Here is a 72,089-nt window from a genome sequence, read left to right as displayed (position 1 = left end):
GGGGAGCACTTCCCCACACCACCCCCTTCTTTCTCTTGGCCCTGCTGACAAGGGAGGAAGAAGGCCAGGTTTGGATAATAGCCCGCACCCCATAAGATCTGTCTCTGTCATTCTCTCCCAGTATTGCTGGTGGCAATAGCAAACATACCATGACAAGGGTGGAATTGTGTTGTCGCACAAAGGCAAGTACAGGGGTGCTTTGCTCTGCCCACTGTCACCGCTTTCATCCATCTTCTGTGACAGAGTGATAGGGAGCCACAGCAGAGGGGTGAAAGAGCTGCATGGGTCGCATTGTGACTTCATGTCATAATGGGCTTTAGGAGAAGGATGGGACTCTGCCTCCCCCATTGTGAAGCACATTAGTGAAAAAGTTCACTCAATCTATTCCAACTTTGCGATATCTTTTCCTTTTGCAAGAAGTTGGAATTGATTGAGTGAAATGGAATGAAAAAATGTGATTGGAACTGGGCTGGTGTGATGGCGTGCATGCCCACAGAGAATGGTCAGGTGCCATAGTTCACCATCACAGTCTGTGACCATGGTCTGTGATACCTATATGAAGGGCTATGGGAAATGGATGGACTAAACCTCACAAGAACTGGGAAGAATATATTCTGAAAATGACTGGCTCATATTATTAGAAGGGTTTTAAACTAAATTTGAAGGGGGATGGGGGCAATCTTCAAGACCTTTAGAAACTGATTCCAAGCTAAAACCACTAGATAACCAATTATATGAGGAGGTAGGGAAGGAAGGAAGGAAGGAAGGAAGGAAGGAAGGAAGGAAGGAAGGAAGGAAGGAAGGAAGGAAGGAAGGAAGGGGAAGGGGAAGGGGAAGGGGAAGGGGAAGAAGAAGAAGAAGAAGAAGAAGAAGAAGAAGAAGAAGAAGAAGAAGAAGAAGAAGAAGAAGAAGAAGAAGAAGAAGAAGAAGAAAAAGAAATACAGTGAAGTAGAGAGTGATGGAAAGAGTGGAAAAGCCACATACACGGTAGTAGATATAAGAAACATACCAAAGATCCATAAAGGACTCAAATGCCTATACACAAATGCTCAAAGATGAGGGAACAAACAGGGTGAACTTGAAATACTAGTACATGAAGGTAAATATGATATAGTTGCCATTATTGAAACATGGTGGAAGGAAACTCATGACTAGATTGTACTGATGAAAGGATACAAACTATTTAAAAGAAACAGACCTAACAAAAGAGGAGCTGGAGTAGGATTTTATATATAAAAGATCACTACATCTCTACAGATCACTACCTCTCCCAGTCTAGCACAATATCAGTGAAGAAGAAAAACAACAGCTCTCAAAAGAAACCAGCATGGCTGCATAAAGATCACCCTGATAAATTGAAAGACAAAAAGGACACGTATAAAAAGTGGAAAGAGAGGCACATAAGTAAGGCAGAATATCAGCAAATAGCCTGAACCTGCAAAGATGATGTTAGAAAGCCTCCTAGAATCCATATGGGTCAATATAAAAGATAAAAAAGAATTACATTGCTAAAGGGATACACTACAGACCACCCAACCAAGCAGAAGAAATAGATGAACTTTTTGCTAAATAATTAATAATTGTATGTAGGGAATATGCCACTGTAGTATTGGGAGACTTTAACTACCCCGATATCAACTGGGATACAAACTCTGCAGCAAATGGGACAAACTCAGAGCCTAAGAAACATTCCATGGATGAAAATCCTAATGGGGAAAAAAACTCAAGAAGTGTGAGAAACTCTTAAAAATATGATTATAAAAGCCCAGAACAGAACAATACCACTGAAAATGAAAACAAGAAATCCAAGAGGAAACCGGCATGGTTGTACAAACATATTTTTGATAAATTGAAAGACAAAAAGGACACGTATAAAAAGTGGAAAGAGAGGCACATAAGTAAGGCAGAATATCAGCAAATAGCCTGAACCTGCAAAGATGAAGTCCAGAAAGCTAAGGCTGAAAATGAACAAAGATTTGCAACAAAAATTAAAGATAATTTTTTTTAAAAGTTTCTTTCAACATCTAAATAACAAGAAAAAAGTCAAGGAAACAGTAGTTCCACTAAAGAGAGAAGATGGCAAGGACGTAACAGGGTCAATATAAAAGATAAAAAAGAATTACATTGCTAAAGGGATACACTACAGACCACCCAACCAAGCAGAAGAAATAGATGAACTTTTTGCTAAATAATTAATAATTGTATGTAGGGAATATGCCACTGTAGTATTGGGAGACTTTAACTACCCCGATATCAACTGGGATACAAACTCTGCAGCAAATGGGACAAACTCAGAGCCTAAGAAACATTCCATGGATGAAAATCCTAATGGGGAAAAAAACTCAAGAAGTGTGAGAAACTCTTAAAAATATGATCATAAAAGCCCAGAACAGAACAATACCACTGAAAATGAAAACAAGAAATCCAAGAGGAAACCGGCATGGTTGTACAAACATATTTTTGATAAACTGAAAGACAAAAAGGACAAGAACAAAAAAAATGGAAAGAGGGACACATAACTAAGGCAGAATACCAGCATATAGCTGGAATCTGCAAAGATGAAGTCCAGAAAGCTAAGGCTGAAAATGAACAAAGATTTGCAACAAAAATTAAAGATAATTTTTTAAAAAAGTTTCTTTCAACATCTAAATAACAAGAAAAAAGTCAAGGAAACAGTAGTTCCACTAAAGAGAGAAGATGGCAAGGACGTAACAGGCAGTAGAGAGAAAGCAGAGCTGCTTAACTCAGTATTTGCATCGGTCTTCACCCAAAAATAAACTATAGCTCAACCCACCAAAAAACTAACTGTAAAAGACAGACTAGAAATAAGAAGTAAAATAAGTAAGAAAATGGTTAGAGAACAACTATCTGTTCTTGACAAATATAAATGACTGGGACCTGATGGTTTATACCCAGAGTTCTGAAGGTGACTAGAATAGAATAGAATAGAATAGAATAGAATAGAATAGAATAGAATAGAATAGAATAGAATAGAATAGAATTTTTTATTGGCCAAGTGTGATTGGACACACAAGGAATTTGTCTTGGTGCATATGCTCTCAGTGTATATAAAAGAAAAGATACTTTCATCAAGTATTTACAACATTTACTAATACTTTACATAATACTTTCATCAAGTATTACAACATTTACAACACAAATGATGGTCAATATGTCAATATAAATCATAAGGAGCTGGCAGATGTTACCTCAGAACCATTGTACCGTATCTTTCAAAAATCCTGGAACACTAGGGAATTACTTTAGTATTGGGAAAGAGCTGATGTGGTTCCCATCTTCAAAAAAAAAAGTGGGGGGCAGACTCAGGAAACTACAGACCAATCAGCCTAACATCAATACCTGGGAAGATACTAAAAAAGATAATAGAAAAACAGATCTGGAAACATCTAGAAACAAATAAAGCCAGCATGGATTTGTTAAAAACAGATCATGCCAAACCAATCTTATTTCATTCTTTGACAAAGTGACTAAATTAGTAAACCGATGAAATGCTGTGGAGATAGTATAGTAGAGACTATAGTATATAAAGACTTCAGCATGGCATTCAACTGGTGTAGAGTTTCCTGCTTGAGCAAGGGGTTGGACTGGAAGACATTCAAGGTCACTTCCAGCTCTATTCTGAATCTAATATTTATTAAAATTCAGCCCCTTTTTATATTTATTATGTAATTCTCGATGAACGTATCTTTTCTTTTATGTACACTGAGAGCATATGCACCAAGACAAATTTCTTGTGTGTCCAATCACACTTGGCCAATAACAAATTCTATTCTATTCTATTCTATTCTATTCTATTCTGTTCTATTCTATTCTATTCTATTCTAATTGATACATTTAATATAATCCTTTGCTTACCTAATTGATCAGCTATCTTCCCTTCTGGACATAATTTGCAGTCATAACAGCAAGATAATTTTCCTTCCACTTTTATCTTGCTATGGCCAAGAGGACATTTCTCATTACAGATGGAAAGAGGTAATGTCTGTTCATAAATAAAGTGAGAATTCACACAAAGAATTTATTTTTGGCAGATTATTCTTTTCATCAATTAAACATATACAAACTCTTCATATTTAATCCAAACATTGGTGTTGCATTTTCTTCTTGGTGTAAACTCAGTATTGGATTGACTATCCCTTAAAAAATAACAAACATAACATTGATCTGTATAGAATTATAGATAAATGAATGTGTTACAAATATAGAAACAGATAGGAAATAATTTTTCCATCATATCCTTTCTTTCACTGATTAGTTTATATTTTATTTTTAGAAAAAAATGCATGCATACTCTTACCCTTTAATGAATTGTATAGGTAATGTGCAATCTTAGTGGTAATAGTGCTCCATTTTAACTAGACAGATGGATAGATGATAGATAGATAGATAGATAGATAGATAGATAGATAGATAGATAGATAGATAGATAGATGATAGATAGATAGATAGATAGATGAAAGATAGACAGATAGCAATTTTTAAAATCATATGTTAGAATACATTTTGATATAGATTCAATATTGCACATATTTATACATATATTTATGGTTTTAATTTAATGTTGCATGCCACCCAGAGTTGTATGGAGGCAAAATGTGTGGCAAACAAATTTAATAAACAAAATTAAATAAAAAAATTTAAAATTGAAATGTATTCCAAAAATAGAAATAATCTGCAGGTTATTTCAACGATCAAATGAAAGCAATTTAAATTCTGGATGGTATGCCAGGACATTACTCCACTTGGATTAGCAAAATAACTATGTACTGTAGCTAGATAGACAGTTAAAGTCTTCTGCAAAAAAATTCTATATTTATCTTCCTCTTCTTTTTTTGAAAATATTTTATAAAAAGTTTTAAATGGAATATAGAAACTAATTCAGAATAAAAAATATGACGAAAATCTGAAAGGAAGAAACAACAAAAGTTTTTTAAAAATGCTTTAAAAAGAGAAAAAAGTGGCTCCCAATTTATTCCTGAAGACCTCGTTCTGCCACCTGGCTTGGCACTTTAAGGTGGATGTATCATTCTGGTTAAAGGGTGGTTAAAACTAAGATCTTACCTCCTCCCTTCCTTCTCATCTTGTCAACTTTAAATTAGTTTTAATGTCAATATTTATTGTTTTAATGTTTTACAATTACAAGCACCTCTAGTTGAGATGGGCAGACTATAAATTTAATAAATAAATAATAATACATGTAAGTCGAGCCCAATTTGAGCCCAAAATTTCTTTTCCTAAATGAGACAGTTGTTAAGTGAGTTTTGCTCCGTTTTATGAACTTTCTCACCAATTGTTAAGTGAATCATTGCAGTTGTTAAGTTAGTAACACAGTAGCTAAGTGAATCTGACTTCCCCAGTGACTGGCAAAAGGTGATCACATGACTCTGTGACACTGTAACTGTCATAAATATGAGACAATTGCCACATGACCCTGAGGATGCTGCTATGGTTGTATGTGTGAAAAGTGGTCATACATATCTTTTTTCAGTGTCATTATAACTTCAATGAATAATATATGGACTGCTAAATGCTTGCTTACGCCAAATGATGCTGTGATTGTGATTGTTTAATCATTTACTCAATTTACGAACTACAAATTAAAGAACCTTTTTCCAACAGTGACCACTGCATGATTGATTTTCGTCTCAATATACGTCCATACTTAAATCGTCATAACAACAGTACTCCCAACTACAACTTCAAAAAAGCCAATTACGACCTTATAAACAACGATCTTTCATTTCTGGACTGGCAAAATCTGTTTGCAACCTGCATAACCGCTGAAGACCACTATAGAGTCTTCCTACTTGAAATCAATAGAGTCATCAAACTATATGTACCACAAATGACTATCATGATCAGGAAAAACAAACTACCCATATCAATAAAAAAGCTTCAATCAAAAAAAAATCCCTCTGGAAAAGAAACAAAAAAGGCTATGTTGCAAATTTCAAAAACCGCTACAGAAATATATGCAACCAAATAAAAACTGAATGCACAAATTACCACACCAAGCAAGAAGAGAACCTTCTGCGCACAAATTCCAATCGTGCCTTTTATAATTTTGTTAACAATAAACTTAAAGACTCAAGATCCATCCCTCCACTAAAAGATTCTAACAACAAAGAATGCAATTATGAAACAGTCAAAGCAAACCTCTTCAACATTTTCTTTGGCTCAGTTTTTGTTAACTCCGATAACACATATCCGACATTCCACAAATGTACCAGCAATGATTATGATGACCTAACTCATATAGATTTCACAGAAGATAACATTGGAAAAGCTCTTCATAACTTAAAACCATCGCTATCTATTGGACCCGATGGACTATGTGCATACTTCTTAAAAAAACTTTCCATTAATATAGCTGAACCCCTAAGTATTATCTTTGATAAAGCTTTCACTACCAGTTCCCTTCCCAAACTTTGGTCACTAGCCACAGTCATCCCTATCTTCAAAAAAGGAGACCCCAGCTTAGTCGAAAATTACAGACCGATCTCTCTTTGCTGCGTCATCTGCAAAGTCATGGAATCAATCATCAACCAATCCATTACCTCACACTTAGAAACTAACAACCTACTCTCTAATAAACAATTTGGTTTCAGAAAAAAATTATCATGCAACTTACAACTTCTCCACTGTAAAAACATATGGACTACAAATCTTGATCAAGGCAAATCAATAGATGCAATCTACATAGACTTCTACAAAGCTTTTGACTCAGTAGTACATGATAAACTTCTCCTAAAACTAACATCCTATGGCATCTCAGGACCCCTTCACAAATGGATATCCGCTTTTCTGTCTAACAGACAAAAAGTGGTCAAAATTGGCAATGCTTTATCAAATCCTGTTCCTGTCAAGAGTGGTTCTTCAAGGCAGCGTCCTTGGACCAACACTCTTTATACTATACATTAATGATCTTTGTGACCATATCTCAAGAAATTGTGTTCTCTTTGCTGACGATGTCAAACTATTTAATACCACAGACAATACTTCTATCATTCAAAACAACCTTGATCATCTAACTGCTTGGTCTAAAAATTGGCAGCTCCAAATTTCACCCAGCAAATGCTCAGTCTTACATATAGGAAAAAAGAACCCAAACACTAAGTACATACTAGACGGACATTACCTTACCGACGACCCCCATCCCGTTAAAGACCTTGGAGTTTTCATGTCAAATGATCTAAGTGCCAAAGCCCACTGCAACTACATAGCAAAAAAAGCTTTAAGAGTTGTAAACCTAATCTTGCATAGCTTCTTTTCCAAAAACACCACACTACTAACCAGAGCATATAAAACATTTGCTAGACCAATTCTAGAATACAGCTCACCTGTTTGGAACCCTCACCACATCTCTGACATCAATACAATTGAACGTGTCCAGAAATATTTTACAAGAAGAGTTCTCCATTCCTCTGAAAACAACAAAATACCTTATCCCACCAGACTTGAAATCCTAGGCTTAGAAAGCTTGGAACTCCGTCGCCTCCAACAAGACCTAAGTTTAACTCACAGAATCATCTATTGTAATGTCCTTCCTGTTAATGACTACTTCAGCTTTAATTGCAATAATACTAGAGCAACTAATAGATTTAAACTAAATGTCAACCGCTTTAATCTAGATTGCAGAAAATATGACTTCTCTAGCAGAATCATCAGTGCTTGGAATACTTTACTTGACTCTGTGGTCTCTTCTCATAATCCTAAAAGCTTTAACCAAAAACTTTCTACTATTGACCTCACCCCATTCCTAAGAGGACCATAAGGGGCGTGCATAAGCGCACAAACGTGCCTACCGTTCCTGTCCTATTGTTTTTCTTTTCTTCTTTCTATATATATATATATGCTTATACCTCCTAATATTTACTCATATATGTGTTTATATGCTATATAATCTTTTTGTATGATACCTATATATATTGTTGTGACAAAATAAATAAATAAATAAATAAATAAATAAATAAATAAATAAATAAATAAATAAATAAATAAATAAATTTATTCCACAGGTACCAAGCTTGCAGCATCCCGTTGCACCCATGTGATCTATTGTGACATTTTTCCCCTTTGTGGAGCTGAGGTGAGCGTGGCCTGCATTTGACACATCTGGCCTGTGGCCTGTCAGTTTGACACTCCGGATTTATTCCATCAATCCTTGGTTAATAATTTCAGGAAAAGGGAAAAATGAGACACACCTGGTTAAATATGAGAGGCCAAATGGCTTCCTTGTCAGAAAGGGTGAGGAGGTTGTCTGGGGGAGCTATGGGGTCGATCTTTCCAATTTGGATTTTCAGAAAGGACTTGTTTGGAAATGTGACCCAATTGAAAATATCAAGTCCAGTTTCTAATTCCCCATTGGGGCCAAAGGAAATCTTTTCTCCAGCACTGTTGTTAAAGGAGACTTGTTGCAAAAAACGGTGGAGCTAGAGGAAGATGACAAAAAAAAAAAGGGAAAAAACAGGAAAGTTATCAGGAATCTTTGAAGGGGATGGGAAAGTTTCAATTTGGCCTAGGCTTAAAGAAAAATAAACTATTCCATTTTGCCTCAGTCAAACTATTTCAAACTGGTAAAAAAATATAGTTTTATCAAATGCATTTTTAACTCTCAGCTGAAAAACTGTCAGATGAGAATTCCAACAGCAAATCAAGAAAGGGACAGAGCTGAGAAATCACTTTGCTTTGACTTAGATTTCAGAAATGGGGAATTCAGTGTTCTGTCATATACAGTAATAGGCAAGATAGTGACATGGTGACCTAGTGGTGAAGACCCTTGCATCCCATTTAGAAGGTTAAGAGTTCAATCCTAAGCAGTGAAAACTGTATTTCCATGAGGGCACTAAGAGAAAATATCTTCTGTGAACTCTGGGTGGTGTCAGGAAGGGCATCCAGCCAGTAAACACTCAGGTCCATTCAGTTGCCCCAACTCTACCCTGAATTAAGAGATTATAGGGTCATGAAAATAGACCTAGTGTAGGTAAGGTAGAATTCCCTGAGGCAGACAATTCTAGGACAAGATGGCTTTTACATCCATCTGAGAGTAATTTCAGGTGTTACTTTTGAAAAAAAATAAATAAACTTGAAATATTCTTCATGCAATTCATTGACAACTTTGTTATTCACTGGAAGTAAAATTAAGTATCGTTGCTTTTGAATCTTAGTAACTCAAAAATTAAGCTGGTGAGGAATAATAACGCAATTCAGCAGTAAAGCAGTTTTCATTTTCTACATATAAAATTGTCAAATATAATGAATTGAATAAGATCCAGTATATACCATTTTAGACATAAAATGAAGTTCTTATGTTACATATTTTTGTGTCTTTATCTAAGCCTTAGATTTATATTCCTGTTTTATTTTCTTTCATATGAAAATATCAACTACTTCTATGTAACTTTCTAACTGTTAAAACAGCACAGTAGTGGGATTCAAATAATTTAACAACTGGTTCTCTGCCCTAATGATTTCTTCCAACAAACAGTTCACCAAACTGCTCAGAAAGTTAACAACCGGTTCTCCCGAAGTGGTGCGAACTGGCTGAATCCCATCACTGAAACAACACAACAAAACAAAACACAAAAACAGTCTCCTGTTCTGGTACTTGATGATTTCCCCAAGTTTTGTATTAGCCAACATTACTTGCCAAGGTGATTGGAGGAAGAGCTTCCATTTCTTCTCATCCATTTTTTGTCCTACTTTGAATTTGGCAGAGCGCATGGCCTTCAGAGCATGTGCCACAGCATAGACTGCATTGTAGACACTGTAACTATGTCCATTTATGGTGGTGTCAAAGACAGAATTAGGAAGAGTCTCCAGCTTTTCTTCTCCACTGCAGATCCTTTCAGCATTCCCATCTGTAATATCACTGGAGAATGAGCATTCAAATGCATCTTTCCAGAAATCCCTAATAAACCCATCGTCTTTTTCTAAGTTTGGATTTCTCTTCTGCATAAATTGTTGGAATCCGGTCAGCTCCTTTGAGTGAATTGCAAAAGAAAGTGCACCATGGAGAAAATCAATGGGCAACGGTCTTTGCATTAGAATGGATGAGAATTCCATCTGGGCTGTCATGATCCAAACTTTGGACCTTCTCTCCTTTGGAATATTATCATAATTGAAAAAATAGACCATTAATCTCAAAGGTACCAAGCCTGTAATTTCAGCACTTAAGATAACTGCAATGACTGTACTTTCCATGATCACTTTGAATATTTTGCCTGCATTTTCTATCCACTCAGCAGCTGCGTCACCATATATCATCTGGGGAAGACATTCTATAAAGTCAAAGCAGATTCCTCTCTCTGAAAACATGGAAAGTCTATTTTGAATGAATCTGTCTCTTTCTTCCTCATACATAGAAACTAACCCAACCCAGGTCCATCCAAAATGCAACAATAAGTGCAGTATTGCTTTAAATTGATGGGTTTCCTCTGGGAACATCCATTTGACAAACATTGCTGTTTCAGTATTTACCAATGGAACTGATCCATATGAGATCTAAATGGAGAAAATCAGAAGAACATAGGAATAAAGAATCTCTTCCAAAATAAAAATAATAATAAAAACCAATGCTTGTGTGTTTATTTAATCCAATCTATAGGTTTGAGTGGGAAACAAAAATGGGGTGATGAAAAATTAGTTTTACATGATATCTACAATGTTGCTCATGAAGCAAAGAGGGACTGTTCTGTCAAGATATTCTTATTCACGGTTTTGCTCAAATTTTCATTTCAGGGAACCACCTTTTGAATAGAATAAATAGCTGGTGAACCTCTCATATTGATCCATTTTTTTGTCTCACCTGTGGAAATTTGTAGTTGTATATTGTGATTGCCATGCTGAGGCAGGTGTTAATCTGAGGTCCTCCAATGACAGCTACTGTGTTGGTCTGGTCATTGCATTTGTAGTTGGGTATAAATTTATCTTTTGTAGATAGAAATGCCATTGCTAAAAGGTAAGTTCTATATTCCTCTAGATACTTGGTAGCGATGTGGAAACCAAGGCTAACATTGGGTAAAATCCCAGAATGTTCATTGATCTCCTTTACAGCAAATGCCAGAGCCAAAGTGTGCTGGTAATTATGAGTAACAAACCTTCAGTGAGAGTTAAAACTGTCAATATGTTTTTGTTTCAGAATTGGACAGTTGTTTTAATATATACATATAAATTATACGTACAGAAAGATATAAATTAGTGCTTATTGTTTCTTCTAGACACCTCCAATTTGGACGCTAATAAATAGCCCTAGATTGTATCAACTAAGAAACTAGATTGTATCAACTAACCTAGTTGTGGCTACTTAACATTGAGCTAAGGTAGCATTTAGTCAGGCCATATTTGAAATACTGTGTTCAGTTCTGGAGACCTCTCTTTAAAAAAAATGTATCGATAAGATTCAGCGAGTCCAGAGATGGGGAACAAAAATGATGCAAGAGCAGAGAGAAAACATCAGGAAATATTAGATGAACTGAATATATTCAGCCTAGAGGGCAGAAGAATTGACTGAGGGAGTCCAGAGTCCAGAGATGGGCAAGAAAAATGGGGCAAGAGCTGAGAGACAAAACATATCAGGAAATATTCAGTCTAGGGGGCAGAAGGAGATGGGGTACATGACTGAAACCTTTAAATGAATTAAAGAGTGTGAATAAGGGTCTAGAAGACAGTATGCTCAATATTCTCAACCAGCAAATGCTCAGTCTTACATATTGGAAAAAAGAACCCAAACAACAAGTACAAGCTTGATGGACATTACCTTACTGACTACCCCCACCCTGTCAAAGACCTTGGAGTTTTCATATCAAATGACCTTAATGCCAAAGCCCACTGCAACTACATAGCAAGGCTCTAAGAGTTGTAAACCTAATCTTACGCAGCTTCTTTTCCAAAAACTCTACACTACTAACCAGAGCATACAAAACATTTGCCAGACCTATTCTTGAATACAGCTCATCCGTCTGGAACCCATACCACATCTCTGACATTAATACAATCGAACGCGTCCAGAAATATTTTATTAGGAGAGTTCTTCGCTCCTCCGAAAAGAACAAAATACCTTATGCCACCAGACTTGAAATCCTGGGATTAGAAAACTTAAAACTCCGCTGACTTCGACATGACCTGTGTTTAACACACAGAATCATCTTTTGCAATATCCTTCCTGTAAAAGACTACTTCAGCTTCAATCGCAATAATACAAGAGCAAACAATAGATTCAAACTTAATGTCAACCACTTCAAACTTGATTGCAGAAAATATGACTCTTGTAACAGAGTTGTAAATGCTTGGAATTCATTTCCAGACTCTATAGTCTCTATTCAAAATCCCAAAAACCTTCAACCAAAAACTGTCTACTATTGACCTCACCCCATTCCTAAGAGGACTATAAGGGGAGTGCATAAGAGCACAAATATGCCTACCGTTCCTGTCCTATTGTTCCCTTTCATTATAACAAATTAAAATAGTTGTTGCATACTTTTGCTTATATATATTTTTTTCTTTTTTAATGTGTTGGTTTTCTTATATCAATGTTTGTGTATACTGTTGTGACAAAATGAAATAAAAAAAACATAAGAACATGGGGACATAATCTCACAGTGACAAGAGGGAAGTTCAAAACTAATTTTATTACTTCACAGAAAGAGTAGTGGAGCCAACTTCCAGAGGATGTAGTGGATCAGTAACTGAGTTAAAACTCGGTGGGGATAAACATATGACGCCAGAAAAAAAATTCTATCCATCAATTTCCTATGTCACTATCTGATCTCAATATTATCTCTATCTTATCTTATTTTCTGAGAGAATTAATCCACTTCTCTTTTTACACCCTAATAGCCTAAAATATGCCCTAGAGGGTTTCTAACTTATCTCTGGATGAAATGAAAGGCAAAAAAGCTCAAGATTAACCAGAGAGCTTCTACAATATGTAGATTAGTCAAAGTTTTTACTTTCAACAAGGGACTTTGTTTAATGAAGGAAGTTTCCTGAAGAGAATGAAATTCATATACTTTATGATTAAAACTAATAATATTCATCTCAATTTCAACATTAGTATTAGGATAGGTCTAGAATTTTAAAAAGGACTAAATACAGTCACTGGAACAAATAATAACAACTGACTAGAAACCAAAATCTTTAAGCATAAAAGAAAGAAAATACAGCTTTTAGGTGGCAATGTGGGGGAAGAGGAGGTTGTGGTATGAGGAGGAGAAGTATTCGGATACTTACAAGTACTGATCAAGGACTTCGGAAGAAGGAAAGCTTTGAAAAGTGATCTCATTTTTAAGAAAGAAAACCTGAAAAATAATTGCAGCAATGATTAAATCTCCAGACTGATAATATTTATGAATAATTGGAAGAGGACTACTAAGTTTGCAAGTGGAGGGAGGAGAAATGCTCATCATAGTTGGGGGAAAAAGTAAAACTAATGTTCTGAATATAACCAATTCATTGTAATATGTAGTCATTGTAGACATCAAACAGTAACTCCTATGTTACCATTCAACTAACTCATTAACTGTATCTAAAGTTAAGATAATGAATTATATCTAAAGTGAACAGAATAAAATAACTGGAAGGGACTTTTGGAGATCTTCTCATGAAATATCACAGATGAAGCACCAATCCTTTTTCTCCCTACATTCATGTCTTTATTTCTAAGATATGAATAGAATGCAATGTCTTAATCTAAGGTCATCATTTTTACAGTGTTTGCTGGAATTCCCTTAAGATTTGGAGAAGAAGGGACAATAACTATCCTTAATCACTAATCAGTACCATTCTTTGTAATGGTGCTTTGAGAAATATTAGAAAGAAACATGTTTATCATATCTCAATAGAACCTGCTGCACTGCTGTGAACCTTTGAAGACATGAAATAAAAATGGGGGAAATGAGAGTTCATGTGCACAGAAGAAAACAAAACATCACTATAGAAAAGAAAGGAAAAAGTTCTGTTGAGGTCATTTTTCTCAATGGTTTTGTTTAATACTTAATAGTTTGCTGAATACAAGACTTCGGTTTTTAAAAAAACAATCTTAAATTGTTCCGGTTTTAAAGCTTCATTTCATTGATGAAATTGTAAAACATCCAGAAGTGCGTCTCTGAAGGAGAGGGGAAGTAAAAAAGTATTAAATAAATAAATAAATAAATAAATAAATAAATAAATAAATAAATAAATAAATAAATAAATAAATAAATAAATAAAATAATAAAGGATCTATCTTGATAAGGAGTACTATATCAATTATTAACACTCTAAAAGGACATCATTTTGGAATGCGGAAGGTGGAGTCCATCAGAAATGAGACAATTAGATTGGAATTGAGCCTTTCAGGTGGACGTATGGTTCCACAAAGAGCAGATGAGCATTTTCAGAGTGGTCCCTCTGCTCTTCTCAAGATCCAGGAGCAATCAGGAGAATGTTTGTGAACATCCAAATATCAAAATAACTTTTGGGAAATTTCCTTTCCTTTCCTTTCCTTTCCTTTCTCTCTCCCTCCTTTTTCTTTTCTTTTCTTTCTTACTTTCTCTCTCTCCCCCTTCCCTTCCCTTCCCTTGTCTTACCTTGCCTTGCCTTGCCTTGCCTTTACTCTTTCCATTCCTTTCTCCCTCCCTCCCTCCCTCCCTCCCTCCCTCCCTCCTTTTTTCTTTTCTTTTCTTTCTTACTTTCTCTCTCCCCATTTCCTTACCTTTCTTTTCTCTCTCCCTCCTTTTTCTTTTCTTTTCTTTCTTTCTCTCTCTCCCCTTCCTTCCCATCCCTTCCCTTCCCTTGTCTTGTCTTGCCTTGCCTTGCCTCTTTCCATTCCTTTCTCTCCCTCCCTCCCTCCTTTTTCTTTTCTTTTCTTTCTTACTTTCTCTCTCCCATTTCCTTTCCTTTCCTTTCTCCCTCCTCCCTCCCTCCCTCCCTCCCTCCCTCCTTTTTCTTTCTTTTCTTTCTTACTTTCTCTCTCCCCATTTCCTTACCTTTCTTTTCTCTCTCCCTCCTTTTTCTTTTCTTTTCTTTCTTACTTTCTCTCTCTCCCCCTTCCCTTCCCATCCCTTCCCTTCCCTTGTCTTGTCTTGCCTTGCCTTGCCTCTTTCCATTCCTTTCTCTCTCCCTCCCTCCCTCCCTCCCTCCTTTTTTCTTTTCTTTTCTTTCTTACTTTCTCTCTCTCCATTTCCTTTCCTTTCCTTTCTCCCTCCCTCTCTCTTTTTCTTTTCTTTTCTTTCTTACTTTCTATCTCCCTTCCTTTCCTTTCCTCTTTCCTTTTCTTTCTCTCTCCCTTCTTTTTCTTTTCTTTCTTACTTTCTCTTTCTCCCCCTTCCCTTGCCTTGCTTTGCCTTGCCTTGCCTTGCCTTTAATTTACTTGACTTGACTTGACTAGACTTGACTTGACTATTTCTTTCTTTTCTTTTCTTTTTTTCCTTTTCTTTCACTCTTATTGTTTGTTCAATTGTTCAGTATAGCGCCTGGGACTCACATCCTTGCAAGAGGAAAGGGATAACCACTTGTGAAAATATAGACATTGCATCACTCCAGTAAACAGCTGCCCCAAGAGCTTGAGAGAGGTAGTAAAACCTGAAATGATTATAGCAATGTCAGACACAACTTCACAACTAACAACAACAAAAGTTTTTCCAACAAGAGCAGGAATCTAATCTAGTCTAGTCTAGTCTAGTCTAGTCTAGTCTAGTCTAGTCTACTCTACTCTACTCTACTCTAATCTAATCTAATCTAATCTAATCTAATCTAATCTAATCTAATCTAAATCTTCTATCACCCTTTAGCTAACTCTTTTGATCTCAACTAGCTACATGGAGCATGGTATCTTCCATGGTTAGGGTGCTAGTTTGATGAACAGCAGGTTCACATTCAAATCAGGTTCCTGCCGCATGTTCACATGGGCTCTCATCACTTGCTCCCTCTCCTGTCAACACAAAATTTGAAAGCAGATGGCCATGAATAGATAGATGAGTACCATTTCAGTGGGAAACCTATTAAGGACTTGAAAGGGGCCCCCAACTGATTGTCCCCCAGACAATGGCGATATCACTGGCTGACCCTTTCAACATGGAAGCACTTCAGTGCTTCTGATATGGGGAAAAAAAACCTATCTACATGTTGTGATCATCAAGAAAGGAAAGTTTATGTAGAAGAAAATTTCATGGACACTGAAACCACCCTTCAGCCACAAGGGTTGTCTGTATATTTTTTTCTCAGTCCTGTTTAGCTTCCTGACTTGTCTGCTTTTCAAGGGAATCTTTGTGCAAAGCAAAAGAGATGCACCACATTGTCTGCCATGGTATCATAAAGCAAGAGTAAATTATGCACCAATATCCTTTCCCATCATGTCATAAATCAAAGTGATCAAAGTTTGCAGAATTTCCAGAATGATGTCATAACATACCCAATGGCCATATCATATCATAGGGATTGTCCCTTCCCTCCAAGTAACTATTTGTATAGGACTGAAGGATTTTTTTTTATTCAAAAAGTTTTACAGAAAATTTCCCCCCCTTTCCCCCCACCTCCCCTCCCCCCTCCCTTCACAACCCCCATCCCTCCCCCCGACTTCCCGGAACGAGCACAAGGTATAGTTAAAAATAAAACAAACATATGCTAAAAAAATTTCATCCCAACTTAATTATACCCCTACAATTCTCATCAATTCCTAACTTACCCCGAAAACAATCAAAAATAATACATCATAATCATTCAAAGGCAGTCTGATAAGTCTTAGTCTGATATCTACTTTGAATATAGTCAATCCATTTTTTCCATTCCTTTAAGTATCTTTCTTGCGTATTGTCTTTCAAAAAGGCTGATATTTTCGCCATCTCAGCCGAATTGGCAACTTTCAATATCCATTCTTCTATTGTAGGTACTTCTTTTTTCTTCCAATACTGTCCTATTAGTAATCTTGCTGCTGTTATTAGATTTAAAATCAATTTAGTCTCAGTTACTGTACAGTCCGTAATAATTCCCAACAGAAAAAATTGCGGCAGGAACTTTATCTTCTTTTTCAAAACATTTTGTAAAATCCATCAAATTTTTATCCAAAAAGCCTTAATATTTTTGCAAGTCCACCAAATATGAAAATATGTAGCGTCATCACAATTACGTCTCCAACATTTTGCTTGCATATCTGGATACATACACGATAATTTCTTAGGATCTAAATGCCATCTATAAAACATTTTATAAAATTTTTCCCTCAAATTCTGTGCCTGCGTGAATTTAACATTTCTAACCCAATTTTTTCCCAAGTTTCCAATAATATTGGCTCCTGAAAATTTTGTGCCCACTTTATCATACAGTCCTTTACCAAGTCCCTTTCAGAATCTGTTTCAAGTAACACATTATACAATCTCTTTATATGCTCCTGAGACTGATTTCTAATTTGCTTTACCAAATTTCCCTCATTCTGCTCTATACCAATTTTCTGATCTTCCTTCCATCTAGCATATAGTTGCTCATATTGAAACCAAGTATAATTTTTCCCTTTTTCTTTTAGTATGTGCAAAGATTTTAATTGCAAATTACCTCTTTCAGTATACAAAAGATCTTTATATGTAATCATTTCCTGATTCTGTTCTATATTTATATTATCTATTGTATGTCTAGGACTTGCCCACATAGGAACCTTATAATTTAGTTTATAAAAGTATTTTTTCCAAACATGCAGAAGAGCAGTTCTTAACACATGATTTTTAAAGGCCTTATCCACTTTTTTGTCATACATTAAATATGCATGCCATCCATATAGCAAGTCATAACCTTCTATATTCAAAATTCTTTCCTCCATTAAATTAAACCAATCACTTATTGCAGAGAGAGTAGCTGCTTCATAGTATAATTTAAAATTGGGCATTTTTAAACCTCCCCTTTCCCGAGAATCTTGAATTATTTTCATTTTAACCCTAGCTTTTTTACCTTCCCATATAAATTTGTTAATTTCCATCTGCCATTCCTGAAGATTCTTATCTTTCTTTATTATTGCTATCATCTGAAAGAGGAATAAAAATCTAGGTAAAAGATTCATTTTAATAGCAGCTATTCTCCCCAGCAAAGATAATTGCAATTTTTTCCAAACAATCAACTCCTTCTGAACTTTTTGCCATAAAACCTCATAGTTATTCTTATACAATTTCACATTTCATGATGTAATATAGACCCCTAAATATTTAACCTTCTTTACAATTTCAAATCCTGTTATTTCCTCTAGTTTTTCTTTTTGTTGTCTGGCCATATTTTTTATTATCACTTGTCTTTTTCTGATTTACCTTAAACCCTGAAACCTTCCCATATCGATCAATTATTTCCAACAAAGATTTACTAGAATTTATAGGGTTTGTTAAAGTAATCACCAGGTCATCTGCAAAAGCTCTCAGCTTATATTCATGTTGTCTAACTTTAATTCCTCTATCTCCTTTACTTCTCATATTTTATCCAATAATGGTTCTAGAGTTAAAATAAACAATAATGGTGATAAAGGACATCCCTGTCTTGTTCCTTTTGCAATCTTAAAAGGTTCTGTTAAGTTACCATTGATTATAATCTGTGCTGTTTGCTCTCCATAAATTGCCCTAATTATTCCTGTAAAACCATCTCCAAATTGCATCTTTTCTATTAATTTAAACAAAAAATCCCAATGCAATCGATCAAAAGCTTTCTCTGCATCGAGAAAATAAATGCTGCTGGAATAAAATTTTCTTTTCTAAATACTCCAGTAAATTAACAATCTGCCTAACATTATTCCTCATCTGTCTCCCTTTTATAAATCCAGATTGATCATTATGAATTCTTGCTGCAAAATCAACATTAATCTATTAGCTATTATTTTAACAAAATCTTATAATCATTATTTAAAAGTGAGATTGGCCTATAATTCCCAGGTTTAGAACAATCCTGTTCCTCTTTTGGTATCAATGAAATAAAAGAGGTTCTCCATGAGGGGAATTCTCCTAATTGTATCTGATTAAATAATTCCTTAAGTGGACCTAACATCTCATCCTGTAAATTCCTATAATAACTAACTGTAAGCCCATCCGTACCAGGAGTTTTCCCATTTTAATTGTTTAATTACCAAAATAATTTCTTCAGAGGTTATAGGCCATTCAGTTCATCCGTTTGTTCTAAAGTTAAATTTTTAACCTTATATTCCTTCAAATAATTATCAATATCCCTATTCAATATATTATCTTTAAGATATAAATTTGTATAATATTCTAAAAAGCTTTTTAATTTTATCCTGTTGATATCTCTCTTTACCTTTATATTCTATTTTTCTATAGTACGTTGTTTTGTTTTTCCTTAAAGTGTATGCTAACCACCTACCAGGTCTATTTGCATTACAAAAGTATTATGTTTGGCATATTGTATATTTGTTGCCACCTGATCAGCCATTATCATATTAAATTGATTCTGTAATAACTTTATTGCATCTTTAAGTTTTTGATCATGTGGTTATGTATTAATAATTGTTGTTTCATATAAATTTCCTCTTCTAGATACCTACGCTGTCTTTGTTGCTTATTTCTCTGTCTATTATTAATATATATTAATACACCTTTCATAAAAGCTTTACTGGCATCCCAAACCATTTTTTTTACATTTATATCCCGCCTTCTCCGAAGACTCAGGGCGGCTTATATTCTATCGATGTTTCCTTATTCAAATTATAATAAAAAAATTCTTTCATCTGCTTTTTACATTGATTTACATTATCCTGATATCTAAAGAAATTTTCATTTAATCTCCATGTTCTTCTACCTTCTTTTCCATATTGCAATTCCATCCAAACAGGACTATGATCAGACAAACATCTTGGAAATATCTTAGTTTTCTTCACCTTAGAAAGCAAATCATTAGAAATTAAAATAAAATCAATACGTGAGAAGGATTGATGCCTATCAGAGAAAAAGTATAGTCTCTTTCCTCCAAATTCCGCAATCTCCATACATCTCTCAACTCAAAATCTTCTATCATGTCAAAAAAGGATTTAGGCAGCTTTGCATGTGCAGGTATCTTCTTAGAAAAAATTCTCTTGTCCTTTCGTGTATCTATTACTCCATTCCAATCTCCCAATATAATACACGATTTATAATCCCATAGAATCAACTTATCATACAACATTCTATAAAATTTTTCTTGTTGCTGATTGGGTGCATATATACCAAACAAAAGGGTCTTTTTTGTGTCTATTGTAAGTTCAATAGCAATATATCTTCTGTGAATATCTGCATCTATTAACTTGGCTGGTATATCTTTTCTCAAATAAACCACTATGCCATGTTTTTTGTCCAAAGCTGAGGCAACAAAATGTTTACCTAACTTTGAGTTTATTAAGTACTTTTGATCTGATAGTTTAATATGCGTTTCTTGTAAGCAAATCACATCATTTCTAAATTGTTTCAAATAATGAAATATTTTTCTTCTCTTCTGAACTGAATTCAAACCATTGACATTCCAGGTCAAAATTTTATTTGCCATTACTGGCCTGCTGAAGCTTTTGAGCGATCAGCTGAAGATCGTCCTCCCGTATCTTCGGCCGTGCTCCTCCCACTGCTTCTGTAGCAGAATCCTGAACTTTACTTTGAATTTGTTGCTCCTTTTCTTTACGCTTAAGGGCTCCCCTCGTCAGTCTTTGTTCTTGTGGTTGCTCCTCAGATGGTAACATCACTGGGATCAACTCAGCTTCCACACCCATTTGAGTCTCTTGAATTCTTTTTTCTATTATTTCTATTTCAAGTTCAATAAGTTTCAAGTTCAATAAGTTCAGCCAGAGCTTCTGATAAATTTTGTTTTAGATCTTCCCCTTTCTCCTCATGCAAGCCCCTAATTCTCAGAGCTCCTTCCATCATTCTATACTGCATCACAACCACTTGATCTTCATTTTTGTCCAATTTGATTTGCATTCCCCCCATTCTATTTTCTATTTGCTGATTTGACTGAGCAATTTCTTGCACCTCCTCCTCCATCACCTCCAGTCTCTTTGCCAAACCTTGGAAAGCCATTAAAATATCTTCTCTTATTTTTTTATTATTCTCTTTTATTTCTTCTCTTATTTTCTCATTATTGTCCATCATCTCCTTAAACCTTTCTTCAAACACTTTCCCTTGCTCTTTAATCAAATCTTCCAAAGCTGGTTCAGAACCCCTTCTACCCCTAGTCTTAGGTGGTTTAGTAGCCATTTCAGTTTTTAAAATTCACAAAATTTAAGTCTAGAAACTTCTTTTTCCCCCTTTAAGTATAGGAAGAGCTCACTTCATTACAATCCACAAGTAACGTTTCTTAGCTTCTTAGTTACATAGCCTGTTTACAATTCCATTCTTCACTTTCACTTCCTTTCAGGCACCATCTTAAACAGTCAGTTAAAAAAAAAGAAAAAAAGTTTCTTTTTTTCATGTGAGGAAGAAGAATCTGTGGGGTTTTTTTAAATCGTTTTTTAAATAAGGGTTTTTTAAAGGGGGGGGAGGGATTCGACGGGTGGGGGTGAGAACCCGCCGGGGAGGGACCCAGCCCCTGTGCTAGTTCGCGACACTATTCCATCTTGTCTGAAGGCAGGGGGGGAGGACGTTCCAGGTTTAGAGGGATGTTCGATCTGTATGGTAAGTGGGAGAGGCAGATATGGCGGGGGAGGGGCCGTGCAGGTTGTGGGAGCACGCGTTCGATGTCTGAAAGCGATCGCGTGCTCGCCCCTCAGTCCCTACCTGCCTCGGGTGGCCATGATCTCAGAGCTTGGATCTTCGGCTGATGTTATGTAATGCCCGGTCCGTGGTTAATAAGGCTCCCTGATTTGCGACCTTATTCAGGGGAGTCCATGGACCTTATGGGCATTACGGAAATCTGGTTGGGCCCAGAGGGGGGGGTCCCCCTTGTTGAGATGTGCCCTCCAGGTTTCCGAGCATTTCATCAGCCGAGGGTCCAAGGCAGGGGTGGGGGGGTGGCGGTTGTTATCAAGGAGGATCTAGAGTCGAGGGAGACCACTATTCCTCAGATTGCCGGTTGTGAATCTCTCTATGTGCAGTGGGGCTATAGGAATCAGTTGGGCTTGGTGATCGCGTACCTGGCTCCTTGCTGCGTGACCCACAGCCCTGCCTGAGCTGTTGGAGGTACTTGCTGCTGTGGCGGTTCAGACCCCCAGACTTATAGTCATGGGGGATTTCAACCTGCCATCAGCTGGCTCGTCATCGACGGCAGCTCGGGAGTTCTTGGCTTCCATGACGGCCTTGGACCTGATTCGAGTAAATGATGGCCCTACGCACATGGGGGGAGGCACACTGGATCTGCTTTATATCTCTGGACAGTGGTTAAATGATCTGGTATTAGATGATTTAGTAACAGAACCAATGTCATGGTCGGATCATTTTCTCCTTCGCCTAGACTTCCGAACCGCCACTCACCACCGCAGGGAGACGGAACCTATACGGTGGTTCCATCCCAGGCGCCTGATGGACCCCGAGAGGTTCCTGACGGAGCTTGGGCCATTCCCTGAGGAACTGGCCCACGGCACGACTGAGGAACTGGTCGTGGCCTGGGAACAGGCCGCGGCCGGGGCCTTGGACCGTGTCGCGCCTTTGCGGCCTCTGACCCGGCGTAGATCTCGACCAGCCCCTTGGTTCTCCGAGGGGCTGAGGGAGATGAAACGCCGGAGAAGACGCCTGGAGAGTACCTGGAGGTCCAGTCGCTCCGAAACTGATCGGACACTAGTTAGGTCTTATTCTAGGACCTACCTAGTGGCAATGAGGGAAGCGAGGCGTTCCTACGCCTCCACCCTCATTGCGTCGGCAGATAACTGCCCGGCCGCCCTGTTTCGGGTCACCCGCTCTCTCCTACATCAGGAGGTGCGGGATGATCCTTTGCAGGGACGAGCCGAGGAGTTTAGCGGTTATCTATACGATAAAATCGCTCAGCTGAGGAACGGTCTGGATCGAATTTGGGATGATCCAAGCGAGGGAGAGGAGGCACGTCTTGTTGAGTCCATTTGGGATGAGTTTGACCCTGTGGCTCCCGAGGACGTGGACAGGTTGTTGGGGAGGCTTCATGGCACGACATGTTTACTGGACCCGTGCCCTTCCTGGCTGGTACTGGCCACTCAGGAGGTGACACGAGGCTGGCTCCAGAGGATTATCAACGCTTCTTTGTTGGAAGGGGTTTTCCCTGCCGCCTTGAAAGAGGCGGTGGTGAGACCCCTCCTTAAGAAGCCCTCCCTGGACCCAGCTATTTTGGGTAATTATCGTCCAGTCTCCAACCTTCGCTTTGTTGCGAAGGTTGTAGAGAGTGCCGTGGCGCGACAGCTACCCCAATACCTGGATGAAGACATCTATCTAGACCCGTTCCAGTCCGGCTTCTGACCCAGATACAGCACGGAGACAGCTTTGGTCGCATTGGTGAATGATCTCTGGAGGGCTCGGGACAGGGGTTATTCCTCTGCCCTGGTCCTATTAGACCTCTCAGCGGCGTTCGATACCATTGACCATGGTATCTTACTGCGCCGGTTGGGGGGATTGGGAGTGGGAGGCACCGTGTATCGGTGGTTCTCCTCCTATCTCTCCGACCGGTCGCAGATGGTGTTGACAGGGGGGCAGAGGTCGACCGCGAGGGGCCTCACTTGTGGGGTCCCTCAGGAGTCGATTCTCTCGCCCCTTCTGTTCAACATCTACATGAAGCCGTTGGGTGAGATCATCAGTGGTTTCGGGGTGAGATACCAGCAGTACGCTGATGACACCCAGCTGTACTTTTCCACCCCGGACCACCCCAATGAAGTTGTTGAAGTGCTGTTCCGGTGCTTGGAAGCCGGGTCTGGATGGGGAGAAACAGGCTCAAGCTTAATCCCTCCAAGACGGAGTGGCTGTGGATGCTGGCACCCCGATTCAGTCAGCTGCAGCCGCGGCTGGCTGTTGGAGGCCAGTTATTGGCCCCAAAGGATAGGGTGCGCAACTTAGGTGTCCTCCTGGACGATCGGCTGTCGTTTGAAGATCATTTGACGGACGTCTCCAGGGGGGCCTTCCACCAGGTCCGCCTGGTCCGGCAGTTGCGCCCCTTCCTTGATCGGGATGCCTTATGCACTGTCACTCATGCGCTCGTTACCTCTCGCTTGGATTACTGTAATGCTCTCTACATGGGGCTCCCCTTGAAGTGCGCTCGAGGCTTCAGTTAGTCCAGAATGCAGCTGCTGGGTTATAGAGGGAGCTACACGTAGCTCCCATGTAACACCGATCCTGCGCAGGCTGCACTGGCTGCCTGTGGCTTTCCGAGTGCACTTTAAGGTGTTGGTTATGACCTTTAAAGCGCTCCATGGCTTAGGACCTGGGTACTTATGGGACCGCCTGCTGCTATCACACGCCTCCCACCGACCCGTACGCTCCCATAGAGAGGGACTTCTCAGGTGCCGTCCGCCAAACAATGCCGGCTGGCGGCCCCAGGAAGGGCCTTCTCTGTGGGGCGCCACACTCTGGAATGAGCTTCCCCGGGTCTCGTCAAATACCTGACCTTCGGACATTTCGTCGCGAACTAAAAACACATCTCTTTATCCGCGCGGGGCTGGCTTAAATTAGTTTTAAGGGGAAATTTTATTAATTTTAAATGGGGTTTTTTAGTATGGAAATTTTTAATCTCAGGCTAATTTAAATAAGTTTTTTAAATGGTATTTTAATCTGTATATTGTATTGTTTTATTTTTGCCTGTACACCGCCCTGAGTCCTTCGGGAGAAGGGCGGTATAAAAATCAAATAAATAAATAAATAAATAAATAAATAAATAAATAAATAAATAAATAAATAAATAAATAAATAAAAGGGTAGAAGTCAGGAAATCAAAAATACTTGCAATCCAGTAGTTGTTCACTCGTGCTTATTCCGTCTGCTTATAGAAATCCACAAAGAAAAGACAATTAGCAGAGATGGACACTTTCTTCTTTTCCTGCTTTTGCAGGAGCGCACTGAAGATCGGAGCTTGGCAGGGTTATTTATGGGACTCGACCCTCAGGGCTCTGCTTAAAAAAAAAGAAAGCCCCTGGGGAGATCTACCACTCCCCCGCTGCTCTTATCTCTCCCTTTCATCCAGGGAGGGAAATTAAAGCTGGCTTTTTCCTGGCTTTTACGATGTTCAATACGGAGCGCCTTAATTAGGAGCGCCTTAATTAGGAAGAGGTGGCGCCAACGGAAGCCAGGACTGAAGGATTGATGTGTCTTCTTTCAAATAAATGTGTGTGTGTTTGTGAGAGAGAGAGAGAGAGAGTGAGAGAGAGACAGACAGACAGAGAGAGAGAGACAGAAACATACACACACAGAGATGTGGGGTAAGAATACAACTATTCAGTTAAAAATTACATGAACATCTGCATGTCCTTAATAAGGTATCATTGTCCATTTGGATTAGGGGTAAAAAGAGAAGAAATAAGGATACAGAAACACAGAATTTCCAAACAATCTCATGTTTTTAATTTATTAACAGAACTACTTGATATAAAAGATAAGAGCCGACGTGGCGGAGTGGTTAGAGTGCAGTATTGCAGGTTACTTCAGCTGATTGCTAGCTGCAGTTCAGCCTATTGAATCTCACCAGCTCAAGGTTAACACACAGCCTTCCATCTTCCTGAGGTGGGTAAAAATGAAGACCCAGGTTGTTGGGAGCAATATGCTAACTCTGTAAACTGCTAAGAGTGGGCTGTGAAGCAGTATGAAGAGGTATATAAGTCTAAGTGCTATGGCTATTGCTACTTCAAGAGCTACATGGATTATGTCTAATTACATTGGTTGCAATTCAAACTGGATGTCACCCTTCAAGTTAAGCAGGGCACAGAATGTGGTAACTATGGACCCCCTTTTGCTAATTATGTCTGCCTTGCCTAAGAGATCCAGAAGCTTCCTAACAAACAGGAAGCAGCAGGTGAAGCTAAGCAAATACCAGTACAATTAGCACAGGGGCCCCCCAAGACTGTGTGCTCTCCCCACTTCTCTTCTCTCTGTATATCAATGACTGCATCTCCAAAGATCCATCTGTTAAGCTACTGAAGTTCGCAGATGACACAACCGTGATCGGTCTCATTCGAGACAATGACGAATCCGCATATAGACGAGAGGTCGAACGACTAGCCTTGTGGTGCAACCAAAACAATCTGGAACTGAACACACTCAAAACCATAGAAATGGTGGTAGACTTTAAGAGAAACCCTTCCATACGTCCACCTCTCACAATACTAGACAGCACAGTATCAACAGTAGAAACCTTTAAATTTCTATGTTCTATCATATCGCAAGATCTAAAATGGACAGCTAACATCAAAAACATCATCAAAAAAGGACAACAAAGAATGTTCTTTCTGCGCCAACTCAGTAAGCTCAAACTGCCCAAGGAGCTGCTGATTCAGTTCTACAGAGGAATTATTGAGTCCTTCATCTGCACCTCTATAACTGTCTGGTTCGGTTCTGCAACCCAACAAGAAAGACACAGACTTCAGAAGATAACTAGAACTGCAGAAAAAATAATTGCTACCAATCTGCCTTCCACTGAGGACCTGTATACTGCAGGAATCAAGAAGAGGGCCGTGAAAATATTTACAGATCCCTCACATCCAGGACATAAACTGTTTCAACTCCTACCCTCAAAACGTCGCTATAGAGCACTGCACACCAGAACAACTAGACACAAGAACAGTTTTTTCCCGAAGGCCATCACTCTGCTAAACAAATAATTCCCTCAACACTGTCAAACTATTTACTAAATCTGCACTACTTTAATCTTCTCATAGTTCCCATCACCAATCTCTTTCCACTTATGACTGTATAACTGTAACTTTGTTGCTGGCAATCCTTATGATTTATATTGATATATTGACCATCAATTGTGTTGTAAATGTTATACCTTGATGAACGTATCTTTTCTTTTATGTACACTGAGAGCATATGCATCAAGACAAATTCCTTGTGTATCCAATCACACTTGGCTAATAAAAATTCTATTCTATTCTAAAAATAAATGTATATGCTTCTTGTGTGCCCCTTCTCTTAGGGAATGCCATGAGCCAGGATGCAAAGGAGAGGCCGTTCCAAATATTTTCTTCCATGTGTGGAACAACATCGCCTGAAGATTTTATAGCCCCAAATGATTTGGAATTCAGGAAAGCCATGAATTCTTGGCTGTTCCCATAGACCTTTGAGGTTGGGATGTTGATTCCTCTTGCAATACTGTCTGATTAATATAAGAAATGGTTCTTGGGATATATGTCAAAATCAAGAATTTGTTTATGTTTGTTGCCACAATTTAAAAGCACCCATAGTGATAAACGTTGTGTGTGGCTCATGGTGGGAGTAGATAAAGATTAGAACTCAATGAATAAATATAAAAAAGTGTCTTTTGAACTTTTAAAAGCAATGGCAGACAGAGACACAATGTACCCACACTCTGGTAGCAGTTATCAGAAAGAAAGATCTTCCCAGACAAAGATAAGTTGAAAACTGAGTTAGTGAACACTAGAATAAGCCAAAAATTGAGGTTAAAATGCTGAGGTTCCAGAAGCACCCATACTGGAGAATGAATCTCAGATTGGTGTAAATTTTCTGACAAGGTGAAGTTACTGGCAACAAGGAGGCAGAGCTCAAAGATGATGACCTCTTTCTTTTTCAGGAGAGAGTACCATGTGTCAGTTGGCTCTTCAAAGTTGACAAAATATCCTGAGGTTGGGGGCTGTATGTATTCAAGACGTTGATTGGCTGGTTTCTCTTGTACCTTGTCTGGCTGATAAGAGATGGATTCTGACGTTGTGTTGAGATAAGTTCTTCTGTTTCTCTAGAGAAGCAAAGGAGATGATGACGTATAAAGCAATACTATTGCATTCTGTCAAGCTTTCAAAGTTGGCAGGTTGAAAAATTGGAATCCCTTGGGTTTTTGGAATGACATTTATTTTTAGTGAAGTAAACGGGGACAAAACTTGAAAACCTGTCAAAGCTATTCTAAAGATCAACTTATTTCTAGCAAAATTGAGGGAAAGATATTCTGAATCTCTTTCTTATGTCCTGCCTTCCATTTCCTGAGGAATATCTTTTGTAAAAGTCTTTTTTCCTCTATTTACCTGCAGTTTGCTAAGATTCCTTTTTCACATACTGATTTTTAGTTATTTTTCTTTGGTATTTCCTTTAAATATGCAATTCTTGTAATTGTCTTCATAGGTTGTCTACACCATCCTGTCCCTGGAATCTCAATTACATCAGGGTTTTGCCTATTCACCAGAATAGAAAAGATACCAGAAGATGTAAAGTATTGAAAACTTTAATACAAACTTTTAAACATATTGTGTAAGATTACCCACAAAGTGCATTTTCTAGTTCCTAGAAGACCTGCACAAAGCAACACCAGAGTTGATTGCCTGGATAGCTGATTTGGACACCCAATTATGAAGCCACTGTGATACCCCATATATGTTTTGTATATAATTCCATGGCTTGACTGTATATGTTTACTGCTCTTATGCCACGTTCTCATCATAAAGTAAATAATAATCATCATAATGGTAGGATTCCATAGGAGCCTCCCTCCCCCTCTGACCCCAATATTGTGAACCCATCCAGGAACACACTTAACTAAGATGAATCTAATAGCTTCCAGGACAATATATCACTGCAAATCACACCAAATCTCAAATGCATTTTTAAAAACATGCACACAGACCAATGGAACAATGAGTTGGATGTCCACAATTACTGCCTTTAAGATCAAGCTTAACCCAAAATAATAGAATAGAATAGAATTTTTTATTGGCCAAGTGTGACTGGGCACACAAGGAATTTGTCTTTGGTGCATATGCTCTCAGTGTACATAAGGAGAATAAAATAGAATTCATCAAGAATAAAAAGATACAACACAGTGATAGTCAAGGTTACTAATAAGCTATCAAATTGTAATAGAAAACAAATAAAAACAATATAAATTGAAAGATACAAGCAACATGGTTATAGACATCAGTGGGAAGAGATAGATACTAGGAAGGAAGAGAAGAATAACTTATATCTTGAAAGCAACTACCATATTTTTTCGGAGAATAAGATGCTCTGGACTATAAAATGCACCTTCCTTTCTTGGGAGGAAAACAAGAAAAAATCTCCTCTGCCTCCCAGCAATTTGCCTCGTTGGAGCAAAAAGCAAACAGCCTGCTTCAGTTTCATTTTTGTTTTCAGCACAGCCTGATTAGCACAAAAAAAAAAAATCTGCCTCTGCCTACCACCAATTTACCTCCTTGCAGCAAACAGCAATAGGCAATCGCAATCCCTGCAGCCAGAAACAGCTGGCCTTGTGGTGCAACCAAAACAATCTGGAACTGAACACACACAAAACCGTAGAAATGGTGGTAGACTTTAGGAAAAACCCTTCCATACTTCCACCTCTCACAATACTTGACAACACAGTATCAACAGTAGAAACCTTCAAATTTCTGGGTTCTATCATATCGCATGATCTCAAATGGACAGCTAACATCAAAAACATCATTAAAAAAGGACAACAAAGAATGTTCTTTCTGCGCCAACTCAGTAAGCTCAAACTGCCCAAGGAGCTGCTGATCCAATTCTACAGAGGAATTATTGAGTCTGTCATTTGCACCTCTATAACTGTCTGGTTCGGTTCTGCAACCCAACAAGAAAAACACAGACTTCAGAGGATAATTAGAACTGCAGAAAAAATAATTGCTACCAACTTGCCTTCCATTGAGGACCTGTAAACTGCACGAATCAAGAAGAGGGCCGTGAAAATATTTGCAGATCCCTCGCATCCTGGACATAAACTGTTTCAACTCCTACCCTCAAAACAACGCTATAGAGCACTGCACACCAGAACAACTAGACACAAGAACAGTTTTTTCCCGAAGGCCATCACTCTGCTAAACAAATAATTCCCTCAACACTGTCAGACTATTTACTGAATCTGCACTACTATTAATCGTTTCATAGTTCCCATCACCAATCTCTTTCCACTTATGACTGTATGACTATAACTTGTTGCTGGCAATCCTTATGATTTATATTGATATATTGATCATCAATTGTGTTGTAAATGTTGTACCTTGATGAACGTATCTTTTCTTTTATGTACACTGAGAGCATATGCACCAAGACAAATTCCTTGTGTGTCCAATCACACTTGGCCAATAAAAATTCTATTCTATTCTATTCTATTCTGAGGGTCAGGAGGCTGATAAAACTGACAATCAACTGTTTGTGCTAATCAGTCTGTGCTGAAGCTGAAACGGGCTGTTTGCAGTTTGTTGCTTGCTGCAAGGTGATAAATTGCTGGGAGGCAGAGGCCAAATGTTGGGGTCAGTGGGTGGGTGGGGCAACATTTGGTGTATAAAACGCGCCCAAATTTTCACCCTCTTTTGGGGTGGAAGTGCATCTTATACTCCAAAAAATATGGTAATTAGATTTTTTTCAAAGGGTGTGGTGTTAAAATCAGTTTCATTTTTTCATTAGTTGCTGCTTCTTATTCAGATTAGGTCTCAGAACAATGATATAGCATTTGGGTGGAAATATGCAGAGCAGTAATCCAGCTGCTGAAGCCAAAATGGAGAAGATCTCCACAGCCACCATGTATTTTCCCTTGGTGCTCAAATAGGTGGGAACAAATGACACCCAGACACTGCAAAAGACCAACATGCTGAAGGTGATAAATTTGGCTTCATTAAAGGTGTCAGGCAAATTCCTAGCTAGGAAGGCCACAGTGAAACTGACAGCAGTCAAGAACCCCAAAAAGCCAAGGACAACATAAAACATTGTGGTGGAACCTTCATTACATTCCTGGATAATTTCTTCAGCCATGGAATGCATGTCAGAATCTGGGAAGGGGGGAGAAATTGTGAGCCACACCACACAAAAGCAGAATTGTGTCAAGGAGCAAGATAGGACAATAGAGATAGCCAGCCTTTCCCCCACCCATTTCCTCATTTTGGATCCGGGCTTGGTGGCCATGAAAGCAAGGACCACTATGATTGTTTTCCCTAGTATACATGAAAGAGCTACAGAGAAGAGGACACCAAAAGCAGTTTGTCGCAAGACACATTTCACTTGATTAGGTTGCCCAATGAAGAGTAAACTGCAAAGGAAAGAGAGCAGGAGAGCAGCAAGAAGGCTATAAGTGAGGTTCCTATTATTGGCTTTCACAATAGGTGTGTCCTGATGTTGAATGAATATCCCGAGCACCACAATTGAGATGACAGAAAAGGAGACTGCAATCACCGCCAATGAAATCCCCAAAGGTTCTTGATAAGTTAAATAAATTACACTTTTTGGGAGGCAACTATCTTTATCCTTGTTTGGATATTGATCCTCTGGACAAGGGAAACAGTCATCCAAGTCTGAAAAAGAAACCATTCATAGAAACATTATCTCATCATTTCATATTCAATATATTTCAATTTTATACAGAATTCTGTAGACTTAACGAGATTCCAATTTGATTACTGGAATGACCTTTATATGGTGCTGCCCTTAAAGACCATTTCAAAAGCAAAACTGGTTTGCATTGCAGTGGACATACACTTAACTCACCTAGTTCTATTACTCTGCATGAGCTTGATTGGCTCCTAGTTGCGTACTTTTATGCAATTCAATTTTCTGATTATCATCACCCTGGATGTCATTGGGCCAAATTATAGGTGAGACACCTTTCTTTAATGGTATCTGTCTTTCTCAAAAGTCTGACATGTAGGCATGTTCCAGATCTTTTGTGTTAACTGTTGCCATTGGGGAGTTCAGAGTTCTATCTGGTCTAGCCTTTTCCAATACTCTTCCATCTGAATTACTTGGGTTCCCTATCCTTTAACCTTGTTGTAGGATTGTGGTTCACATAAAGAATTAGGCTAGAATGGAGGTTGACTCAGGAACCTGATTTATCTGGGATGTGGTGGCAAGGGTGATTTGTGTTTCTAAAGATTTTGGTAAGCCACCATGGTTTATTATATGAGATAGGCACCCTTATACATTCCAGAATCAATCAATCAATCAATCAATTACTCATTTGGGTAAAATAGGAAGTAAAATCTTGTAAAAATTATGGAAACATTACCAAAGCAAAATTATCTTTATTTCCAAAAAGTAATGACAAAGGTTTCTGGAAAAAAACTGTTCATAATTTTTCAAGGAAACAGAAGAAGGAATAATTCAAATCTTCTTTTGCTCAAAGTTAGAATGAACTAATTGATTTTATCACCAAATAGCTTGCTGAAGTATGAAAAGAAATCAAATTTAAATATTTAAATTATAAAATTCAAGAATACGATGAAGAAATAATGGAATCACAAATAGAAGAAAAGGAGGTATTGAAGTTATTAATACTTTGGAATAGGGAAGGCACCAGGGTTAAATGGACTAAGCATAGAATATTATAAAAAATTTAAAGACTCATTGGTGCTGAAGAGGAAGAGAATGTTTAATAAAATAATGGAAGGGGAAAATATTCCAAGTTCCTGGAAGAAATCTTTGACAATACTGATAGCGAAACCAGATAAAGATCATACAACCCAGGATCATATAGAGCAATATCCCTTATTAATCAAGATACTAAGATTTTTACAGCAATATTGGCAGCTAGATTAGTGATGGCTAAATATTGGGGACAAAATTGGGATATTCAAAGAAATATCCCAATGAAATTTGGAGTATGGCAACAAATCATAAATTAACAACAGAAATTAAATTTATTAAACAATTATAATGAAATATGCGGGCGGGGATTTTATAAAAACAGTGTTGCTGGAGGGCAAAGGGAATAAACCTAGTCAAGAATATATGTTGTGTTGGAGGGGATAAGAGCACAATTGAAATATATTGTATATCTTTTAGTTGTTATAGAAGAAGAAATATATTTTAAAAAACGATCTTCATGTGTGTGTGTATATATACTGTAATATTTATAGAGATGTATAGATATTAATAGAGGTTAGGGATTGGGAAAAATTAGAAAAGTGATAAATCAACTTTATTCAGCGAATAATGCAAGAATAATTATAAATGATGGTGTTACAGAGCCAATAACTTTAAGCCAGGGAATGAGACAGGATTGCTCTTCATCCCCACTTTTATTTGCATTATTGATAGAGGTTTTGGCAAATGCAATTAGGGAACATTCATTGAAATAAATTGAAATAAAATAAATTTATTTGCAGATGATACATCATTAACATTTCAAAACAGGGGTGAAATGCTCCCGGTTTGGACTGGATCAGCCAATCCAGTAGCAATGGCGGCTGGTGGTTCAGAGAACCGGTAGTAAAAATCCCTGTCCCCTCACCCATGCCCACCCAATCACTCAGTCGCCCACTTGCCCACTTGCCGCTTCTTTTAAAAAATGCTTTTAAAAGGTAAAAAAAGAGGCTCTGATGATCATAGCTGAGCTTCCTGATTGTCAGAGCCTCTTTTTTGCTTTTAAAAGCATTTTTACAACCTAGTCACCTGAATAGGTTGTAAAAAATGTGTTTAAAAGGTAAAAAAAGAGGCTCTGAGGATCACAGCTGAGCTTCCTAATTGTCAGAGCCTCTTTTTTACTTTTAAAAGCAGTTTTACAACCAATTTTAACAATCTATTTGGTCGAATAGGTTGTAAAAAATGCTTTTAAAAGTAAAAAAAAGATTGCATGTGTTAGATTCGGGCAATAACGAGGCAGGAGACCAGATGAGTGACAACAACTCTTTAGTTTATAGTGAACCCAGCAGCGAACAACAGACAAACCCCTCTTTATATACAGTTCAGTCGGAGGCAACAACCAATCAGCAACATGCTATTTCCCGCTCTATTTTCCCTCCAAAAAACCCTTAAAGATACATTACACTCCTCCCCTCCCAGAAAACTTTTTACCCCTATTTACATAAAATGAATAATTATTTTTCTACGTAGTCACGTAAGTACGCAGGGCGTCTCCTAACTCTTTCGGACCTGCGCAGTTCATTATCTGGGAGTGAGTCGAGCTGGCCGGAGGGACTGTTCGTTCCTCTCAGCTCCTCCTCCAGGCCACCTGGCCTTAGATTACTTGCAGAGTCGTTCCTGCTTCCCTCCGGAGGGACCGGTTGGTGTCACTGGACCTCATCGAACTCAGATAAGTCCTGCGGTTTTCTCGGGTTTGAGTTAGCTGTGGATTCAATCGTTTGATAGTCAGGGCCTGTTTCGTCTGTTTCTAGACTTGTGGCTATTCTTTTTCTTAACTGGTCTATGTGGCGTTTCCAAACCCGGCCATCCTCTATCTCTACGAGATATGATTTGGGCCCAGTTGTTTCTAGTATTGTTCCCTTTTGCCAGTTTGGGCCTTCACCATAATTGTGTGCCCATACGGAACTGCCTACTGTCAATTCTCTTGTTTTGCCCGGTGTTGTTTTGTACCCGTCTGGTGTGTAGTTCGGGTTTAAACGGTCTAACAGGCATCTAAGCTTTCTCCCCATCAGTAGCTCTGCTGGGCTGCGGCCAGTCGCTACACAAGGGGTTCTGTGTTGTACCGCTAAGAAGGTGTCAATTTTTAATTGCCAATCCCCGGGTCTGAGTCTGGACAATGCTTCTTTCGCACTCCAGACGAAACGCTCTGCAAGGCCGTTCGTCGCAGGGTGGAAAGGCGCCGAGAGGACATGCCGGATGCCCTCTTCCGCCAAGTACCCCTCAAAAAGGGTCGCCGTGAACTGTGGCCCATTGTCTGAAACGAGTGTGTCTGGTAACCCGTGTGTTACAAAAAGGTGCCGCAGGACTGAAATTACAGCCTCTGCGGTCATGGATTTCATTAGAATGATTTCCAGCCATTTGGAAAATGCATCTACCACCACTAAGAATGTTTGGCCGTGGAAGGGGCCGGCAAAATCGATATGGATTCGGGACCATGGCCCCTGGGGTTTCTCCAACTCTCGGATTGGGGCCGTTGGTGGTAGTGATCTGGATTCCTGGCATGCTTGGCATTTCCCAACCCTATCGCTAATCTCCATGTCCATCAAGGGCCACCACACATAGCTCCTGGCTAAACCCTTCATTCTCACGATTCCAGGATGGCCTTCGTGCAGAAGTTCCAGAACTTTTTTCCGCAATTTCTCTGGGACCACCACTCTATCCCCCCAGAGCAAACACCCCCTTTGCACCGACAATTCCCCACGCTTTTTTACATATTCCCTAAAACGCTCGCCCGGCGCAGCGGGCCATCCTCTTTGCACCCAACCAATTACAGTCCTTAATGTAATGTCCTTGTAAGACGCCTGAGCCACCTCCTTGGAAGTGACTGGACCAGAGTCCAAAGAGTCAATTAACAAGACGGGTGTGCCCGGAGTGGGGTCTTCGATAGTCGCTGGTAAAGGGCATCTGCTCAAAGCGTCTGCATGCCCTAACTCCTTTCCTGGCCGATGTAGCAGTTTGTAAGAATATGCAGCCAGAAAGATAGTCCATCGGGTCAATCTGGGCGAAAGTGCCACGGGCGTTGGGCGGTCGCCAGCCAGCAACCCTAGTAAGGGTCTATGGTCTGTGACGATTTCGAAGTCGCGACCAAAAACATATTCATGGAACTTCTTTACCCCGGAGACTATGGCCAAGGCTTCCCTATCCAACTGACTATAGTTCCTTTCAGCCGAGGACATTGTTCGGGAGTAAAACGCTATAGGGGCTTCTGTGCCATTTGGTAGCCTGTGGCTGAGCACAGCCCCCACCCCGTAGGGGGATGCATCACAAACTAGCACCAATGGTAGTGTGCTATTGTATTGGATCAATAGGCTATCACTAGACAGGAGGTTTTTTATTGCTTCGAATGCTCTAGCTTCTGCCTTTCCCCAAGACCATGCAGCATTTTTCCCTAGTAATTTGTGTAGCGGCTCGGCTATAGTTGCCTTATTTTTTAAAAAGACCGCGTAAAAGTTTACCAGACCCAAAAACGCCTGCAACTCTGTTTTGTTTTGGGGTGCTGGGGCCTTTCTGATTGCCCTAACCTTGCTCTCAGTGGGGTGGATCCCCTCCCTGTCTATCCGATAGCCCAGGAATTCTACGGATCCTACCCCGATCTGGCATTTGTTTAATTTGACTTTTAGACCGGCGGACCGGAAAATACTTAAAACTTTTCTCAGTCGCACCCCAAGTTCTTCCATATTGTCGGCGGATACCAGTACGTCATCAAAGTACGGTACCACCCCGGGGAGCCCCTGCAGAAGCCGCTCCATTAAATTTTGAAATAACCCTGGTGCCACACTGACCCCAAATTGTAACCTGGTGCATTTGAAAGCACCCCTGTGCGTTACGATTGTTTGTGCTTCGGCCGTGCTGCTATCTACGGGTAACTGCTGATAGGCTTGGGCCAAATCTAGTTTGGCAAAAACCTGCCCCTGCCCTAACGAGTGTAGCAAGTGTTGCACCACTGGGACGGGGTAAGCGCTCTTTTGCAAAGCTTTGTTTAGCGTCGCCTTATAATCGGCGCAAATCCTGACCGACCCGTCTGGTTTCACTGGGGTGACTATCGGCGTCTCCCACTTCGCATGGTCGACTGGCACTAGTATCCCCTGGCTTACTAGTTTGTCCAGTTCCCGGTCAATCTTGGGCTTCAGGGCGAAGGGAACCCTCCTAGCCTTTAAACGGATAGGGGCAACTTGAGGGTCTAGGTTGAAGGAGATAGGGGTCCCCTTGTACTTGCCCAGGCAATCTTTGAAGACGTCCTCGAACTCCTTCATGAGTTCGTCCTTGAGGTCGACTTCATTTCGGAAGACTCCGGTCATTCCCATGCCCAATGCCCGGAACCAGTCTAGTCCCAACAAACTAGGCAGAGTCCCATCGACGATGGTGATGGGCAGAGTTTTTTCGAACTGTCCATACTTGACGTGGATGGTCGTCACCCCTCGAACAGGGATCCTGTTCCCTTGATAGTCCTGCACTCTTAGCTTCTGTGGCCGCAGTTTGCGTTTCGCGATAGCCGGCAAGTTTTTTTCTAAGTTGTTCCAGGACATGATCGTAATTGAAGATCCAGTGTCCACTTCCATTCGGCACGGCACTCCTTCGATGAGTGTTTTAATAAAGATTTTTTTTTCTAGGCGCGTTGATGCCTGGCCCACTCTCACGGCGGTCTGATTCAACTTTGCGCCTTTTTTAAATTGACCAATGCCGGGGCGTTTTGCGGTTCCCGCGCTTTGATTGGTCGATTTGAATTTTTGGCGGGAAGGTTGGGGCGCTCGGCAGGCTTTCGCGATGTGCCCTTTTTTTTCACATCGCCGACACGTGCCATCCTTAAATTTGCAACGTTGCCGTTGGTGTTGGCCCCCGCAACTCGCGCATTCGCCCCGGTCTTCCCTCTCCGGCCTCCCGGTGTGGAAGACTTCTTCCTCTTCCTCCTCTTCCGACTCGGCCTGGACTTCCTCGTTGTGGACCGGGGTTGTTTTCGCTGCCGCCCCTGTCGCGACCGGCTTTTGTAGCGTTTCTGCCGCTTGGGTAGACATCTCGTGAGCCCTTGCCTCGTCCAGGGCGATTGCGAGCGTTAGGTTGCTTCTGGACAGCAGCCGCTGTCGCAAACGGATGTCCCTGACCCCGCAAATTAGCTGGTCGAGCAACGCGTCTTCCAAGTCTCGGTACTCACAATGGTTCGTGGCTTTCCTCAGTGCTGCCATGTACACACTGATGGACTCGCCCTCTCGCTGCATGCGCTGCCTTAATTCGAACCGTTGAACAAACTTGGAAGGCGTTGGTGCATAGTGGGCTTTCAAAACAGTCTGCAGAGTTTGCCACGGTACCGCCTGTACCGGCGTTGGCTCAGAAAGCGATTCCGCGGTGTCAAAAACCTCGGGACCGCAGTGACTCAGGAAATACGCCCATTTCCTGTTGTCCGAGACTCCTTGGAGCTCGTTGGCTTCGAGGAAACACTCGAAGCGAGCCATGTATGACCCCCATTTTTCCTTTGCTGGGTCGAATGGCGCTGGCGGTGTATAGCTAGACATTGCTATTTACCGCCTCTTACTTGCTGGGTTCGTAAACTCCTGGCACCCTTCTTGCCTCAATATCCCACCCTCGTCGCCAGTGTTAGATTCGGGCAATAACGAGGCAGGAGACCAGATGAGTGACAACAACTCTTTAGTTTATAGTGAACCCAGCAGCGAACAACAGACAAACCCCTCTTTATATACAGTTCAGTCGGAGGCAACAACCAATCAGCAACGTGCTATTTCCCGCTCTATTTTCCCTCCAAAAAACCCTTAAAGATACATTACAGCATGCAACAGCTAATTACCCCCACACACACACGCACTGTTCTACTTACGCCATGCCTCCTTTTGGCATACATTGCATGTGGGTGCACACCTCACATTTGGTGTGTGCTCAGCACTGCTCATGTGCATGCACATGGCAAACCAGGAGTAAATTGGTTCAGATTTCACCACTGTTTCAAAATCCCGTAGTAGTTATATATTTACACCTGAATGAATTTGGGGAATATAGTGGAGATTACAAATAAACTTTGAAAAATCAGAAATGATGTTATATAACCAAATTAAGAAGAAGTAGATGTATTGAAAGGAAAGTTTAAATTAAAAATATTAAATATTTAGGTATTGACATCCCAAAAAATATTCCAGAGTTAAAGAAAATAAATTTCTTCAGTGAACCAAATAGTTCACAGAAGTATGAAAAAAAAAATCAAATGTTTCACTATGATGTCAAGCGCAATATTTTCAATCACCATATTTATTAAAAATATTTATTTATTAAAAATAACCCCCCATTTATATTTATTATATCATTGATACATTTAATATAATCCTTTGCTTACCCAACTGATCTGCTATCTTTCCTTCTGGGCATATTTTGCAGTCATAGCAGCAGGATAATTTTCCTTCCACTTTCATTTTGCTATGGCCAAGAGGACACATCTTGTTACAGATGGAAAGAGGTAATGCCTGTTCATAAATAAAATCAGAATTCACAGAAAGAATGTATCTTTGGCAAATTGTTCTTTTTATCAATTATACATATACAAACTCTTCATATTTAATCCCAACATTGGTGTTGCAATTTCCAGTTTTATTCCTGGTGTATATTCCCTACTGAATATTCAACTGCTTCTTATTTCATACCTATTACATTAATCGATTGATCATTCCCAATAAATAGAATAGAATAGAATAGAATAGAATAGAATAGAATAGAACAGCACAGCACAGCACAGCACAGCACAGCACAGCACAGCACAGCACAGCACAGCACAGCACAGAACAGCACAGAACAGAACAGAACAGAACAGAACAGAACAGAATAGAATAGAATAGAATAGAATAGAATAGAATAACAGAGTTGGACGGGACATTGGAGATCTTCTAGTCCAATCCCCAGCTTAGGCAGGAAACCCTACACCACTTCAGACAAATGGTTATCTAATCTCTTCTTAAAAACTTCCAGTGTTGGAACATTTACAACTTCTGAAGGCAAGTTGTTCCACTGATTGTTTGTTCTGTCAGGACATTTCTCCTTAGTTCCAAGTTGCTCCTCTCCTTGATTAGTTTCCATCCATTGCTTCTTGTCCTACCCTCAGGGGCTTTGGAGAATAGCTTGACTCCCTCTTCTTTGGGGCAGCCCCTGAGATACTGGAACTCTGCCATCGTGTTACCCTTAGTCTTTCTTTTCATCAGACTAGACATATCCAGTTCCAGCAACTGTTCTTTATAGGTTTTATCCTCGAGTTTTCCTCGAATTACATTCTAAAGATCAACTTGAGGCAATGTGGAAATACCTTTAATTCTGAATCCCTCTAAATATGCCCTCCTGAGGTCCCATTTTTTTATTCATGTCAAATCAAATTTGAGAAGATATTGGATAACCATTTGTCTGAAGTGGCGTAGGGTTTCCTGCTTAGGCAGGGGGTTGGACTAGAAGACCTCCAAGGTCCCTTCCAACTCTGTTACTCTGTATTCTGTAAACCAAATGAAATACCTATATTCCTTTCTTCACTGATTAGTTTTTAATTAGTTTTTAGGGGAAAAAACATGCATCCTCTACTTTAATGAATTTTGTATCTTATTTGAAGTGCCATTGCACTATGATTACATAATTAAGTAATAGATAAAAGAGAGAGAATCCTTCGCAGAAATTCTGTGTTTTTGAATATGTATTATTTTGATGTTTTATGCCATATTATTTTAATGTTTTATGCCATCCAAAGTTGCCTTGCGGTAAGATGGGTTGCAAACAACTTTTAAAAAATAAAAGAAATATTTGAAATAGATTTTAAGAACAAAGTTTCTGCAAGTTATTTCAATAATTTAAAGAAAGCCTTTTAAATTCTCAATTTTCTGCAAAAATATTACTGCACTTGGATTGTCAAAATTAGTTAGGTAGCTAGATAGATAAAGTTTCCAGTAAACTCTCCAGCTGTCTGCAAGGAATATAAATCTTTCCATTCCCCACTATCTTGTCAGAGCTGAAGAAGGTTCTTGGATAAGAAGCAAAACATCTTCAAAGAAAAAACAAGAAAGTCCAGTTTCCTCTTGAAAAAGCACCTTTCGGATCTCCAGCAAAAATTCCATATTTCATTTTGGTGTTTTTTGCAAACATTGTATTAAATGGAAAATTGAAACTACCAAACTAATACAAAATAAAACAACAACAACGAAAAAATGCATTTACATTCAACAGTAGATGGCGCGTTCTGTTTAACTTCAACATTGCGTAGATTCTAATAAGTTTCATTTTTATTAATTGAAACAAATAATCAAAATTCTGACAAGTAATTCCAGGATTTAAAATGCCTTATTGCCAATAAAAATTAGAGAGCCAATCTTTTTATATTCTTAAAGATTTTGCACTCTCTTCTTAATATCATTTTCTTTTCTTTTGGGTCTATGATTTTTCTCTCTGTAATTGTTCACTGCTTAAACAAACTCTTCAAAGAGTCCCTTTTCCAGAGTTTATTTTCTTTAGGGTAGGTTTCAGGTAAAAAAGTCACCTCACCCAGTTCTAGTCACTGTTCATCCACACTGCTCCAGCACAGTCTTTGCTTCTTCAGCTGCCCCAGCTTGACAGCAGCCATAATGGCCGCATCTCCTCTTCCTCATCGGATGAGGGGGAATTAGCCCTTGATCAAGCAGGAAAGCCTTTCTGCGACCTGCAAGGCACCCCTCCATTCTTCATCATCTATACAGGGTGACTTTAGCCTCTTTTGGGGCCCTCCAACAAAGGGATTCGGTGCAAATTCGCAGAGTGCCACTTTTCACATCCGATAGCACCGCAATATCAGCTGGAAGTCCTGGATTATCCATTTTTTTAAATCATTGAAACTACGGATCATAGATACTTTTTTTTTTCTTTTTTCATGCAAAAGGTGTTGCCAGGGATTTCCAAACAGCTACTACCATATTTTTCGGACAATAAGACAAACCTAAATTTACAGGACGCAAAAAAGAAAAAAATAGTTTTTGGCCTCTGTACATCACATTTTCATCCTCCCAGGACCTCAGAACCACTCTAAATGTTTTCACCCAAAACATGCCCATTTTGGCCTGTAGAATGCTTCTGGAGGCTAGGGAGGGTGAAAATGCAATGTGCAGAGGACTTGAAAACCCAAAAATGGGCCCATATTTTGGTGAAAACGGGCCATGCGAAGCACTGCAGAGTCCTTCTGGGGGCCAGGGAGGGCAAAAATGTGATGTGTGGAGAATTCGAAAGCCCCAAAATGATCGTATTCGGTCCATAAGACGCACCTAATTTTTCACCCACTTTAGGGGGAAAAAGAGGAGTCTTATACTCCAAAAAGTATGGTATGTAGATATTATATTTTTTCTAATCAAAGAATTTGACCAACCATCCCTTATTTCAGAGGAGATTATTAAAAAATTAATTCTAAAGTGTTGAAATCAAGAAATCAGTATTTTTTTTTCCAAAAAAAATCATTCTGCCTTAATAAATTTTATTTATTTTAAAGTACATACACCTCTAAAGTATTTGCAAATGCACTTAGAAAGAAACCCTGTATACTAAGATAGCTTAGCATTGGAACTTGTTAAGTGAGTTTTACTCCATTTTATGACCTTTGTCACCACAGTTGTTAAGTGAATCACTGCAGTTGTTAAGTTAGTAACACAGTTGCTAAGTGAATCTGACTTCCCCAGTGACTGGCAAAAGGTGATCACATGATTCTGGGACACTGTAACTGTCATAAATATGAGACAATTGCCACATGACCATGAGGATGTTGCTATGGTTGTATGTGTGAAAAGTGGTCATACATATCTTTTTTCAGTGTCATTGTAACTTCAACGAATAACATATGGACTGCTAAATGCTTGCTTACTCCAAATGTTGCTGTAATTGTGATGGTTTAATCATTTATTCCACAGGTATCAAACTTGGGGTATCCCATTGCACCCATGTGACCTATCGTGACAGTTTTTCCCTTCGTGGAGCTGAGGTGCGCGTGGCCTGCATTTGACGCATCTGGCCTGCGGACTGCTAGTTTGACATCCCTGATTTATTCCATCAATCCATGGTTAATAATTTCAGGAAAAGGGAAAAATGAGACACACCTGGTTAAATATGAGAGGCCAAATGGCTTCCTTGTCAGAAAGGGTGAGGAGCTTGTCTGGAAGAGCCTGGGGGTCGATCTTTCCAATTTGGACTTTCAGAAAAGATTTATTTGGAAATGTGACCCAATTCAAAATATCAAGTCCAGTTTCTAATTCCCCACTGGGGGCAAAAGAAATCTGTTCTCCAGCACTGTTGTTAAAGGAGACTTGTTGCAAAAAACGGTGGAGCTAAAGGAAGACGACAAAAAACAGGAAAGAAACAGGAAAGTTATCAGGAATCATTGAAGGGGATGGGAAAATTTCAATTTGTTTCTTTCAGTTTGGCCTAGGCTTAAAGAAAAATAAGCTCTTCCATTTTGCCTTGGTCAAACTATTTCAAACCTTTAACAAAATATAGTTTTATCAAATACATTCTCAACTCTCATCTGAAAAACTGAAAGATGACAATTCCAACAAAAAATCACTTTGCTTTGATCGAGCATTTCAGAAATGGGGAATTTAGTGTTCTGCCACATAAATGGCAAGATAGAGAATGACATGGTGACCTACTGGTGAAGACCCTTGCATCCCATTTAAAAGGTTAAGAGTTAAATCCTAAGAAGGGACAACTGTGTCTCCATGAGGGCACAAAGAGAAAATATCTGCTGTGAACTCTGTGTGGAGTCAGGAAGGGCATCCAGCCAGAAAAAACTCAGCTCCTTTCAATTGCCCTAACTCTACCCTGAATTAAGGGATTACATGGTCATAAAAAGAGACTTAGTGTAGGCAAAGTAGACTTCTCTGAGACAGGCAATTCTAGGACAAGATGGCTTTTACTTCCATCTGGGGGTAATTCCAGATGTTACTTTTTAGAAAGAAATAAACTTGGAATATTCTTCATGCAATTCATTGACAATTTTGTTATTCACTGGAAGTAACAGTAGGTATAGTTTCCTTTTGAATATGTACCTTTGACATCTTTGAATCTTAGTAACTCAAAAATTAAGCTGGTGAAGAATAATAATGCTATTCAATAGTTAAGCAGTTTTCATTTTCTACGTAAAAAATTGTCAAATATAATGGATTGAAAAATATCCTGTACATACCATTTTAGACATAAAATGGAGCTCGTATGTTATATATATATTGTGTCTTTAACTAAGCCTTAGATTAATATTCCTTTTTTAAAAATTTTCTTTCATATGAAAATATCAACTACTTCTATATAGCTTTAAAAACTACATATAATTATAAAGCATTCTAACTGTTAAAACAACACAACAAAACAAAACAAAACACAAAACCAGTCTCCTGTTCTGGTACTTGATGATTTCCCCAAATTTTTCATTAAACAACATTACTGGCAAAGGTGATCGGAGAAAAAGCTTCCATCTCCTCTCATCCATTTTTCGACCCCCTTTGAGTTTGGAAGAGTACATGGCCTTCAGAGCATGTGCCACAGCATAGACTGCATTGTAGACGCTGTAACTATGTGCATTTGTGGTGGTGTCAAAGACAGAATTAGGAAGAGTCTCCAGCTTTTCTTCTCCAGTGCAGATCATTTCAGCATTCCCATCTGTAATATCACTGGAGAATGAGCATTCAAATGCATTTTTCCAGAAATCCCTAATCAATCCATCGTCTTTTTCTAAGTTTGGCTTTCTATTCTGCATAAATTGTTGGAATCCGGTCAACTGCTTTGAGTGAATTGCAAAAGAAAGTGCACCATGGAGAAAATCAATGGGCAACGGTCTCTGCATTAGAATGGATGTGAATTCCATCTGGGCTGTCATGATCCAAACTTTGTCCTTTCTCTCCTTTGGAATATTATCATAACTGAAAAAATAGATCATTAGTCTCAAAGGCACCCAGCCTGCAATTTCAGCATATAAGATAACTGCAATGACTGTACTTTCCATGATCACTTTGAATATTTTGTCTGCATTTTCTATATACGCAGCAGCTTCATTACCATATATTATCAGGGGAAGACATTCTATAAAATCAAAGCAGATTCCTCTCTCTGAAAACATGGAAAGCCTCTTTTGAATGAATCTGTCCCTATCTTCTTCATACATGGAAACTAACCCAACCCAGGTCCATCCAAAATGCAACAATAAGTGCAGTATTCCTTGAAATTGGTGGTTGTCATCCGGGAACATCCATTTGACAAATGTTGCTGTTTCAGGATTCATCAGTGGAGCTGATCCATATGTGATCTAAACGAAGGAAGTCAGAAGAACGTAAGAAAGAAGGATTTCTTCCAAAATAAAAACAAAAATTAAAAACCAATGCATGTGGGTTTATTTAATCTAATCTCTGGGTTTGAGTGGGATTCAAAAATAGGGTGCTTAAAAATTAGGTTTAGATGACATATGCAATGTTGCCCATCAAGCAAAAAGAGACAGTCCTTTCAAGATGTTCTTTTTCATGGTTTTGCTGAAATTTTCATTTCAGAGACCCACCTTCTGAATAGAATAAATAGCTGGTGATCCTCTCATATTGATCCATTTTTTGTCTCACCTGGGGAAATTTGTAGTTGCACAGAGAGATTGCCATGTTGAGACAGGTGTTACCACGGGGTCCTCCAATGACAGCTACTGTGTTGGTCTGGTCATTACATTTGTAGTTGGGTATAAATTCATCTTTTGTAGATAGAAACTCCATTGCTAAATGATAAGTCGTACTTTCCATATTGTAGTCAGTAGCAATATAGAAACCAAGGCTAACATTGGGTAAAATCCCAGAATCTTCATTGATCTCCTTTACAGCAAATGCCAGAGCCAAAGTGTGCTGGTAATTATGAGTGATAAACCTTTGTGGTGATATAAACTATGTCAATATATTTCTGCTTCAAAATTGCACAGCTGTTTTATACATATATATTCATGAAGATATAAATTAGTGTTTATTGTTAGTTCTGGACATTTGGAATTTGGTCGCTATCAAATAATAGCCCTAGTTTTTATCAACTGGAAAGCACCAATCTAGTTGTGGCTACTTAACATTGAGCTAAGGTGGCATTAACTTAGACCCCATTTGAAATAATGAGTACAGTTCTGGAGATCTCACTTAAAAAAAGATATTGATAAGATTGAGTGAGTCAAGATATAGGCAAGAAAAATGATGCAAGGTTTGAGGGACAAAAAATATAAGGAAATATTAGAGGATCTGAATATGTGCAGCCTAGAGAAAGGGGGACATGATTGAAATCTTTAAATATATTAAAGAGTGTGAATAAGGTTCTAGAAGGCAATGTTCTCAATATTAATTACAACATAAGAACATGGGGACATAATCTCTAACTGACAGGAGGGAAGTTCTAAACTATTGCTAAAAGGTATTAACTTCACCAAAGTGAAATAGAACCTTGGAAACAGCTTCCAGGAGAGGTAATGGATCAAACACCAGTTTACTGAGTTTAAACATGAAACACATCCATTTTCCATGTTTCTATCTGATTTCAGTATTATCTATATCTTATCTGTATTATCGGAGAGAAGGAAGCCAACTCACACCTAAATGTATAATAATCTAAAATATGCACTGGAGGGTTCCTCTTTTATATCTTTATGAACCGAAAGACGAATAAGCTCAAGATTAACCAGAGGATATCTGCAATATTTAGATTAGTCAGTTTCTTGAGGAGAAAAAAATTCATGCAGTATTATCTATATCCTATCTGTATTTTCTAAGCAAAGGAAGCTAGCTCCATTTTACACCCTAGACCTATTATAACCTAAATTATGCACTAGTGGGTTTCCTGTTTTATATCTGGATGAAATAAAAGAAAAAAACCCCTCAAGATTCACCAGAGAGCTTCTGCAATATGTAGTTTAGTCAAACTTTTTTTTTACTTTCAACAAGGGACTTTGCTGAAGGAAGGAAATTTCTTGAGGAGAATGAAATCCATATGCTTTATGATTAAAATTAACAATATTCATCTCCATTTCAACATCAATATTAAGACAGCTCTGAAATTAAAAACGACTAAATATGGTCACTGGAACTGATCATATCAACTGACTAGCAAACAATACTTTTAAGCATAAAAGTGAAAGAAAATACATTTAGGTGTCAATGAAAGAAAAGAAGAGAAGCAAAGCTTTTGACTCAGTAGTACATGATAAACTTCTCCTAAAACTAATATCCTATGGCATCTCAGGACCCCTCCACAAATGGATAGCTGCTTTTCTGTCTAACAGACAACAAGTGGTCAAAATTGGCAATGCTCTATCAAATCCTGTTCTTTTCAAGAGTGGCGTTCCTCAAGGCAGCGTCCTTGGACCAACACTCTTTATACTATACATTAATGATCTTTGTGACCATATCTCAAGTAATTGTGTTCTCTTTGCTGATGATGTCAAACTATTTAACACCACAGACAATACTTCTATCATTCAAAACGACCTTGATCATCTAACCGCTTGGTCTAAAAATTGGCAGCTCCAAATTTCAACCAGCAAATGCTCAGTCTTACATATAGGAAAAAAGAACCCAAAAACTAAGTACATACTAGATGGACATTATCTTACAGACGACCCCCATCCCGTTAAAGACCTTGGAGTTTTCATGTCAAATGATCTAAGTGCCAAAGCCCACTGCAACTACATAGCAAAAAAAGCTCTAAGAGTTGTAAACCTAATTTTGCTTCTTTTCCAAAAACACCACACTACTAACCAGAGCATATAAAACATTTGCTAGACCAATTCTAGAATACAGCTCACCTGTTTGGAACCCACACCACATCTCTGACATCAATACAATTAAACGTGTCCAGAAATATTTTACAAGAAGAGTTCTCCATTCCTCTGAAAACAATAAAATACCCTATCCCACCAGACTTGAAATCCTAGGCTTAGAAAACTTGGAACTCAGTCGCCTTCGACAAGACCTAAGTTTAACTCACAGAATCATCTATTGTAATGTCCTTCCTGTTAAAGACTACTTCAGCTTTAACTGCAATAATACTAGAGCAACTAACAGATTTAAACTTAATGTCAACCGCTTTAATCTAGATTGCAGAAAATATGACTTCTGTAACAGAATCATCAGTGCTTGGAATACTTTACCTGACTCTGTGGTCTCTTCCCATAATCCTAAAAGTTTTATCCAAAAACTTTCTACTATTGACCTCACCCAATTCCTAAGAAGATCATAAGGGGCGTGCATAAGCGCACAAACGTGCCTACCGTTCCTGTCCTATTGTTTTTCTTTTCTTCTTCCTATATATATGCTTATACCTCCTTATATTTACTCATATATGTGTTTATATACTATATAATCTTTTTGTATGATACCTACATATATTGCAGGGGCCAGGTGTTCAGGCTCGGCGGGGTTTGAGGCCACGGCCACGGCCATTACTTTGGTCGCCTGCCGCCCGTGACACCGGGCTTTGATTTATAACTGCAGCAGCCTGGTGGTGAACAGGAACGGAGAAGAATTGAGGAATGGAGAAGGAAGGGATATCGGTAACGCGAGTGGAGTGCTCGGAGTGCGGGGGTTTTTCTCCCTGCGGCTGGAAGGAGCACGAGTCATTCTGGAGAGAGGAGAACTTAAAATAAGAAGATTACTGGTTTTGTGGAGCTCTGGAGAGAAGAGGTGATGGAGAAATTTAGGAGGGAGGGTTTGAGGCCCCTCCTCTGGGGAACAGTGGTGGCGCCCAGCTTCCGCCTTCACTATGAGAATCTTGATGACATCACTTCCCTTCGGCTTCCTGGTTGACTAACTGTACTCTGGACTCGTTGCTCCTGTGAGTGCCCCCTGGTGGATCCGGAGGAAATTACAAGGATACTGTGCTTGCCTGAGGATTTTGAATTTTTTTTCAAATGGCAAAAGGTCAGAGACCAACTGCTGGAGAGATGGAGAGAATTCTGGAAAAGTTATCCAATATGGACAAGAAACTGGATGATTTGCAAAGAGGCCAAACGGAAATAAGAGCAGAAATTGTGACTATCCAAAAGGATTTAAAGGATACTCAACAAGTCTCAGCAGAAAACAAGCAGAAAGTGGAAGGTCTGAGGGTGAGATGCGGCAGTGCAGAAAAGAGAGGAGATGACAGGCAATGCTGTGCTTGGACTACAGATGGATAAAATGTCTTATTTCCTTAGGTTTCAAAATTTGGAAGAAGTGGACCAAGAAGATTTGAGAGATGTTGTGACTAAATTGTTGGGAGAATTTCTTGGGAGAGGTGTTGATTTCATGAATTGGGATCTGGATCGAGTTTATAGAGTTAATTCACAATATGCACGCACGCATGCAGTTCCCAGAGAGGTTCATGTCAAATTTGTGAGAAGAGAGACGAGAGATGAAATTTTAGATAACAGAGGAGTGGGGCACTGACTTACAGGGGCAGGGAGATAGCCATTCTGAGGCAGATTCCCAGACAGGTACGTGAAATGAGAAAGAAATATTTCTTTTTGTCAAGCAAATTGTACCAGAAGGGAGTAGGCTTCAGATGGCTGATGCCAGAGGGATTGATGATTTTCCGGGAGGGCATTACGAAAAATTAGTACAATTGGAGGCTACGGCCTACGTGGAGGAACAAAGCCTCCTGGAATCAGATGACCCAGGAATTGAAGAAGGGAGGTTATAGACCATGGGCGGAGGCTGCCGCTGTTGCGGCCCTGGAGTTGGGTCAGGCTGAACCCAGAGTTCTGAGATCCAAAACTAGGAAGTGATAAAGATATTTGGTATTGTGTTGGTTTTCCTTATTCTCTTTTGTATGATATTTTGTTTATTCTTGACCCTTCTTTATTGTGTATGTAAGATTTGTAAACTTAGTTACTTCGTGTCACCTGCTTGCCATATGGCTGTTGTATGTGTTAAAAAATTTGAGCAAAATTCTTATATTGGATAAGAAAAATGAAAATTTACCATACCTGATATGTATCTGTATAAACCTTTTTTGACCAATAAAAACTTTTTGAACAAAAAAAAAATAAAAATAAATAAATAAATAAATAAATAAATGAGGAGGAGGAGGAGAAGTAGTCAGATACTTACATGTACTGATCAAGGATTTCATACTTAGGACAGCTATGAAAAGTGATCTCATTTGAAAGAAAGAGAACCTGATAAATAATAGCAGCAATGATTAAATCTCCAGATTGATAATATTTATGAACAATTGAAGGAGGATTATTAAATTTGTAAATGTAGGGAGGAGAAATGCTCATCATAGTTGGGAAAAAAGGTAAAACTAATGTTCTGAATATAACCAACTGACTATAACATGTAGTAGTCATTGTAGAGATCAAACAGTAACTCCTATGTTTCCATTCAACTACCTGACCATTCATTAATATTATCTAAACTTAAGACAATGAATTTTATTTAAAGTTAAAAAAAATGAAGTGTCACAGATGAAATACTAATCCTACCTATGTGCATTTCTGTATTTCTAACCAGATATTAATAGAATGCAATGTCTTAATCCAGGGAGATCACTTTTATAGTGCCTGCTGGAATTCCCTTAAGATTTGGAGAAGGAACAATCACTATCCTTCATCAGTAATCAGTATCATTCTTTGCAGCAGTACTTTGAAAAATATCAGAAGGAGACATGTTTATCGTATTGCAATAGTCCTTGCTGCACGGTTATGAACCTTTGGAAGTAAGGCATGAAGTAAACAAAAAAATAATAGGGCCGTAAGAGTTCATATGCACAGAAGAAAACAAATGAGAACACCACCAGAGGGGGGAAAAAGGAATAGAAACAAACCATTTGAGGTAATTTGGCCCACCAATTTTGCTTCATACATATTACCTTTTTTAATATTTAATACTTTGCTTTAAAAAAAAAACCCGTTATTCTGTTTTAATGCTTAATTTAATTGATTAAATTGTATACCAGCCAGACCGCCTCTCTGAGGGAGATGGGAAGTGAAAAAGGGTGAAATATAAATAAACAAATAAGAAGAGTCTTTCTTGAATACTATAATATTCATTCAAACTCTAGAAGGACATCACCCTGGAATGTTTCCACATTCCATAGAGCAGTGGTGAAATCCAATTTTTTTTACTACTGATTCTGTGGGCGTTGCTTGGTGGGCGTGGTGTGGCTTGGTAGGCATGGGTTGGTGGATATGGCAAGAGAAGTATACTGCAAAATCCCCATTCCCTTCCACTCCTAGGGAAAGGATATTGCAAAATCTCCATTTCTACCCCACTCTGGGGCCAGGCAGATGTGGTATTTGCCAATTCTCCGAACTGCTCAAAATTTCTGCTACCGGTTCTCCAAACTGCTCAAAATTTCCGCTACCGGTTCTCCAGAACCGGTCAGAACCTGCTGGATTTCACCTCTGAGATAGAGTCAATTGGAAATGGAGCTTTGGAATGGGGGCTGAACCTGTTATGGTGGACTTATGCTTCCCCTACTAAGAGATGGGCATTTTCAGAATGTTCGTTCTGCTATCTCTGGATCTCAAAATTCTGTAGCGATCAGGAGAACTTCAATCCAATTTTGAAAAAGAATTTTTGTAACGGGTTTGGGCCCTACCCATAACAATTATTATAAGTAATTGTGTTCTCTTTGTCGATGATGTTAAACTAACACTACCAACAATGCAGATACCCTTCAAAAAGACCTTGACTGTGTCAGAATGGTCAAAAATTTGGCAGCTCCAAATCTCAACCAGCAAATGCGAAGAACTCTTCTAGTAAAATATTTCTGGACGCGTTCTATTGTATTTATGTCAGAGATGTGGTATGGGTTCCAGACTGATGAGCTGTATTTAAGAATAGGTCTGGCAAATGTTTTGTATGCTCTAGTTAGTAGTGTAGAGTTTTTGGAAAAGAAGCTGTGTAAAATTAGGTTTACTACTTTTAGAGCCTTTTTTTGCTATGTAGTTGCAGTGGGCTTTAGCATTTATGTCATTTGATATGAGAACACCAAGATCTTTGACAGGGTGAGGGTCATCAGTAAGGTAATGACCATCGAGTTTGTACTTGTTGATAGGATTATTTTTTCCATTATGTAAGACTGAGCATTTGCTGGTATAGATTTGGAGTTGCCAAGTTTTAGACCAATCGGAAACTAAGTCGAAGTCTTCTTGAAGGGTAGAAGTATTGTTAGTGGTATTAAATAGTTTGACATCGTCAGGAAAGAGAACACAATAACTTGAGATGAGGTCACAGAGATCATTTATGTATAGTATGAAGAGCGTTGGACCAAGAACACTACCTTAGGGAACGCCACTTTTGACAGGAACAGGATTTGATATAGCGTTGCCAATTTGGACCACTTGTTGTCTGTTTGACAGGAAGGCATTTATCCAATTGTGAAGAGGGCCCAAAACGCCGTAGGATTTTAGTTTGAGGAGTAGTTTATCATGTACTACTGAGTAAAAAGCTTTGCAGAAGTCTATGTAGATTGCATCTATTGCTTTACCTTGATCAAGGTAAAGCAATAGATCTATTAAATAAATAAATAAATAAATAATAAATTTCCTCTATTTAATAATAATAATAATAATAATAATAATAATAATAATAATAATAATAATAATAATAATAATAATAATAATAATAATAATAATAATAATAATTTAATTTTTATACCGCTCTTCTCCCGAAGGACTCAGGGCGGTGAACAGCCAGATAAAAAACAATACAATACACTACAATAAAATCACTATTTAAAAAACTTATTCGATATGGCCTATAAAATAAAATATAAAATACATAATATAATATAAAACCCCATTTAAAATCCAATTAAAAAGCCCATTTTATGCCAGTCCTGCTTGGAAGAATAAATATGTCTTCAGCTTGCGGCGAAAGGTCCGGAGGTCAGGAAGTTGTCGAAGTCCTGGGGGAAGCTCATTCCAGAGAGTAGGTGCCCCCACAGAGAAGGCTCTCCCCCTGGAGGTCGCCAGCCGACACTGTTTGGCTGACGGCACCCTGAGGAGACCCTCTCTATGGGAGTGCACCGATCGGTGGGAGGCCTGTGGTAACAGAAGGCGGTCCCGAAGATATCCGGGTCCTAAGCCATGGAGCACTTTAAAGGTGGTAACCAACACCTTGAAGTGCACCCGGAAGACCACAGGCAGCCAGTGCAGCCTGCGCAGGATAGGTGTTATATGAGAGCCACGAGTGGCTCCCTCTATCACCCGCGCAGCTGCATTCTGGACCAACTGGAGCCTCCGGGTGCTCTTCAAGGGAAGCCCCATGTAGAGAGCATTGCAGTAGTCCAGGCGAGAAGTGATGAGGGCATGAGTGACCGTGTATAAGGCATCCCGGTCTAGAAAGGGGCACAACTGGCGAACCAGGCGAACCTGGTAAAAAGCTCTCCTGGAGACGGTCACCAAATGAACTTCAAAAGTCAACCATCCATCCAGGAGAACACCCAGATTGCGCACCCTCTCCATTGGGGCCAATGATTCGCCCCCAACGGTCAGCAGCGGTTGTAGCTGACTGTACCGGGATGCCGGCATCCACAGCCACTCAGTCTTGGAGGGGTTGAGCTTGAGCCTGTTTCTCCCCATCCAGACCCGCACGGCCTCCAAACACCAAGACAACACTTTGACAGCTTCATTGGGGTGGTCAGGGGTGGAAATGTACAGCTGGGTGTCATCCGCGTACAGTTGATAACTCACCCCAAAACCACTGATGACCTCACCCAGCGGCTTCATGTAGATGTTGAACAGGAGAGGCGAGAGAACCGACCCCTGTGGCACCCCACACAGGAGGCGCCTTGCAGTCGATCTCTGCCCCCCGGCCAACACCGTCTGCGATCGGTCGGAGAGATAGGACGAGAGCCACCGAAAAACAGTGTCTCCCACTCCTAAACTCCCCAACCGCCGCAGCAGGATACCATGGTCGATGGTATCGAAAGCCGCTGAGAGATCTAGGAGGACCAGGGCAGAGGAATAACCCCTGTCCCGAGCCCTCCAGAGGTCATCCACCAACGCGACCAAAGCTGTCTCCGTGCTGTACCCGGGTCGGAAACCGGACTGGAACGGGTCTAGATAGACAGATTCATCCAGGTACTGGGGTAACTGATGTGCCACCACACTCTCAACAACCTTCGCCACAAAGCGAAGGTTGGAGACTGGACGGTAGTTTCCCAAAACAGCTGGGTCCAGGGAGGGCTTCTTGAGGAGGGGTCTCACCACCGCCTCTTTCAAGGTGGTGGGAACAACACCCTCCCTCAAGGAAGCGTTGACAATTCCCTGGAGCCAGCCTCGTGTAACCTCCTGGGTGGCCAGCACCAACCAGGAGGGACATGGGTCCAATAAACATGTGGTGGCATTCAGCTGCCCCAGCAACCTGTCCATGTCCTCAGGAGCCACAGGATCAAACTCCTCCCAGATGGTCTCAACAAGACTAGCCTCCATCACCTCGCCTGAAACTACCCAATTTTGGTCCAAACCGTCCCGGAGCTGAGTGATTTTATCGTACAGATACCTGCTAAAATCCTCAGCACAACCCTGTAAGGGATCATCGCGCCCCTCCTGGTGAAGGAGAGAGTGAGTCACCCTAAACAGGGAGGCCAGGTGGTTATCTGCTGAGGCAATGAGGGTAGAAACATAGGCCCGCTTGGCCTCCCTCAATGCCACTAGGTAGGTCTGAATATGAGACCTGACTAGTGTTCGGTCAGCTTCAGAACGGCTGGACCTCCAAGCACTCTCAAGGTGTCTTTTCCAGCATTTCATCTCCCTCAGCTCCTCGGAAAACCAGGGAGCCGGTTGAGACCTATGCCGGGTCAGAGCCGCAAAGGCACGACATGGTCCAAACTACCCGCCGCAGCCTGTTCCCAGATTGCGACAAGCTCCTCGGCCGAGCCGTGGGCCAGATCACCAGGGAACAGCCCAAGCTCCGTCAGGAACCTCTCTGGGTCCATCAGTCGCCTGGGACGGAACCAACGCATTGGCCCCATCTCCCTGCGGTGTTGAGCGGTGATCCGAAAGTCCAGACGAAGGAGAGAGTGATCTGACCATGACAAAGGTTCAATGGCTAATTCTCGTACATCCAGATCATTCAACCACTGTCCAGAGACAAAAATCAGATCCAGTGTGCTTCCTCCAACGTGGGTGTGGCCGTCAACTAGTTGGGTCAGGTCCATGGCCATCATGGAGGCCATGAACTCCCAAGCTGCCGTTGACGACACACCGGCCGATGGCAAGTTGAAATCCCCCATGACCATAAGCCTAGGGTATCAACTGCCATCCCGGCTATCATCTCAAGCAACTTGGGCAGGGCTGTTGTCACGCAGCAAGGATCAACGTGATCAACAAGCCCACCTGCATACTATACCCCCACTTCACATAAAGGGATTCACAACTGGCTATCTGAGGTACAGTGGCCTCCCTCGGCTCTAGACTCTCTTTATTAACAACCGCCACCCCTCCACCCCTTTACCTGCAGTTTGCTAAGATTCCTTTTTCACCTTCTGATTTTTAGTTATTTTTCTTTGGTATTTCCTTTAAATATGCAATTGTAATTGTCTTAATAGGTTGTCTATTATTAATGTCTACTCCATCCTGTCCCTGGAATATCAATTACATCAGGATTTTGCCTATTCACCAGAATAGAAATGATACCAGAAGATGTAAAGTATTGCAAACTTTAATGTAAACTTTTAAACATATTGTGTAAGATTACCCACAAAGTGCATTTTCTAGTTCCTAGAAGACCTGCAAAAAGCAACACCAGAGTTGATTGCCTGGATAGCTGATTTGGACACCTAATTATGAAGCCACTGTGATACCCCATATATGTTTTGTATATAAATACATGGCTTGACTGTATATGTTTACTGCTCTTATGCCATGTTCTCATCATAAAGTAAATAATAATTATCATAATGGTAGGATTCCATAGGAGCCTCCCTCCCCCTCTGACCCCAATATTGTGAACCCATCCAGGAACACACTTAACTAAGATGAATCTAATAGCTTCCAGGACAATATATCACTGCAAATCACACCAAATCTCAAATGCATTTTTAAAAACGTGCACACAGATCAATGGAACAATGAGTTGGATGTCCACAATTATGGCCTTTAAGATCAAGCTTAACCCAAAATAATAGAATAGAATAGAATTTTTTATTGGCCAAGTGTGACTGGGCACACAAGGAATTTGTCTTTGGTGCATAGGCTCTCAGTGTACATAAGGAGAATAAACTAGAATTCATCAAGAATAAAAAGATACAACACAGTGAGAGTCAAGGTTACTAATAAGCTATCAAATCGTAATAGGAAACAAATAAAAACAATATAAATTGAAAGATACAAGCAACATGGTTATAGACATCAATGGGAAGAGATAGATACTAGGAAGGAAGAGAAGAATAACAGTAATACAGTGTTAGTAAATTATTTGACAGTGTTGTGGGAATTAGTTGTTAAGCAGAATAATGGCATTCGGGGAAAAACTGTTCTTGTGTCTAGTTGTTCTGGTGTGCAGTGCCCTATAGTGTCATTTTGAGGGCAGAAGATGAAACAATTTATATCCATGGTGTGAGAGGGCTGTAGATATTTTCAAAGCCCTCTTTTTGACTCGTGATTAAGTGATTAAGGGGTCTTTTTTAAAGATTGTGAAGTGAACTTCTCAGAATTATTGCTTTGTATATCCTATTGATGTAGCGATGGAAGGAAAAAGGCCAAACCTCAAATTGGGGGAGAAAAACCTATATCTTGAAAGCAACTACCATATTTTTTGGAGAATAAGATGCTCTGGACTATAAAACGCACCTTCCTTTCTTGGGGAGGAAAACAAGAAAAAAAATCTCCCTCTGCCTCCCAGCAATTTGCCTCATTGGAGCAAAAAGCAAACAGCCTGCTTCAGTTTCATTTTTGTTTTCAGCACAGCCTGATTAGCACAAAAAAAAAAAAAAATCTGCCTCTGCCTACCACCAATTTACCTCCTTGCAGCAAACAGCAATAGGCAATCGCAATCCCTGCAGCCAGAAACAGCTGAGGGTGAGGAGGCTGATCAAACTGACAATCAACTGTTTGTGCTAATCAGTCTGTGCTGAAGCTGAAACGGGCTGTTTGCAGTTTGTTGCTTGCTGCAAGGTGATAAATTGCTGGGAGGCAGAGGCCAAATGGTGGGGTCAATGGGTGAATGGGGCAACATTTGGTGTATAAAACGCGCCCAAATTTTCACCCTCTTTTGGGGTGGAAGTGCATCTTATACTCCAAAAAATATGGTAATTAGAATTTTTCAAAGGGTGTGGTGTTAAAATCAGTTTCATTTTTTCATTAGTTGTTCCTTCTTATTCAGATTAGGTCTCAGAATAATGATATAGCATTTGGGTGGAAATATGCAGAGCAGTAATCCAGCTGCTGAAGCCAAAATGGAGAAGATTTCCACAGCCACCATGTATTTTCCCTTGGTGCTCAAATAGGTGGGAACAAATGACACCCAGACACTGCAAAAGACCAACATGCTGAAGGTGATAAATTTGGCTTCATTAAAGGTGTCGGGCAAATTCCTAGCTAGGAAGGCCACAGTGAAACTGACAGCAGTCAAGAACCCCAAAAAGCCAAGGACAACATAAAACATTGTGGTGGAACCTTCATTACATTCCTGGATAATTTCTTCAGCCATGGAATGCATGTCAGAATCTGGGAAGGGGGGAGAAATTGTGAGCCACACCACACAAAAGCAGAATTGTGTCAAGGAGCAAGATAGGACAATAGAGATAGCCAGCCTTTCCCCCACCCATTTCCTCATTTTGGATCCGGGCTTGGTGGCCATGAAAGCAAGGACCACTATGATTGTTTTCCCCAGTATACATGAAAGAGCTACAGAGAAGAGGACACCAAAAGCAGTTTGTCGCAAGACACATTTCACTTGATTAGGTTGCCCAATGAAGAGTAAACTGCAAAGGAAAGAGAGCAGGAGAGCAGCAAGAAGGCTATAAGTGAGGTTCCTATTATTGGCTTTCACAATAGGTGTGTCCTGATGTTGAATGAATATCCCGAGCACCACAGCTGAGATGACAGAAAAGGAGACTCCAATCACCGCCAATGAAATCCCCAAAGGTTCTTGATAAGTTAAATAAATTACACTTTTTGGGAGGCAACTATCTTTATCCTTGTTTGGATATTGATCCTCTGGACAAGGGAAACAGTCATCCAAGTCTGAAAAAGAAACCATTCATAGAAACATTATCTCATCATTTCATATTCAATATATTTCAATTTTATACAGAATTCTGTAGACTTAACGAGATTCCAATTTGATTACTGGAATGACCTTAATATGGTGCTGCCCTTAAAGACCATTTCAAAAGCAAAACTGGTTTGCATTGCAGTGGACATACACTTAACTCACCTAGTTCTATTACTCTGCATGAGCTTGATTGGCTCCTAGTTGTGTACTGTATGCAATTCAATTTTCTGATTATCATCACCCTGGATGTCATTGGGTCAAATTATAGGTGAGACCACCTTTCTTTAATGGTATCTGTCTTTCTCAATAAGTCTGACATGTAGGCATGTTCCAGATCTTTTGTGTTAACTGTTGCCATTGGGGAGTTCAGAGTTCTATCTGGTCTATAGGGTCTAGCCTTTTCCAATACTCTTCCATCTGAATTACTTGGGTTCCCTATCCTTTAACCTTTTTGCAGGATTGTTGTTCACATAAAGAATTAGGCTAGAATGGAGGTTGACTCAGGAGCCTGATTTATCTGGGATGTGGTGGCAAGGGCCACCAAGGTTTATTATATGAGATAGGCACCCATATACATTCCAGAATCAATCAATCAATCAATCAATCAATCACCCATTTGGGTAAAATAGGAAGTAAAATCTTGTAAAAATTATGGAAACATTACCAAAGCAAAATTATCTTTATTTCCAAAAAGTATTGACAAAGGTTTCTGGAAAAAAACTGTTCATAATTTTTCAAGGAAACAGAAGAAGGAATAATTCAAATCTTCTGTTGCTCAAACTTAGAATGAACTAATTGGTTTTATCATAAAATAGCTCGCTGAAGTATGAAAAAAAAATCAATTTTAAGAATTTAAATTATAAAATTCAAGAATACGATAAAGAACTAATGGAATCACAAATAGAAGAAAAGGAAGTATTGAAGTTATTAATACTTTGCAATAGGGAAGGCACCAGGGTTAGATGGACTAAGCATAGAATATTATAAAAAATTTAAAGAATCATTGGTGCTGAAGAGGAAGAGAATGTTTAATAAAATAATGGAAGGGGAAAATATTCCAAGTTCCTGGAAGAAATCTTTGACAATACTGATAGCGAAACCAGATAAAGATCATACAAACCCAGGATCATATAGACCAATATCCCTTATTAATCAAGATACTAAGATTTTTACAGCAATATTGGCAGCTAGATTAGTGATGGCTAAATATTGGGGACAAAATTGGGATATTCAAAGAAATATCCAAATGAAATTTGGAGTATGGCAACAAATCATAAATTAACAACAGAAATTAAATTTATTAAACAATTATAATGAAATATGGAGGGGGGATTTTATAAAAACAGTGTTGGTGGAAGGCAAAGGGAATAAACCTAGTCAAGAATATATGTTGTGTTGGAGGGCATAAGAGCACAATTGAAATATATTGTATGTATCTTAGTTGTTATAGAAGAAGAAATATATTTTAAAAAACGATCTTCATGTGTGTGTGTGTGTATATATACTATAATATTTATAGAGATGTATAGATATTAATAGAGGTTAGGGATTGGGGGAAAAATAGAAAAGTGATAAATCAACTTTATTCAGAGAATAATGCAAGAATAGTTATAAATGATGGTGTTACAGAGCCAATAACTTTAAGCCAGGGAATGAGACAGGATTGCTCTTCATTTCCACTTTCATTTGCATTATTGATAGAGGTTTTGGCAAATCCAATTAGGGAACGTTCATTGAAATAAATTGAAATAAAATAAATTTATTTGCAGATGATACATCATTAACATTTCAAAACAGGGGTGAAATGCTCCCGGTTTGGACTGGATCAGCCAATCCAGTAACAATGGCAGCAGGTGGTTCAGAGAACCGGCAGCAAAAATCCCTGCCCCACTCATCCATGCCCACCCAATAACTCAGTCTCCCACTTGTCCACCTGCCGCTTCTTTTAAAAAATGCTTTTAAAGGTAAAAAAAGAGGCTCTGATGATCACAGCTGAGCTGCACGATGATCAGAGCTGTTTTGTTCCTTTTAAAAGCATTTTTACAACCTATTTTTTACAATCTATTTGGTCGAATAGGTTGTAAAAAATGCTTTTAAAAGTAAAAGAAAGATTGCATGCAACAGCTGATTACCCCTCCCCACACACACATGCACTGTTCTACTTACGCCATGCCTCCTTTTGGCATGCATTGCATGTGGGTGCACATCTCACATTTGGTGTGTGCTCAGCACTGCTCATGTGCACGCACATGGCAAACCAGGAGTAAATTGGTTCAGATTTCACCACTGTTTCAAAATCCCGTAGTAATTATATATTTACACCTGAACAAATTTGGGAAATATAGTGGAGATTACAAATAAACTTTGAAAAATCAGAAATGATGTTATATAACCAAATTAAGAAGAAGTAGATGTATTGAAAGGAAAATTGAAATTAAAAATAGTAGATAGTATGAAATATTTAGGTATTGACATCCCAAAAAATATTCCAGAGTTAAAGAAAATAAATTTCTTCAGTGAACCAAATAGTTCACCGAAGTATAAAAAAAAAATCAAATGTTTCACTATGATGTCAAGCGCAATATTTTCAATCACCATATTTATTAAAAATATTTATTTATTAAAAATAACCCCCCATTTATATTTATTATATCATTGATACATTTAAAATAATCCTTTGCTTACCCAACTGATCTGCTATCTTTCCTTCTGGGCATATTTTGCAGTCATAGCAGCAGGATAATTTTCCTTCCACTTTCATTTTGCTATGGCCAAGAGGACACTCTTTGTTACAGATGGAAAGAGGTAATGCCTGTTCATAAATAAAATCAGAATTCACAGAAAGAATGTATCTTTGGCAAATTATTTTTTTATCAATTATACATATATAAACTCTTCATATTTAATCCCAACATTGGTGTTGCAATTTCCAGTTCTACTCCTGGTGTATATTCCCTACTGAATATTCAACTGCTTCTTATTTCATACCTATTACATTAATCGATTGATCATTCCCAATAAATAGAATAGAATAGAACAGAACAGAATAGAACAGAACAGAATAACAGAGTTGGACGGGACATTGGAGATCTTCTAGACCAATCCCCAGCTTAGGCAGGAAACCCTACACGACTTCAGACAAATGGTTATCTAATCTCTTCTTAAAAACTTCCAGTGTTGGAACATTTACAACTTCTGAAGGCAAGTTGTTCCACTGATTGTTTATTCTGTCAGGACATTTCTCCTTAGTTCCAAGTTGCTCCTCTCCTTGATTAGTTTCCATCCATTGCTTCTTGTCCTACCCTCAGGGGCTTTGGAGAATAGCTTGACTCCCTCTTCTCTGTGGCAGCCCCTGAGATATTATTTTAATGTTTTATGCCATCCAAAGTTGCCTTGCGGTGAGATGGGTTGCAAACAAATTTTAAAAAATAAAAGAAATATTTGAAATAGATTTTAAGAACAAAGTTTCTGCAGGTTATTTCAATAATTTAAAGAAAGCCTTTTAAATTCTCAATTTTTTGCAAAAATATTACTGTACTGGAATTGTCATTATTAGTTAGGTAGCTAGATAGACAAAGTTTCCAGTAAACTCTCCAGCCGTCTGCAAGGAATATAAATCTTTCCATTCCCCACTATCTTGTCAGAGCTGAAAAAGGTTCTTGGATAAGAAGCAAAACATCTTCAAAGAAAAAACAAGAAAGTCCAGTTTCCTCCTGAAAAAGCACCTTTCATATCTCCAGCAAAAATTCCATATTTCATTTTGGTGTTTTTTGCAAACCTTGTATTAAATGGAAAATTGAAACTTACCAAACTAATACAGAATTTAAAAAAATGAAAAAATGCATTTACATTCACCAGTAGATGGAGCGTTCCATTTAACTTCAACATTGCATAGATTCTAATAAGTTTCATTTGTATTAATTGAAACAAATAATCAAAATTCTGACAAGTAATTCCAGGATTTAAAATGCCTTATTTTCAATAAAAATTAGAGATCCAATATTTCTATATTCTTAAAGATTTTGCACTCTCTTCTTAATATCATTTTCTTTTCTTTTGGGTCTATGATTTTTCTCTCTGTAATTGTTCACTGCTTAAAGAAACTCTTCAAAGAGTCCTTTTTCCAGAGTTTATTTTCTTTAGGGTAGGTTTCATGTAAAAAAGTCACCTCACCCAGTTCCAGTCACTGTTCATCAACACCGCACAGTCTTTGTTTCTTCAGCTGCCCCAGCTTAACAGCAGCCATAATGGCTGCCTCTCCTCTTCATCATTGGATGAGGGGGAATTAGCCCTTGATCATGCAGGAGAGCCACTGCTTTCTGCGACCTGCAAGGAACCCCTCCACTCTTCATCACCCCTACAGGGTGACTTTAGCCTCTTAGAACCCTTCCAAGATGGCGCCGATGAAGGCTGCCTCGGTGAAATGCTCTCTAATGGTTTCTTTATTTTTAATTGTTCTCTGTGACTCACTACGGATTTCCTACTCATGAGACCATCTGCTAAAAATTAAGCAATATTTCTTTAAGGAGCAGCTTTCTTTCTCACCCCTGCCTGTCTTTACAAACACGGAGGAGATTCCAACACAGGAGGAGGCAATTCCCACGGAGCCATGGATTACTTAAAAAACCAAACAACAGAAGCGAAGGAAGAGAGGTAAACGATCTGGGATCTTAAACAGGCTAAGAAATCGCATTAAAACTCCTCTGCCTTCAATTTTCCTAACAAATATACGCTCACTTGCAAATAAGATGGATGAAATACTCCTCTTAAACAAATACTATTCTGATTTTTGCAATTCAGCAGTCCTATGCTTCTCTGAAACCTGGTTAAATGAATCAATTGAAGATAGCAGCCTGAACATTCCAGGGTTTCAGATTGAACGATCAGACAGGGTTCCAGAAACATCTGGTAAAAAGAAAGGAGGAGGCTTATGCCTATATATTAACAGCAACTGGTGTCAAGATTTTAAAATAATTTACAAATTCTGTGACAACAATTTAGAGACTTTTTAATTATCAACTGCAAACCATACTATTCGCCTCGTGAATTTTCCTCATTTCTTCTAATTGCTGTTTATGTCCCACCACAAGCCTGTGTAAACAAGGCATTACGAACTCTAGCTGACCAAATCATGGAGGCTGAAGCCAAACACCCTGACTCACTGGCCATTGTTTTGGGAGATCTAAACAAGGCAAACTTAAGGAAAGAACTACCAAAATACTTTCAGCATGTCAATTGTCCCATCAGAGGCAAGAATACTCTAGACCACTGCTACACAACACTAAAAGATGCCTATCGGTCTTTACCACGTGCAGCTGTAGGACACTCCGATCATTGCATTGATTCACCTTGTGCCTGCTTACAGGCAAAGATTTAAAACCACAAAACCAACAATTAAATCAGTGAAGACCTGGACAGAGGAGGCAGAATTAAAGCTGCAGGCATGCTTTGACTGCACTGATTGGAATATCTTTGAAGATACCTCTCCAGACCTGGATGAACTCACAGATACTGTAACATCGTATGTCAGATTCTGTGAAGAAATATGTGTACCTACAAGGAACTTGCGAATATACAGTAACAACAAACCTTGGTTCACACCTAAACTTAAGCAGGTACGACATTCCAAAGAGGAAGCCTACATAAAAGGTGATAAAATGCTGTACAATCAGGCCAGAAATGCACTAACAAGGGAGATCAGAGCAGCAAAAAGAAGCTACTCTGAAAAGCTAAAGAATCAATTTTCAGCAAATGAACCTGCAAACATGTGGAAAACTCTTAAAAATATCACCGGCTATGGCAAACCTCCTTCCCAGGCTGAAGGTAATCAACAACTGGCAGATGACCTGAATGAGTTTTACTGCAGATTTGAAAGTAAACTACAGCCACCTATCTCCAAAACACCCATCTCTGACACACCAACAACAGCCAAGACTCCTACAACTGACCCCATTATATTGGGTTCACAACCCCTAGTGATCACAGAAAAGGAAGTGCAGGACCTATTTCACAGACAAAAGCCAGGAAAAGCTCCAGGCCCAGACAAGATAACTCCTTCTTGCTTAAAAGTCTGTGCTGACCAATTGGCCCCCATCTTCACCCATATTTTCAATAAATCACGAGATGTGCTATGTTCCTTCTTGCTTCAAACGCTCTACCATCATCCCAGTGCCGAAGAAGCCCACCATCAAGGAACTGAATGACTACAGACCAGTTGCTTTAACATCTGTAGTCATGAAAATCTTTGAAAGGCTAGTGCTTTCCTACTTGAAAACCATCACGGATCCGCTGTTAGACCCCTTGCAATTTGCATACCGAGCAAATAGATCAACAGATGATGCTGTTAATATGCTGCACTACATCCTACAACATCTTGAGTTTCCAAAGACCTATTCAAGGGTCCTTTTTGTAGACTTTAGTTCAGCATTCAATACCATCATTCCAGACATTCTTCTAACTAAGCTAAACCAGCTACAGGTACCGGAACAGACTTGTAAGTGGATCACAAGCTTCCTAACAAACAGGAAGCAGCAGGTGAAGCTAAGCAAGATCACATCAAATACCTGTACAATTAGCACAGAGCCACCCCAAGGCTGTGTGCTCTCCCCACTTCTCTTCTCTCTGTATACCAATGACTGCATCTCCAACGATCCATCTGTTAAACTACTGAAGTTCGCAGATGACACAACAGTGATCAGTCTCATTCGAGACAATGACGCATCCGCATATAGACGAGAGGTCGAACGACTAGCCTTGTGGTGCAACCAAAACAATCTGGAACTGAACACACTCAAAACCGTAGAAATGGTGGTAGACTTTAGGAGAAACCCTTCCATACTTCCACCTCTCACAATACTAGACAACACAGTATCAACAGTAGAAACCTTTAAATTTCTATGTTCTATCATATCGCAAGATCAAAAATGGACAGCTAACATCAAAAATATCATCAAAAAAGGACAGCAAAGAATATTCTTTCTGCGCCAACTCAGTAAGCTTAAACTGCCCAAGGAGCTGCTGATTCAGTTCTACAGAAGAATTATTGAGTCTGTCATTTGCACCTCTATAACTGTCTGGTTCGGTTCTGCAACCCAACAAGAAAGACACAGACTTCAGAGGATAATTAGAACTGCAGAAAAAATAATTGCTACCAACCTTCCTTCCATTTAGGACCTGTATACTGTACGAATCAAAAAGAGGGCTGTGAAAATATTTACAGATCCCTCACATCCAGGACATAAACTGTTTCAACTCCTACCCTCAAAATGACGCTATAGAGCACTGCACACCAGAACAACTAGACACAAGAACAGTTTTTTCCTGAAGGCCATCACTCTGCTAAACAAAGAATTCCCTCAACACTGTCAAACTATTTACTAAATCTGCACTACTATTAATCTTCTCATAGTTCCCATCACCAATCTCTTTCCACTTATGACTGTATGACTGTAACTTTGTTGCTGGCAAGCCTTATGATTTATATTGATATATTGACCATCAATTGTGTTGTAAATGTTGTACCTTGATGAACGTATCTTTTCTTTTATGTACACTGAGAGCATATGCACCAAGACAAATTCCTTGTGTGTCCAATCACACTTGGCCAATAAAAATTCTATTCTATTCTATTCTATTCTATTCTATTCTATTCTATTCTATTCTATTCTATTCTATTTTGGGGCCCTCCAACAAAGGGATTCGGTGCAAATTCGCAGAGTGCCTCTTTTCACATCTGATAGCACCGTAACATCAACGGGAAGTCCTGGATTATCCATTTTTTAAATCATTGAAACTACGGATCATAGATATGTTTTTTTTTCTTTTTTCATGCAAAAGGTGTTGCCAGGGATTTCCAAACAGCTACATACCATATTTTTCGGACTATAAGACAAACCTAAATTTACAGGACGCAAAAAAGAAAAAAAATAGTTTTTGGCCTCTGTACATCACATTTTCACCCTCCCAGGACCTCAGAACCACTCTACAGAGTTCTGTACAGCCTGTTTTCAACCAAAACATGCCCATTTTTGGCCTGTAGAATGCTTCGGGAGGCTAGGGAGGGTGAAAACGCAATGTGCAGAGGACTTGGAAACCCAAAAATGGTCCCATTTTTTGATGAAAATGGGCCACGGGGCCAAGGAGGGCAAAGATGTGATGTGTGGAGAATTTGGAAGGCCAAAAATGACTGTATAAGACACACCTACATTTTCACCCACTTTAGGGGGAAAAAGATGAGTCTTATACTCCAAAAAGTATGGTATGTAGATATTATATTTTCTCTAATCAAAGAATTTGATCAACCATCCCTGATTTCAGAGGAGATTATTAAAAAATTAATTCTAAAGTATTGAAATCAAGAAAACAGTATTTTTTTTTCAAAAAAAATCATTCTGCCTTAATAAATTTTATTTATCTTAAAGTACATACACCTCTAAAGTATTTGCAAATGCACTTAGAAAGAAACCCTGTATACTAAGATAGCTTAGCATTGGAACTTGTTAAGTGAGTTTTACTCCATTTTATGACCTTTGTCACCACAGTTGTTAAGTGAATCACTGCAGCTGTTAAGTTAGTAACACAGTTGCTAAGTGAATATGACTTCCCCAGTGACTGGCAAAAGGTGATCACATGATTCTGGGACACTGTAACTGTCATAAATATGAGACAATTGCCACATGACTATGAGGATGCTACTATGGTCGTTTGTGTGAAAAGTGGTCATATATATCTTTTTTCAGTGTCATTGTAACTTCAACGAATAACATATGGACTGCTAAATGCTTGCTTACTCCAAATGTTGCTGTAATTGTGATGGTTAAATCATTTATTCCACAGGTATCAAACTTGGGGCATCCCGTTGCACCCATGTGACCTATCGTGACAGTTTTTCCCTTCATGGAGCTGAGGTGCGCATGGCCTGCATTTGACGCATCTGGCCTGCGGACTGCTAGTTTGACATCCCTGATTTATTCCATCAATCCATGGCTAATAATTTCAGGAAAAGGGAAAAATGAGACACACCTGGTTAAATATGAGAGGCCAAGAGGCGTCCTTGTCAGAAAGGGTGAGGAACTTGTCTGAAGGAGCCTGGGGGTCGATCTTTCCAATTTGGACTTTCAGAAAGGATTTATTTGAAAATGTGACCCAATTTAAAATATCAAGTCCAGTTTCTAATTCCCCACTGGGGGCAAAAGAAATCTGTTCTCCAGCACTGTTGTTAAAGGAGACTTGTTGCAAAAAACGGTGGAGCTAAAGGAAGACGACAAAAAACAGGAAAGAAACAGGAAAGTTATCAGGAATCATTGAAGGGGATGGGAAAATTTCAATTTGTTTCTTTCGGTTTGGCCTAGGCTTAAAGAAAAATAAGCTCTTCCATTTTGCCTTGGTCAAACTATTTCAAACCTTTAACAAAATATAGTTTTATCAAATACATTTTCAACTCTCATCTGAAAAACTGAAAGATGACAATTCCAACAGAAAATCACTTTGCTTTGATTGAGCATTTCAGAAATGGGGAATTTAGTGTTCTGCCATATAAATGGCAAAATAGAGAATGACATGGTGACCTACTGGTGAAGACCCTTGCATCCCATTTAAAAGGGTAAGAGTTAAATCCTAAGAAGGGACAACTGTGTCTCCATGAGGGCACAAAGAGAAAATATCTGCTGTGAACTCTGTGTGGAGTCAGGAAGGGCATCCGGCCAGAAAAAACTCAGCTCCTTTCAGTTGCCCTAACTCTACCCTGAACTGAGGGATTACATGGTCATAAAAAGAGACTTAGTGGAGGCAAGGTAGAATTCTCTGAGACAGACAATTCTAGGACAAGATGGCTTTTACTTCCATCCGGGGGTAATTCCAGATGTTACTTTTTAGAAAAAAATAAACTTGGAATATTCTTCATGCAATTCATTGACAATTTTGTTATTCACTGGAAGTAACACTAGGTATAGTTTCCTTTTGAATATGTACCTTTGACATCTTTGAATCTTAGTAACTCAAAAATTAAGCTGGTGAAGAATAATAATGCTATTCAATAGTTAAGCAGTTTTCATTTTCTACGTAAAAAATTGTCAAATATAATGGATTGAAAAATATCCTGTACATACAGGAGCCTCTGGTGGCGCAACAGGCTAATGGTGGCGCAACAGGCTCTGGTGGCGCAACAGGTGGCCTCTGGTGGCGCAACAGGCTAATGCAGCCTATTATTAACAGCAACTGCTTGCAATATTGCAGGTTCAAGTCCCACCAGGCCCAAGGTTGACTCAGCCTTCCATCCTTTATAAGGTAGGTAAAATGAGGACCCAGATTGTTGGGGGCAATAAGTTGACTTTGTATATAGTATACAAATGGATGAAGACTATTGCTTGACACTGTGTAAGCCGCCCTGAGTCTTCGGAGAAGGGCGGGATATAAATGCAAAAAAAAAATAAATATATCATTTTAGACATAAAATGAAGCTCGTATGTTATATATATATAGTGTCTTTATCTAAGCCTTAGATTTATATTCCTTTTTTAAAAATTTTCTTTCTCATGAAAATATCAACTACTTCTATATAGCTTTAAAAACTACATATAATTATGAAGCATTCTAACTGTTAAAACAACACAACACAACAAAACAAAACACAAAACCAGTCTCCTGTTCTGGTACTTGATGATTTCCCCAAATTTTGTATTAGCCAACATTACTTGCCAAGGTGATTGGAGAAATAACTTCCATTTCCTCTCATTCATTTTTTGTCTCCCTTTGAGTTTGGAAGAGCGCATGGCCTTCAGAGCATGTGCCACAGCAAAGACTGCATTGTAGACACTGTAACTCTGTCCATTTATGGTGGTGTCAAAGATCGAATTAGGAAGAGTCTCCAGCTTCTCTTCTCCAGTGCAGATCCTTTCAGCATTCCCATCTGTAATATCACTGGAGAATGAGCATTCAAATGCATCTTTCCAGAAATCCGTAATCAACCCATCCTCTTTTTCTAAGTTTGGGTTTCTCTTCTGCATAAATTGTTGGAATCCAGCCAGCTGCTTTGAGTGAATTGCAAAAGAAAGTGCACCATGGAGAAAATCAATGGGCAACGGTCTCTGCATTAGAATGGATGTGAATTCCATCTGGGCTGTCATGATCCAAATTTTGGACCTTCTCTCCTTTGGAATATTATCATAATTGAAAAAATAGATCATTAGTCTCAAGGGCACCAAGCCTGCATTTTCAGCACTTAAGATAACTGCAATAACTGTACTTTCCACGATTACTTTGAATATTTTGTCTGCATTTTCTATATACACAGCAGCTTCATTACCGTATATTATCTGGGGAAGACATTGTATAAAGTCAAAGCAGATTCCTCTCTCTGAAAACATGGAAAGTCTATTTTGAATGAATCTGTCTCTTTCTTCCTCATACAATGAAACTAACCCAACCCAGGTCCATCCAAAATGCAACAGTAAGTGCAGTATTCCTTTAAATTGGTGGTTCTCATCTGGGAACATCCATTTGACAAATGCTGCTGTTTCAGTATTTCTCAATGGAGCTGATCCATATGTGATCTAAATGAAGGAAGTCAGAAGAACATAAGAATGAAGTACTTCTTCCAAAATAAAATCAAAAATTTAAAACCAATGCAATGTGGGTTTATTTAATCCATTCTCTGAGTTTGAGTGGGATACAAAAACAGAGTGCTTAAAAATTAGTTTTACATGACATTGGCAATTTGCTCATCAAGCAAAAAAAGACATCCTTTCAAGATGTTCTTATTCAGTTTTCTCACCTGGGGAAATTTGTAGTTGCACAGAGAGATTGCCATGTTGAGACAGATGTTACTACGGGGTCCTCCAATGACAGCTACTGTGTTGGTCTGGTCATTACATTTGTAGTTGGGTATAAATTCATATTTTGTAGATAGAAATTCCATTGCTAACTGATAAGTTGTACTTTCCAGAGTATAGTCAGTAGCAATGTGGAAACCAAGGGTAACGTTGGGTAAAATCCCAGAATCTTCATTGATCTCCTTTACAGCAAATGCCAGAGCCAAAGTGTGCTGGTAATTATGAGTGATAAACCTTTGTGGAAAGATATAAACTATGTCAATATATTTCTGCTTCAAAATTGCACAGCTGTTTTATACATATATATTCATGAAGATATAAACTAGTGCTTATTGTTAGTTCTGGACATCTGGAATCTGGTCACTCTCTAATAATAGCCCTCGATTGTATCATCTGGAAAGCACCGACCTAGCTGTGGCTACTTAACATTGAGCTAAGGTGACATTTACCCAGACCACATTTGAAATACTGTGTACAGTTCTGGAGACCTCACTTTAAAAAAAGGTTTTGATAAGATTGAGTGAAAAAATAGGCAAGAAAAATGATGCAAGGTTTGAGGGACAAAAAATATGAGGAAATATTAGAGGAACTGAATATGTTCAGCCTAGAGGACAGAAGGAGAGGGGGACATGATTGAAATCTTTAAATATATTAAAGAGTGTGAATAAGGTTCTAGAAGGCAATGTTCTCATTATTAATTACAGCATAAGAACATGGGGACATAATCTCTAACTGACAGGACGGAAATTCAATGCACTAGAGGGTTTCTCTTTTATATCTTTATGAAACGAAAGATGAATAAGCTCAAGATTAACCAGAGGATATCTGCAATATTTAGATTAGTCAGTTTCTTGAGGAGAAAAAAATTCATGCAGTACTATCTATATCCTATCTGTATTTTCTAAGGGAAGGAAGCCAGCTCCATTTTACATCCTAAACCTATTATAACCTAAATTATGCACTAGTGGGTTTCCTGTTTTATATCTGGATGAAATAAAAGGGGGAAAAAACCCTTCAAGATTCACCAGAGAGCTTCTGCAATATGTAGTTTAGTCAAACTTTTTTTTTACTTTCAACAAGGGACTTTGTTGAAGGAAGGAAGTTTCTTGAGGAGAATGAAATCCATATGTTTTACGATTAAAACTAACAATATTTATCTCAATTTCAACATCAGTATTAAGACAGCTCTGAAATTAAAAATGACGAAATATGGTCACTGGAACTGGTCATATCAACTGGCTAGCAAACAATACTTTTAAGCATAAAAGTGAAAGAAAATACATTTAGGTATCAATGAGGGAGGGAAAAGAAGAGATGCAGTATGAGGAGGAAGAGAAGTAGTCGGGTACTTACATGTACTGATCAAGGACGTCATACTTAGGACGGCTATGAAAAGTGATCTCATTTGAAAGAAAGAGAACCTGATAAATAATAGCAGCAATGATTAAATCTCCAGACTGATAGTATTCATGAACAATTGGAAGAGGATTACTAAGTTTGCAAGTGTAGGGAGGAGAAATGCTCATCATAGTTGGGAAAAAAGATAAAACTAATGTTCTGAATATAACCAACTGACTACAACATGTAGTAGTCATTGTAGAGATCAAACAGTAACTCCTATGTTTCCATTTAACTGAGTAGCTGACCATTCACTAATATTATCTAAACTTAAGAAAATGAATTTTATTTAAAGTTTAAAAAAATGAAGTGTCACAGATGAAATACTAATCCTACCTATGTGCATTTCTGTATTTCTAAGCAGATATTAATAGAATGCAATGTCTTAATCCAGGGAGATCACTTTTATAGTGCCTGCTGGAATTCCCTTAAGATTTGGAGAAGGAACAATCACCATCCTTCTTCAGTAATCAGTATCATTCTTTGCAGTAGTACTTTGAAAAATATCAGAAGGAAACATGTTTATCGTATTGCAATAGTCCTTGCTGCATGGTTATGAACCTTTGGAAGTAAGGCATGAAGTAAACAAAAAAATAATAAGGCAGTAAGAGTTCATATGCACAGAAGAAAACAAATGAGAACACCACCAGAGGGGGAAAAAAGGAATAGAAACAAACCATTTGAGGTAATTTGGCCCACCAATTTTGCTTCATACATATTACCTTTTTTAATATTTAATACTTTGCTTTTAAAAAAAACCCCGTTATTTTGTTTTAATGCTTAATTTAATTGATTAAATTGTATACCAGCCAGACCGCTTCTCTGAGGGAGATGGGAAGTGAAAAGGGGTGAAATATAAATAAACAAATAAGAAGAGTCTTTCTTATTTTATTTATTTATTTATTTTATTTATTTGATTTCTATACCGCCCTTCTCCCGAAGGACTCAGGGCGGTGCACAGGCAAGAATAAAACAGACGGTACAATATACAAATTTAAAATGCAGTTAAAAAACTTATTTTAAAATAATCTTGAATACTATAATATTCATTCAAACTCTAGAAGGACATCACCCTGGAATGTTTCCACATTCCATAGAGCAGTGGTGAAATCCAAATTTTTTTACTACTGATTCTGTGGGCGTTGCTTGGTAGGCGTGGTGTGGCTTGGTAGGTATCGGTTGGTGGAAGTGGCAGGGGAAGTATGCTGCAAAATCCCCATTCCCTCCCCACTCCTGGGGGAAGGATATTGCAAAATCTC

General features: G+C 39.0%; 2 protein-coding genes across 2 annotated transcripts; both read right to left on the bottom strand.

Moving 5' to 3' along the window:
• Nucleotides 1–30,452: 30,452 nt before the first annotated feature.
• Nucleotides 30,453–45,142, bottom strand: LOC131197946 (vomeronasal type-2 receptor 26-like). Its single transcript, XM_058182452.1, has 5 exons — nt 44,999–45,142; nt 43,837–44,694; nt 42,497–42,724; nt 38,752–38,878; nt 30,453–31,348 (listed from the first exon to the last, which is right to left on the bottom strand). The coding sequence occupies exons 1-5, from the start codon at nt 45,140–45,142 to the stop codon at nt 30,453–30,455; spliced, it is 2,253 nt and encodes a 750-aa protein (XP_058038435.1).
• An 11,535-nt stretch (nt 45,143–56,677) lies between these two features.
• Nucleotides 56,678–70,961, bottom strand: LOC131197945 (vomeronasal type-2 receptor 26-like). The gene is made up of 6 exons (XM_058182451.1): nt 70,786–70,961; nt 69,375–69,666; nt 68,296–69,153; nt 66,626–66,853; nt 60,290–60,416; nt 56,678–57,573 (listed from the first exon to the last, which is right to left on the bottom strand). The coding sequence occupies exons 1-6, from the start codon at nt 70,959–70,961 to the stop codon at nt 56,678–56,680; spliced, it is 2,577 nt and encodes an 858-aa protein (XP_058038434.1).
• Nucleotides 70,962–72,089: the final 1,128 nt, after the last annotated feature.

This window comes from Ahaetulla prasina, chromosome 4 (assembly GCF_028640845.1).
Source record: "Ahaetulla prasina isolate Xishuangbanna chromosome 4, ASM2864084v1, whole genome shotgun sequence".
NCBI lineage: Eukaryota > Metazoa > Chordata > Lepidosauria > Squamata > Colubridae > Ahaetulla > Ahaetulla prasina.
The sequence above is the reverse complement of the archived record's forward strand: the minus strand, read 5'-3'. Positions and strand labels throughout refer to the sequence as shown.

Coding starts and splice junctions, on each gene's coding strand:
- LOC131197946 (XM_058182452.1), bottom strand. CDS start 45,142: ATGGAGTTTCTATCTACAAAAGATGAATTTATACCCAACTACAAATGT. Junction 42,725..43,836: donor TTCTCCGATCACCTTTGCCA/GTAATGTTGTTT, acceptor GTCTTCCTTTAG/CTCCACCGTTTTTTGCAACA. Junction 31,349..38,751: donor AAAGATAGCAGATCAGTTGG/GTAAGCAAAGGA, acceptor TTTCTTTTTCAG/ACTTGGATGACTGTTTCCCT.
- LOC131197945 (XM_058182451.1), bottom strand. CDS start 70,961: ATGATGAGCATTTCTCCTCCCTACACTTGCAAACTTAGTAATCCTCTT. Junction 66,854..68,295: donor TTCTCCAATCACCTTGGCAA/GTAATGTTGGCT, acceptor GTCTTCCTTTAG/CTCCACCGTTTTTTGCAACA. Junction 57,574..60,289: donor AAAGATAGCAGATCAGTTGG/GTAAGCAAAGGA, acceptor TTTCTTTTTCAG/ACTTGGATGACTGTTTCCCT.